This window comes from Pseudopodoces humilis, chromosome 2, assembly GCF_049639895.1.
Source record: "Pseudopodoces humilis isolate 2021_Gansu_Grassland_sample_001 chromosome 2, ASM4963989v1, whole genome shotgun sequence".
In the NCBI taxonomy this organism is placed as follows: Eukaryota; Metazoa; Chordata; class Aves; order Passeriformes; family Paridae; genus Pseudopodoces; species Pseudopodoces humilis.
Window position 1 is genome coordinate 87,297,136 of NC_142201.1, and position 54,729 is coordinate 87,351,864.

General features: G+C 44.9%; 2 protein-coding genes across 4 annotated transcripts in view; one reads left to right on the forward strand and one right to left on the reverse strand.

Moving 5' to 3' along the window:
* Positions 1-1,003: 1,003 nt before the first annotated feature.
* Positions 1,004-33,194, reverse strand: FAM131B (family with sequence similarity 131 member B). The gene is made up of 7 exons (XM_005523810.3): positions 32,951-33,194; positions 15,351-15,460; positions 13,896-13,931; positions 11,305-11,398; positions 10,501-10,698; positions 10,041-10,184; positions 1,004-9,631 (listed from the first exon to the last, which is right to left on the reverse strand). The coding sequence occupies exons 1-7, from the start codon at positions 32,976-32,978 to the stop codon at positions 9,087-9,089; spliced, it is 1,155 nt and encodes a 384-aa protein (XP_005523867.2). The 5' UTR covers positions 32,979-33,194; the 3' UTR covers positions 1,004-9,086.
* A 16,355-nt stretch (positions 33,195-49,549) lies between these two features.
* The window catches only part of ZYX (zyxin), a 12,350-nt gene continuing 7,170 nt past the window's right edge, over positions 49,550-54,729 (forward strand). For 2 of the 3 annotated variants that reach the window (XM_014253449.2, XM_005523811.3), the window contains exons 1-2: positions 52,484-52,584; positions 53,037-53,297. In XM_014253449.2, the coding sequence (XP_014108924.1) occupies positions 52,569-52,584; positions 53,037-53,297 (277 nt within the window). In that variant the 5' untranslated portion in view covers positions 52,484-52,568. Of the gene's footprint in view, positions 49,820-52,483; positions 52,585-53,036; positions 53,298-54,729 lie in introns of those variants that run through there. The other variant, XM_014253450.2, reaches the window with a different exon arrangement.

Sequence of the window (54,729 nt, forward strand, 5' to 3'; positions counted from 1 at the left end):
AAAAACCTAATGCAGTTAACTAAGTGTGTCTTAGGCAAGTCACAATTAATTCTATGAACATGGTTACCTAGACATACATATCAAGTGGTGGATAGCAACCTATTTGGTAGCAAAAGCAGGTAAACTGGAAAGAAGCAAATTAAATTAGAACACAGAAAGCAGAGATCAGTCCAGTAGCCCTGGTTGTAAAATATTCTGTGCCTTAAACAGGGCAAGAGACACTGCTTAGCTCCTGGAAGAACCAGAGTTTGAAAAGCACAAGTATCTTGACTTGGAAAGGAAATAATACCTTTTATGGGTAGAATTTAAAAGTCTCATATGGCAAACAAACAGCTACTGGATCTGCCTAATGTCCTGCATCAGAAGCAGATGACACAACAATGCTGGAAGTGCAGAGATGTTTTCTTTCCCTCTGGGTTGACCAATTCCCCAATCTGCTATGAGGACAGGCAGGCTGAGAAGCATTTAAAACTGAAATGTGAACCCAGAGTCATGCTACCCAATGTCAGTGCCTATTACAACCTAAGCATCAGAAGCCTTCCTGTGTCCTGTCCTAATGGGCTGTTGTGAAATTTCTGTCCAACTCTGAGTCAGATGTGTCTGCATCTCATCAGTACTGGGACAAAACTTGTATGTATCACCTGGAAAATGCTTATTCAGTAGAACAGGAAAACTCACTCTGTGCTAAATTAGAGGATTTTGTTGATGTGATGCTTTCTGTCCTCAAATTTGGCCTAGGATTCATGGCCAGACAGTCAGATACAGATACAGACATACATCAGATTTTAGCCCTGTACAGTCAAACCCGTGATGTTCTTTCTTAATGAGAAATCAGGTATTTCCTACTCTGGGGTCCTTCTCCAAGCCACCATGGATCCTTTTCAATGTGCTCCATCAGACTATCTCCTTGAAACCCACCCCCTCTTCCTAGGATCCTCCTTCCTCAGACGCAACTCCCCTGGAGCCAGTCCCACAGAAATAAAACACTTCCACCAGCCAGGAGGGCAAGACCACATTCTGTTTAATAACAACTCCATAAAGGACTGTACATGCTATTTTGAGCTACCTCCCCTCCTTTACTGTGGTTGCTGCCACGTACAGGCATGGAGGTGTGTAGTGCCATACAGTTCTCTAAGTCTATATGTGATGTGTGCACATGTATGCAGGTGGTTGCACATGGATGTATTTATATATAGCTTTGTAGAAGTGTTTATCTCGTAAGTCACATTATCAAAACATGCGAAGTATATCCAACAAAAGTTTTCAGGCAAACATGTTTTGGAGCTGGAAGACCAAAGGCAAATCAGACTCATTTTAGTTTTTAAGGGCTAGTGTGGGACAATGTAAGGACGAAAGCTTTCAGTAGTGGGTCCCTTTCCCTTTTTGTTTTACTTCCATTCAGTACCTTCTCCCCAGACATTGATGCACCTCTGCAAACACTAGCTTAAAAGGATACATACAACCACCATGCAGCCTCCCCGCTACAGAAAACACGTGCAGGCTCGGGGAAGCCCTTGAAAAGTGCTTTGCAGCAACCTCCATGGTCCCACACGCTTATGCTAAAGTAGTTTCAGATACTGAGAATACAACATGTGAAGACTCAAGCCTTCAGTTATTTTTAATCATGCTTCAGGAATCCACCCCGCATGCCACCCCTGAGACTCCTCCCATCCACCACCCTTGTACCTCCCAAATCTTCTGCCTGTACCCACCCACGTCTGAAAAGAGCTGAAACAAGAGAAATCTTGCTCCCTGTAAAATTACTTTTGAGTTCCAATTTTATGGTGTAAGGATTCCCAGAGACCTCCAATCATGCACAACATCCACAAATCAGAAAAGAAAAGTTAAAGCCAAACAAGAATATATATCTGCAAAAGAGCTTTTGTCTTGCTACGTTGCTCAAGCATGCAGTTATCTGAAAAGAAGGGAAGTGTGCCTACACTTGCCTCATGGGAACATGGCAGAGCTCTGGAAGAAGGTTCTTAACCTTGTGGCCTCCAGTCCAATCATGACTGGATTTCCATGCCCAATGAAAATGAATCCAAAAGGCCAATGAACCTGGACTGCATGCCTTTATCTTATCAGAAGCAAATCTTGATGCACGATCTTGTTTCCGTAATGGAGAAAAGCCTTTTTAGATGTTTTTGTCTTGCAAGCATGGACATTTGATCCCTTATGGGAAAGCAAAACAAGACTAGGTTTCAGAGGGCATTTAAAATGTCCCCAGCTATAGGAGATGAGGAAGATCCTAGCAGGAGCATTCTTTCCACAGAACACTGCAACCCCTCTCTTCCCAGAAGACAGCAGCTACTACACATCAACCAGTAGGTAAGTCCTGCCCATGGCAGAGGGGTTGGACTTGATGATCTTTAAGGTCCCTTCCAATCATTGTGTGATTCTGTGGTATCTGCACTGAGAACATTCTTGAACAAGTCTTTACAGTTTTAGTAAACATGCTCCTTCTCAGAATCACAGCCTGACTAAATTTTTCCTGTTCCAACAATGTGCATCTGCACTGGAAAAATACATCGCATACTTCTTTTCTTTTGTGCAGACCAACACTGACAATCATAGAGCTTCTCTTCATTTCCAAGGAAAAAAATAACACTTTGATCTGCCTGTGCTGGGGAAAAATGTCAGTGCAAGGATGTAAATAGACCCTGATGTTCCAAGTGCAGATCTTCCATGTCCATTTGTTAACATAATAACCCTCATGCCTTAGCCCAGCCAATCCATGGAGCTGGCTGTGCTGCTGAGGGAGCACAGTGTCCCCAGGCTCCATGACATATTCTGAGACAGAGAGAGACACTGATCTGGCACAGAAGTCTAGCTCTTCTGCACAGGTTCACCACTACTTAGCCTGGGAAAAGCCTATGGTACAAAAGAGGCACCTGACATTGACTTTACAGCTTGCAATCATATTTGAGACTGTGCTTTAATGACTGTAGGCTGTCCTACACGTACATTTAGTTCTAATAGGCACCATTTTACTCACATTTTCCCTGTTTATTTTTCCTTTCCCTGAGCCATGGCATAGAAATCTTTCCCTGTCAGATTTCTACAGGGGAGGAAAATCAAAGATGAAAGCATTACCTATTTACATGTTTCTAGTTGTAAGCTGCTGATAATCTCTGTATTGGAATTAATTTTCTTTCTTTTCTTTCCTTTCTTTTCTTTTTTTTTTTTTTCTTTCAGAAAAAGTCAAACAGTTAGTTAAAAAGATATGCCAAAGTTGTCTGAACAAGGAACACTGGAAAATCCACGTGGGAGAAATTAGAAAGAAGAGCTTAGACTTTGCCAATGTTGCTCTGCTTTTTGTAGCATTTAGAGGCAGGTTATCTCAGTTTGTTTCTCCTTCTAGGCAATTATCAATATAAAAGTTAAGGCAAACTAAGCTGAATTTAGGTATTTTGGGTTCCCAGTGAGATCAGAACTCACACTAACTTCATTTGGGCAAGGAGTAAGTTCTTATTTGGTGTATTTCTCATACAATTTCCCTGAAGAACCAAGGGCACTGTGAGCTGTTTTTTGAAGAAAATGAAAAAGAAGCTAGCAGGTACCAAAATTCAGGGAGGTCTCTTTCCTATCACCGTCTTTAAAAAGTGTGGCTTGGACTAAGGAGTACCATAAGCTGCAACAATCCTGGACCCACAGCTTGTATAGCAATTCTATACCTCAGTCCACGCTGACAGGAGTCTGCCATGAAGCTTCTTACCTGTGTAGTGTAAACAAAAGACATCAAGCTTTTCTTGACCTTTTTCCAAGCTTTTCTTTCCATGTGTTTCCCCCTCTGCCACACACAGTGGTGCACAAGCCTGTACTGTTGCACACCACCTTGCCTCACCACGGTACCTCCTTCCTGTGTCAAACAAAGAGATGACTTTCCTTCTCCAGCTCTCTTCTCCGAGGCTACAACTAACATTCATTGCTGCTGTACACGGTACAGCACATGCAGGCTCTGCCTAGAAGTGAAATACTCTTCCAGATCTCACACTAGGACTGGACATAGGGATAAATACCCTTTCCAACAGCTATGCTTCACTTTTAAACAAGTCTCCCCTCTTGCAATTACAGGGTAAGACTTATCAGTGTCTTTAGCTGCCATGGAGTGTAATCACTGAGTGCACACACGATTTGTGCATGTTAATTTTATTAATTTCATGCATATATCAAGTTACTCATGTCCTCCTGCCCAATTTCCAGGTTTTACCTCAAAGGGGCCTGAGGGAGAGAACAGTGAGGGAAACAACAGAGCATAAATAACAAAGACCAAATTGAACAAGAGCATACTAAAAATTCCAAGGAAAACACTAAGGAAGAAAATGGGGAATAATGTTTTTCCTGGTACCCCCATGGGGCTTATTCTTTTGACATATCACAATCAGCTTAAGCCAATTTAAGTTGCATCTGCAACCAGTCTTCCACATGACCATCAACATGTATCACCAGCCCTCAGTGATCCCTGCCTCACCAAGAGAAGCAATATGAAGTGTTCATCCCACTGGAACCTTTATTTGGGTAGGGGACTGGGTTAGTTTTCAATGTGGCCAGTTCCTGAGCAACCAAATGAGTGTTAGTGCTGGTGCTTTTTAGGCAGTAGAAGTACAGAGCTGGTGGTGGTGGAAGAGAGGAGGAAGGACAGCTCCTTTGAGCAGCTTACGCTCATCACGAAGATGCCATTTCAAAGTGCACTTTCCCAGTTTCTTTAACCTGAAGTAAAGGAAGGCCAGCTGCTGAGAACAGAACCCTCTCTCCCTCTGCTCACAGCTCTTCCATCTTCACTTTTAAAGCAGGGTAAAAGTCCCCAGCTTGGTGTGGGCCAGCTGTGAATCAGCACCTGCCCAAGGGTTGTGGGAGGTGAGCATGGCCAGAGCAGAGTTCCTCCTCCTTCAAAGCAGCTCACCACTGGATCAGCTTAGAAGCTGATCTTAAACTCTGTTCCCTGCAGCAAGCCTGTCCTGAAAGGTGATGTTAATGTTTTTAAGGGGGAAAGCAAGTGGATGACTTGTCAGCAGCTTTCCAAAAGAAGATGATGATTTAGATGCACAGAAACTGAAAGAAGAAGATTAACTTGTCTGTCCCAGAGCCTGAGCTAATGGAATTGAAGAACAGAATGGCTTGTAAAGAAAGCTTCAGATTTATATAAAAGAAAAACTTATGAAATAGTATAACTAATCAGATATGAGCAATCATAGGAGAAGGAACAAGAGAGAATTTTCTTGCAGCAGAAGATTTTAAATTAGGGTCACTTCTGTTTAAGCCTTCTTTCATGTTTAGCATAGTAATTTCAACAAGTTCCTACTGAAGACAAAGGCTTGGCGGAAAGATGGGAATCTTCTACCTCCACTACTTCAAGAATATCCAAAAATTTTCTGTAGTGCAGCTTTGCCTTATAATGGGTTTATGGAAACAAACAGCAGAGCTCAGTTTCTTAGTAACTGCAGATCAGGGATACTGAGCTTACCTTCCCCTCTTATTTACAGCCTCACAAACACAATTTGGGCTCTGACTATGTGGCTGGACTCTCTCCAACTCATCCCTCCTCACCAGGATAAAGGGACTGCAGGCCAAATTTCGCTCACAGAGCACCTGTGCCTCCCATATGCTTGAATAGGTGTATCTATATAATAGCAGCTTTTCTGGGAAATGTACAGTAGGTTCCAGGTCTCTCTCTCTCTGATATTGGATACACACAGGCAGTGGGCCTGTTACATAAGAAAAGGTCAGATTATACAAACAATTTTCCACTTTCAAAGAGATTCAAACTGCCTTTCCAGTCCAGCTCAGGCTTCTCACTTGGGTGGCAAGTGTGGACAGGAAGATCTGCTCTCTCTAGTCAAACTCCTAGCAATTAGCTCTTTTGGACTGTGGAGAGGTATGGAAAATAGCCTTTTTCTTTCTTTCAAGAAAAGGCTGAAAGTTTATTATTCACAGAATGTTAAGACATTTATGAAAAAAAATAATTACAGAATTTAGTAAGCCGGAAAGTTTTTACAAAGAGTGGTGTTGAAACCAGTCTGCATTCACAGAGAATGAGGCTATCTACAGGTTTCTAGACTGCAGGTTATGGAACTATACAGCAGGGTATAATTCTCTACCCCAATTCCACAGAGGCTAGAAGAATCTACAGATTTTCTCTTCCTATTGGACTCCACAGAATTTTCTTTAAGGTCAATTTTTTTCACACTTTTCCCTATGTAGATAACTTCCTCTCAGTGCCTTCCATGGAGATAAGGTGTATCTTTTAGACATCAATCAGACATCTTTGTAAATGTACCACATGTCCATATCAAAAAAAAAAAAAAAAAAAAGAAAAAAAGAAGCCCTGGACAAGTTGACCCACTTGTCCCAGTCCTGTAAACAACACAGAGGGATCTTTAGAAGCTACTCTGAAAGTTACCGTAAACATCCAGATTGGTCCTGGAGAGGCACATGGGAACAAAATGGTTTGGAGAAAGGAACAAGCCACCCGAATCTCCCACAAAGGTACACACCCAACCATTTTTGTTTCCCTGAAGACCTTTTAAAAAAGAAATAAAAATAGCTTTAAACTTACTCATTTACTCATCTGCTGAGGTGCTCTTGGCACTTGCCAGCTCCCTCTTCTGCCTAATGTGATTTCCCAGGCCCTGCTCCACAGCTGGACCCAAGCCAGCTCAAGATAATGAGCTACCACTGGCCCTGCAAGAACTATAGCAGACCATTTTTATCAAGCCTTGCTGCCTAGGGGAGGTTAGTACCTGTATGTGTAAACATCTTTGAAGAGATATTGAAAGGTCATCCTTCAGGAGAAGAGCGACCTCCTTAGAAAGATGGAAGCAAGACCAAGCAAATACATAAAAAAAGATGGGTCATAAAAACTTTTCTCTCTTACCTACACCAAATTACCAGTCTTACTTAAACATCCCAGAGGTCTTTCATTTAGAGGTGCAATGGAGAGGGAAGACAGATCTTCTTGAAGTGGACTTGGCTGGAAAGACCTGGGTATTGAAAAAGGAGCTCCTCTTTTTGCAGCTGCCTGCATCAGTGGGAAAAAGCTGAGTGGGGTAAAGTTCTTCCTGAGAGTCCCATTCCTACTTTTCACAATTCCTGGACATCATTTGCTTTGCTTGCCAGGAGCTGTCTAAACTCTGAGACTTGATGATACTCCTTCAGTCACATTTTATTTGCCTTAGACATTCTTCCCTGAAAATATGCAGGAGCTAAACCTGAAGCAGGAAAGAAGCATGTATCACTCTCCTGTCATCCAAAAAAACACACCAAGCCTGAAGAGGAGGCAAAGAAGAGACAAATGTATCATGAATTAAACAGAGCAAATATGAGTCAGAGTAAGTGAGAAAGAGTTGCTCCTGGAACAGTATGGCAGTGTCCAGGCAAATTCCTTTCTCTAACTCATCAGATCCAGCATCTGGTCTACACCCATGCTCTGCTGATGCCTCCTTGCAAGAAGTCTTGCAATTAAAACCCAGAACTTGGGTAATCTCTGCTGGTTCTGTTCAGTCCTCCAGCAAAATCAATAATCTTATACAATTTTTGCTTTTGTCTCTGTTTATTTTCAGGTGAGAGCTGAAAGGAAACAATTTCCTTTCAAAACCTCTCCCTCCCAAAAGGAGGTCTGTAAAAAAATGTCGAGGAATTGCAAGAGACCAAATTCCCCCTAATCAGAGAATCATGTCTTTTTAAACAAAAAAATATATAACCCGTACAAATAGGGAAAACTCCTGAAATCAGCTTTCTCCACACCTAAAAAAGAGATGGGAGGGAAAAACAAACAGACCAAGTGCTGAGCATTATTTACACTGCTTGGGGGTAGGAAAACAAAAGAAGAAAACATAGGCAGGAAGAAAAAGAAGACAAATAGGCAGAAAAAGCTTCCTCTCACCCCTTTTCCTCCAGCTATATTTGGCACTGCAGGAGTGGCAGAAATGGGGAAGGTGCAGTATTTCTGTTAAGTCATGACTGGAGTACAGGCTTTTCCCATTACTAACTGCTTTGTTATGAACACTTATCCAGCATATAAAAAGGTAAAAAAAAAAGCGCAAAAACTGAAAACTCTAATGTAAACTAGGTATCTGTGATCTCATAGCTGTACACGCTGTTCCTGGACCTGCTGCCTACTCTCTGGGTCTCTCCATTCTGCTGGCAAGGAAAAGACAGAAGGACACAGCAGCAGCACCAAGATGGACATGTCCTCAAGCCCACTGCAAGAGTCAGCTTTTTATGACTGTCTCCGTAGCTGAAAATGTTCTTTCCACTGGCTTCCAGTGCCCACTGCCAAAAGGACACACGACTCTTGCCAGCTCCTGGGAAGGCAGAAATGTCAAAGAGAGAAACAAATGAAAGAGACCAAAGCATGAATATCTGAGAGCAGGGTTAGATTCGTATCTGCATCCATTCTTCCACGCCACAGCAGAGTCATGCCCACAGAGCACACTGGCAGCACAGCCCGGGCCCAGGGAGCGCAGTTCGTATCCATCAAAGCTACAGCTTTGTATCAAGGTGCTACTGAGGATCTGGTTACACAGCACATCTTTCATCTCCATGGTGTCTGTATGGAACACGGCCTGATCCTCTGCATCAGCCACAACGGCAACGCTAGTGCAATCTAGATCTGCAAAGCCACATCTTCACTTTCAACCAGTTTATATTCAGATATTCTATCAAAGGGGGCCATGTCCACAGAGCAACATCCATTCTGCTAAGATGAATTCTAGCCACAAAGCTGCTCCCTACACCAAGCCTATCTCATCAGCTACATCCCCAGTACCAGAAGAGTTTGTATCCACAGCCAAGACTTTGTATTAAAAAGATTTAGAAATTATTTACCAATCCAGATCTCTCCAAGCACATCACATGTTGCCCAGAGCAATGAAAATCCAAAATATGTGTCCATGGGGGAGGGGAAGAAAAGGTTTTTATGTGTCAATCACTTTGAGACTTTCCTTGTTTAAAAAAATAATTAAATGTCAGGAATGGAAGGTATGTCTGCTTGGAAATATGGGGAGCTGGAGAGAAGAATCCCTGTAATTGCATTCCTTGCCATCCCTCTTTTTTTTTCAGCAATGATGAGAACTTCACAGAAAGCATCAGTTGTTTGTTTCTCCCTCTTCCTCATCAAAGGACTGCACCCCAGAGGAGGTGACATCTGAGACTTTGCGGCTCAGTGCAGCATGTTCCATCTCCTCTCGAGGAGACAAAGATTCCAGGTCCCGGCACACTGCATCATCCTCCTCTGGAGAGGGCTTCTTGTTTAGGAGAGGAGCCTTCTCCAGCCGTGGGTTCCCTTCATCCTCAATGTGGTCCTCCATGTACGTGCTGGACTCAGCTCCACCCCCACTCTGAGCAGTCTGCAGGGGCCACACGTGGACCAGCCCCGTGCTCTGGATGAAGTTCTGCTCCTGCCGCTGTTGCTGCAGCTGCTGCTGCTGGAGAAAGCTGCTCTGAAGCAAAATGCTTTCCTGAAGGTTTGTCTGGGACTCATCAAAATTCTGGCCTAGGTAGGAGCCAGTTGCTGGGGAGGCGATGAGGGACTGGTCACTGGCCTCCCAGGCGTCGGATGAACCTAAGCAATACATGCCCTGCGAGACGTAGGAATGAGGCCAGCTATCATACTGCGTCTGGGCCATATGCTCTGCAAGCAAAGGAGGCAAACAACACACAGTTAGACACTCTCCCTAGGCCAAGCTGGCTCATCCAGGTAGCCTGTGTGCCCGTGCACTGTACTGCACAGGTTGGATGAACCCTTCAGAGGAAAGAGGGCAAAGAGAAAACAGTTCTGGGCAGTCGGCAGGTGGCCTTGATTAAACCCACAGCTGTCAGTAAGAGCTGGTTGCTTTCCACAGCTGTGCTCTAAAAAGGCAAAAGGAACTGGGCTTTTGGAAACTCCCTGTTAAGATTAGATTCCTTGGACAGCTCCATGAACAAGGATGACTCTAGCAGATCTGACTGGGGCTACAGAATAAAATAGAGCAAAAGAGAGCAACACGACAACCAGAGCTGGAAGGGGGTGTCTTGCATTAGCATGAAGCACTGGAGCTCACCTTGGCTCTCCATCAGCTCCTGATAGTTCTCAGAGTAGTTGCCTGCTGGGTTGTCCTGGTTTGAGTTTACACTCACATCCTCACCATCCATGGAGGACCAGGCCATGAGAGTCGCTTCAGAAATAGCAAATTGCTCCATCACTCCTGTGCCAAAGGAGACAGGGAAGGGAAGCAAAGGTGCATCTCCACTTCTCGCCATCATCCTTTACCCCATCTTTTGGTCACACTGTCTCACTCTGGTCCTATCTCAGCAACACCCACCACCCACAACTGGCCCTCACCCTCTCCTCCTTGCATCCCACTGGCAATATCCCAGCCATCAAAGTCTCTCTCTACTTCAGCCACCCGAACCACCCGCAGCCTCTCCCAAGTGTTCTTCTCTGTTTTGGTCTCTTGGGGATTCCGCTGTGGGGCACCCCACCCAATCCAACCCCCATGCCAGAAGAAAAGGCATCGCTACCTGCGAGGAACCGGGCCTCCTTCTCGCCGTCGCTGAGGTCCGAGTAGGCGTCGGCGTCCTTGCGCGCGCTCTCGTGCGTGTGCTGCTGCTGCTGGCTGTGGGCTTTGCCCCAGCCCTGCCACTCGATCATGTGAGCCACGCGGCCCTGGCCCATCGCCGTCGGCTTCGTGACGTGGTCCTTCATGCTGCGAGATATCCCTAAGGGGCCAGACATTGGAAAACAAGGGAGGGCTATTACACAGCTCCAGCGTTTTCGGCCGTGCTTTTTACCGCTCTTAGGAGTGGAGCTTCTCCCCTCCTTTCCTGACAGGATGCAGGACTGGGTGTCTCCCACTAGGACTGGGTATCTCCCACCTCTCACTGCATCACTCTTCAGGAGAGTTTCTCCATCTTTCCTTGGACAAACTCTCGGAAGGGGGAAAAAGGGGAACCTCAAATATGAAAGACCATTTCCTTCCTTGCCTAGAATCCATTTAGGATAGAGTTGGGCATGAAGGATGAAGCCTGGAAGTGAACAAACTAAGAAACAGAAAATGGGGTTAAACCCAAGACTGAGGGGAAGCAATTGAAGATGTCTGAGCAGGGGTGCACGGTGAGAAGCCAACAGGAGTAAGACAAATCTGTTCTTTAAAAGGGCAACAACTGTGAGACTTCTGTATTTAGAACCACGGTGATGCAGACTCCTCTAAGGCCATGAAAAGGTGAAAGCCAGAAAGGAGCAGTTGTGAGAGTGACAGAGGGAAGAGGCACAAAGGCCTGTGGAGAGAAGCTGCCAAGGCTAAAGTCAAATTTTGAGGACCTCACCAGAGAAAGATGATTTAGCCAAAGCCCCAATCCCATAAGCATTGGAGTTGCGTTTCAGCTTGGGGAGGATGGAGGTCGTATCTTCCATGGAGAGCTGAAAAGAGAGAGAATATGAAGAAATGATATACAGGAAGGAGAAAAGGAAGTGAACTGAAGTGAGAAAACAGTAGGTAGTTGGAAGATGAGGAGCAGAAGCAAGCAGTAAGAACAAAAGAAGGAAAGGAAAAAATTAGAGGCTATTTAACCAGGACTGGATATTGCACAGCACTGGGACTGACTGAGGCAAGGCCAGAGGGAGAGGCAGAAAGAGGCTGTGAGAAGCCTCCCATTGGCAGCTGCCAGTCCTCTACAGACATGCTGCACCATTCCCAACTCTGTTAGAGATGCAAGACATGACTGATGGGACAATTCAGGGATCTTGCAGTGGGGAAGTATCAGTGCAATAGGCAAGCCACACTAATGTATCATATATGCATTATACTAGCGATTTTTTAATGTCACTTTGGGGTTTTTATTTCTTCTTATACGGTCTTAATTAAATAATCACGGCTATATCAGTGATGGGTCCTGTTTCAAGCACCTACATCTCTAAAGAAATTCAGTCTACAGCTCTGCTTAATTTTCTTGACTGTCTTTTCTATGTTTATCCTCAGTCCCTGAACAACAAGGACAGGGCACTATTGGGACAGGCAGCCGTCACAAACATCATCACAAAAATAATCTCTCAAGATGAATTCATCAGGCTTCTTCAGAGATGCCAGGTATTGCATATGAAGCTTAACTTTCACAAGGGCTAAATAAACATTGCTTCTGCTCTTCATTTCAACCTCTCTGAAAATCAAGGCCAGAATGTTTCAAACACAAGGATATTCAAAAGTAGTGACTATCACACTGGAAATTTTAAATCCTGACACAAAACAAGCACTTGGTCATAGGCGCAGACCTCACAAAAAGTGAGTGGAGCAATAACTGGGCAGTGAAATAACTGGAGGCAAAGGAAGGCATTGTAAAGATCTTGTACTGTGTATAATTCCAGTCAGTTGCCAAAATATGAGAGGTGAGTTTTTCTGGAAACTGAGTGTAAATGCAGCAACTAAGGCATCCAGGAACATGCCATGTGTAATGTGAGCTGAAGCAATCAGAAAGCAGAGGAAGAACAGTAAAAAGTGAGAGCCCAGCCCTTGTTCCATGATGCATTTCCTTTGGTGAAGAAGCTTGTTGGAGAAAGTCCATCTATGCCTCCACTGGTCATTCCTGCCTGGGTGCTCCTGCTCAGTTCCAACTCTCCACCCACTTGTTCCAAGACAGCCTGGGGGCTGAGCTGTGAGCTGCCTCATGGAACCCATCAAAAAAAGAAAGTAAACTGCAGAGGGCTCCTACTACTGCAAGGTTGAAGAGCTGTGACATGAAGGCAGGAATGAATGGGAAGGGAAGGAAATTCACGATCCAGCTTCGGTACCGAAGAAGATCTATGGAATTACACTGGGTAAGAGCTGCCTCATGGAAGAGCTCCATGGATTCTGTATGGGTTGGAAAATGGGAAACTGCAAGTAAGGAAACTGTCTTCTACTTTCTTTAAGGAAACACAACCTTGTGTACTTTGCTTTCAGCTAGACATAAGTACAGTGAGGAAAAAAAATTGACAAATTTCTTCTAGACAGTTCCTGCATGCATCATTATTTTCCAGCATTATTTGTTACTGTAAGCGATCCTAGGCAAAAGATCCCAAGCCATAAGTGCCATAATGAAAGAGGCATCAGCATGGTGAGAAATAGTTAAAAATTATATTCAGCGCTCCAAGTGTTTTCAAATCACAGTAAAGAAGAAAGCTGCAGGTATTTTGAAAGTTGTGAAAGAATCTGGAATTTGAAAATACTTATACTACTCAAAATGGAGCTGCTAATCCTGGCCTTCCATGTGTACGAAACTATGAAGTTAACTTATGTGAAAATATTTTATAAGTACCCCTTAAAAAAGTCCAGTAGAACAAATATGCATTATTCCTTTTTCAGGATGCTGTTTCTGCATTAATGAAAAAGAAAAAAAATATTTTCTTTTCATGGCACAGGTATTAAGAGTGAAAGGAACATGTGTAATTAAAATGTTTGCTTGTTTCTCATCTGCTTTTTAACTGAAGTTAACTGGTACTTACCATCCACCCTAGGAGACATAAAGAACTGTGTGCAACTGAAAATGAGAGAGGCATTTCTCCCAAACTCCTGGAGAAGATCAAATGATGCTCTAATCAAGGACTACTATTTTTTAAAATATGCTGGACAGACACTTTTCCTATGTAGCAGTGCCCAGAAATCTCAAAAACAGAACATATGAAATGGCACACATTTGTCCCCAAAAGGATGAAAGCAATTCAATAGCCACCTACAAATAGAAATACCTGCCAGACAGTAAAAGACTCAGAAGCAAACAAAAATCTATCACCATCCTCTGAATCGTAGACAACTCCCAGAATTTCAGCAGCACTAAGGACTTTCAGTCATGCTCCCAATTCTGGCCTCCACTGTATCCAATGTCAGACAAATCCTGGTCCTCCTATGACTAGAAATTTGAAAAGTGACACAGTGCATACTCACATTGATACCATCCCAGGAGAAATCTGTCCGTGTTTGCTAAAGAAAGCAAAGAATGGCACCATGTCAGTGTAACAAACAACTTGGAAGCAACCATGCAACTCCAATAATTTACCAAAATCAACAGGCACTGCTTTCTGGTGTATTATAAAAAACTTGTGCCTTTCAAGATGGCTTCATTCCCTGCTGGTGATTACGGTGCCTGTAAGTGTGTTTGAAGGTGAAATAGTGAACAGGGTGACAGAGTAGGAAAGAGAAAAGCACCTTTTCACAAGGCTCCCCTCCTAAGGGATGCACCACTTTAGGTTAACACAAGGAGGAGCTACACCACCTTTGTATTTTGAGTGTCCTACAGCAAGCAACTCAATTCTGCTGAAATTATTTTCTCCTGCAGTGTTTCGGTTTGTCCACCCTGACTCACTCACCCCTTGCAAACCAAAAACATTTCCCACATCGGCCATCACAGTACCAGAGTGTGTTCCCTTCAGCTGGGAGGACTCACACTTCAGCAACTTGGGTTTGGGGATGGAGACACTCAGGAAAATTTAGATGACTCATGTTACACCTATGGTATCCATTCATATAAATCAAAATGTTCCCTGAGGTGTGGTTTATGCTCATTGACTTTTAGATCTGCTTTGATTTGGCTGAATTCTCCATACAAGATTGGGCCCAACAATTTCTGCCAGGACTCCATGAAACTCTAAATGTCTTGAAGTTACTTTCCAAGCCAGCAAGGTACACAAAAAAAAACCCAACAAAACAAATATAAATATATATATATACACACCTATTAACATTTTTTGAGGTTTTGCAAACTGTATGTTATTTGTTAAGCTTATTTGTGTACATTATTTATAATTCTTCAAATATTATGCACTTAAAATAGATTTTACCTTTCTATTAATCATTATAGCATACTCTGAACTTGACAAAGCTGAAAATTCAGGTATCTAGGAATGCAGAAGCTGCAGTAATTCAGTGAACCAGCCCTTAAAATACAGCATGATAAGTCAACTGTCGGTGAGTTGCTAGTAAATGCACCTATATAATTCAAAACACAGACAAATGTGTTTCTTCAAAAGATTTCATGGCTGTGCTGCAGAAGCTGGGACAGACACGGTGCTGGACATCCCAATGTGAACCCCTTATTCAAGGACTGCAGACCTACAGGCTTGTCAGAACTGTCACTGTTGTTTTCATGTTGTGCTCCACTCCCATCATGACTGGTTAAAAAGCACTTTCATTTGCAGATTCTTACTCACTATGGATCTTGTGAAGGGAGTGACTCAGTTCTATTCATAGCAAGCCAAACTACCCAGGTATGATCCTCAGGAGCTCACTGGCACTCCGGTCCTCTCACAGATGCTGTCTCAGTGATGCACAACACCCATTTCTGAACTCAGAATTCAAACTCTCTCATCCCCTTGGCTAAATAGCTCTGGGCCAGGCACTCACCTCAGTGGAAGGTCGATGGAAGCTGCTGCCATGCAGAGAACTCGTGCTGTCCATATTGATTTGGTCCACATCTTTCAGTCCCTTCCAGTCTACTGCAATCACCTCGTTTCCTGTGGGAACACATCTGGTCAGGCTTCTGAATGACACTACAATTTGTTCCATCAGTCTTAAGCCAACTCAACTAAGCAAGCAGGAGAATCATTGAGTTTAAGGCCAGAACAGACTTAAATCAGATATTCCATTTTTAATCAGACCACATGTACCTGATCATCAACTATTATATTTCTATCTCCATATGAAAACTAGTCACTTGTGTTTCTCTCAAGCATGATGTATGCTTAAAGCATAAGCTTTAAGTACAAAGCTAAAGTACAGATTCATCCAGTAATGATGTGTGACTGGGAAAAAAACAACTTCTTTAATATTCCCTTTCATATTAAACCATCATCCCTTAAAAAGGCATTTCACCATTATGGTTGGCCATCAGCTTAGAGCTGCTGGAGCCTTTGCTTTGTCATCCTCAGCAAGATAAAAGACCTTTTTAATACCTGCCATTACATTTCAAATTTTAAATAACAATAATATAAAATATAAATAACAAAATTTTATTAAGATTAAAAAAATAAATATTATTAAATTTAGAAAGTGAAACTAAATGCTTAAAAGCACATGTTAGTAGTCAGACAGGTAACCAGGACTGCTCTGTGCAGTCAGCAATTTACTGTGTCCTCAGCCTGTGTGCCATCCTCAAACTCTGGTTAAAGTTACTTGCTCCCATGTCAAGAAGGAACAATTGTACTGTCCTTAAACCTGAGCCTCCTAGAATCTGTCAAGAAATGTAGCTGTCAAAATAATCATCTCTTCCTGGGATCAGTTCAGCAAGGTCTAGTCTGTTTGGATTGAATGTGAATGGTTCTACTTTCATGGTCTTCTAACTTATTTTTTACTCTTTATAGCAAATTTCTCCTCCACATATGCAAAGCTCCTTGCTCATTCTAGCAGCCCTGGCACATTTACGGAGTGCTCATCACTGCACTTCCCCAGCACAAATCTTCTGACAGGTGAGAGATGCTGCACTCCACCCCACACAGGCCTGCAGGAGCCAAGGAGGCACTTAAGGCATTCATTAGCTAGAATTCAAAATGCAAGAAACCTGATTTTGTCCCCTAAAAAGGCTAAACATGGCAATATGAAAAACATCAGAAAGACAATGCTATTTGCATATTGGGGTGTCCACCACACCTTCGCATCTCAAATTTCTGCTGTGCAGGAAGATCCATTTCTGAGAGAACTAAAGGATATTTTTTCCTTCACATCCAAATCAGGATCATTAGAACCAAGTGCTTTAATAGCATCCCCCATATGTTTCTAATTAGGCTGAGTAAAGCTGTTCTCAGCTCCTTGCAAAACTCAAGGAACTCAAAAGAAAAAGAATTCCTGCATGCTACAAAGCACTGAGGTCATTCATACACAGCCAGACCTCAGGAGAAGGCAGGACATGGCTATGACAAGCATGACAAGCACCACCTTTGAGGGCTGTGATTCTCTTAGCTGGTTTTCCTGACAAGCACATGCATGTTTTGGGCCCCACTGAGCTCTTGCAGGCTGCACTGCCACTGACTGGACTGGCAACCTGGAGTCCAGCAAAGCAACGGAGGCACATCTGGGGATTTCTGTACTCAAGCAAGAGCAGCAAGGCTTAATGGGCCACTTGTGAGTTGCCTGATACCACCATGGCTGGGAACCTCTTATATCTTATGTTATAGGCGTCCAAGTGAAGCTTCCAGGGCTAGAAGCCTCTGTGGCAAAGGGAAGTTCCAGGGAGAGCAGTGGAAGCCCAGCTGACAGTCCCAGGTGCATCAGCTGTAGGGTGTGGCTGTGGCTTAGAATGGAACACACTTGTACTCAGCCCCCCTGGACAGGGAAGGGGTAAAGGGAAGGAGGAGGGAGCACTACAAGGAAGGTACACACTGCAAGAAGGCTGCAGCACCATTCTGGGCACGCCCTGCAAAGACACCTCCACCCCAGCCAAAGAAAGAGGAACCTCTTGCTCAGCACAGGTGACTCCACAGCCCCCAAGTTCAGCAAATGACACTCAGCCTTTTTTCTCAATGCTGCAAGCCCACCGATGGTTTTCTCCAAGTGTTAGAATGTGGAAAACAGTCACAGAACCACAGGATGGTTTGGGTTGGAAGGGACCTTAAATAACATCCAGTTTCACCCCCCTGCCACGGACAAGGACACCTTTCTCTAGACCAGGCTGCTCAGAGCCCTGTCCAACCTGGCCTTGAACACTCCCAGGGATGGGGCACCCACAGCTTCTCTGGGCAACCTGTGACAGTGCCTCATCATCCTCACAGGAGAGAATTTCTTCTTATTGTCAAATTTAAACCAATCCTCTTCCATTCTGAAGCCACCTCCCCTGGCACAATCATGCCCGTGTAAATTGTCCCTCCCCAGCTTTCAGGCCCCCTTTGGGTACTGGAAGGTGCTAAAAGGTCTCCCAGGAGTTTTCTCTTGTCCAGGCTGAATATTAATACTATTCTGGCAGCATCAAATAGTTGAAGGACATCAAACAATTATTTGTCTCAAAGTCCACACCTGCTCTGTAATAGCAAAACTAAAGAACTACAGAATTTATTTACTAATGTTTCTTTCCAGTTGAAACAGCTCATCTATCTAGCTCACGGAAAAAGAATGAGTAATATGTGATTTTGCATGCTCTGTAAAGACTGAATAATCTTTGAAAATAAATTCTTGGTCCAAACAGTTTCACAGGTACTAAGAGAGAAATATATTGAGAGAAAATAACTCTTTAACATCTGTTATATTGTTTTAAATGCAGTCATTTCTGCTGAAAAGTTACAGCATCACACACTGGTTGAAAAGAAAATATCTGTGTTCTAAGTGATGTTGGGCCTGGGGCAACATTACTGTCTCTTATTGAAAGTTGGATAAAGGTTAGTGGGGTTTTTTTCTCTCCTGCTAGAAATAGCAAGAGCAACATTAACCCATGTTAGACCAAGACATGAAAAAACAAGTTCTGCCCTGACAGATGGAAGGAAACATGGAAAATCAGAAAAAAATATGGAGAGTGAAGTGTGGAAACAGAAACTGAAAGCAGTACTTTGTTAACTAGTATTCTTTTTACCCGGTCTCTTGTCAACCTCTTTCTCCCTGCAACTAAGTACAGAGTTTTTTTCTTTTGTAATGGTATGTTTCTTCTCCAATATAATTTCTCTCATCCATCTTCCATTCCACCTTCTGATAATCATCATGATTATTCCATTTGTAATTCTATGATCAATCACCTCTTACAGAATAGTATTTGCTCTTCTCCATATAGAGCTGATAAGAATTTTAAAATGAGTGGGTCATAAAACTAATTTTAAAGTGGAATTTTTACAAACATGCTATCAAATTTCTCATTTAAATGTTCTGAAATGAGGTGATGAAAGTTGAAAGATAACTGGCTTCAGATTTGACATTGTTTCTGTATGGTGTGTATAGAAAGAATACAGAGGGTATTAATTTTCATTGAACTTTTAAAAGATGTCTTCATTTCATTAAAAAATTTATTATTTGGTTTGAGCTTTCTTAACATCATAGATTTCATACTTGTTTTGGAAGACTCAGTAGATGGCTGAAGAAAAAGTAGTAAGCTGATTACGTGAAGCAGAGAGGGAAAATGAAAGCTGTCAAAATACATTAAGCCACATTATTTCAGATCATGGCTGCTTTGTATTTTTTAACACAAATTAGATAAAAACAAAGTCTTCAAAAACACTCAAAAGAAAAATATGTCTCCATTACAATTGAGGCAACATTGCAACTCAAGTAATTTAAGCCTTTGGGAGAAAATATCATCCCTTTTTGTCTTACAGTATGGTTAAGGTAAAACACAAGATTTATTTTTAAGTCAAGTTTCTAAATAATAAACTTAAAACGGAAAATAATAAACTTAAAATGGAAAAAACGTGGGGGAAAGAAAATATCCTTTTCCCCACTTCTTGCTTTATTTTGGGTTTTTTGAGCATAATAACTTTGGACTCTCAGGAATTAGGGAATGTGTGTAGTAAGCATTCCCAAGTAAAGTGATCATTTTGATGAATGCACTGGAAAAATAAAAAAAAAAAACCCATCTGGATGACTTCACCTCACCTTGCTGATCTATTATTACTACTTTTTTACTATTTCTGCAGCTCATTTTGCCACATACCTTAATTTACCATGGAGACCCTGAGTTTCTTATTTGGATGTATTTTCATTTTCCTTGCATTTCTGTGATCTTAAAAAATTCACCTTGTTTTGAATTACTCAAAACTTAATCTAAAGAAGCCCATTCTCCTTGGGTCTCCTCCTGACATTTTCTCGATTGCCATTTCCACTGTGCATTAATAAATTCTATATTTGGTACCTGTGTCTGCATTTTGTTCATTTACCAAGGTCCATACTTGAATCAGGCTTCTGCATCTATGACTTTAATCTGCATCTACAGCCATTAATAATCTATTGTGCTGTAACTTGTGTGCTGGATGTTAAACATCATCTCCAATTTGTCTTCTCTATTTTGTGCCACACCAAATAGATGAATAGAGTTTCAGAGTCTTACATTTTGCTTCTCCCTTCCAAACATCCTGCTGGTGAAGACCTACACCACATACCAAATAAGTATTTGCGTTATTTGCTTTCCGATGTGTCATGCCAATTAACACAAGAAACATTTTAATTAAGCAATGACTTTCCAGCACTGCTATTATCCCCCGTTAGCACACTTTCTTCTGTTTCTCAAATGCTACTTTCCAGCAGAGAGTAGAAACCTTGTCATTTGATATTGGTAACCAACGCTAATGTTGGTAAAGATGAATATTTAGAGCAAATGGTTCAATTATTCTTTTCCATTCCCTTTTTTTTCCCCCCCGAACAACTAAGAAAACAACAAATGTAATTGCAGTAATTATGATCAGTCTTTAAATTGTTCTTTCTCTGATACCAATTTTCACAATACTCGTGGGAGTGTGTATCTTTGTCAAACACAGCATCAGCATGTCTTGTCAAATGTGGTTGAAATTAAAGCAGTTGAAGCTACTGGGAAGGACTGACAGATGGGTGGCTAGAATAACCATAGAAATCTTCTCCCTCCCTGCCTGCTTTACACAGAGCCCATCAAAGCTATCTAAAAGGTCATCAAGGAAAGGAATAAACCTCTTGAGGTGAACCTCTGAAAGAAGCACTCAAATTCTCTCAGGTAAAGCTGAGAAATCCATCAACCCAAGTTATTCACCCAACTCTGTAAGAATTCCAGCTCATACTGTGTAAGGAAGCATAATAATTCATTCTCTGCTGCTGGCACCTACCAACAGGGTCAGTTGTGGAAGAAAACCAGAAAAAAACCCTATTTTTGTGGAGCAGACAGAGTTGAACAGTTTGGTGCTCATCAAGGCACAGAAATGTCTTGGTCTCCACAAACAAGGTATCTTTCAAATTTCTGATAGAAAATGGAAGCACCTATAGCTCTGACATGTCTGTAGGATTAGGAATCAGATGGGCAGTTCTCAGGATCTTTGCTTTGAATTTGGATAATTTGAGTAACCTCTCCCTGCATGTAGGTCCCTTTCCAGAGCTGTTTAGGAGATGGAATTAATGAACAAAGCGACAGCACCTACATTTTTCTTCTTGACTGGAAACACTGTCAAACCAATACTAAAGGCTACTGCACATTTTCATGCAAAAGGCGATGAGCAGAGAGCCCAATGCCAGACACAAGCAGCTCTGCTCTGAGAAGCCATCATGTCATTTGGGCTAAGCAGGTACTGCAAAACGAAACACATCCAATTAACACAAACTCACAAAAACCCCAAACCTCAGAGCACTGTCTCATTTGCAGAACAAGTATCAGGCAGCATGAACAGCGGCGATGGGTTTATCCTCATTCTTCACTGCTTCTCTGAAGTGCAGAGAATGTGTCCCCAGGGGCCTCACTCAGCACAGTAAGTATGGAAACGTCAATATGAAGTAAGGTAGCAGCCCTCTCTGGCTGGCCTGTGGCCAGCGTTACAGAAGTAATATGCAGCAGGCATTTTCATACATTGCTCTCCATAGGTGTTTAAATTTTAATCCCTCTGTAGCCAGCATGTCACGTGGGCACTGTCCTGGAGCACAGGAATACTATTAGACATGCCATCTTCATGCTGTAGTTTCATCCTTAACAGTGGTGAAGAAGAACCACCCCAGTTCTCCTCAACCAGCAGAACACAATGAACCTTTCTCACCTCAGGGACGCTCCTGGTCCCTCTCTGTGCAATGGACAAAACAAGAGCCTGCTCCAAACACCAGCACACGGGGGCAGTGGCAGCCTGTGGGTTTCCACCTCCACGCACCTGCCCTGCCTCACCTCCTTACCTGCCTGTGGGGTATCACCCTGGCAGCCCCAGAGTTTACAACCAGGTGGCTACACCTTTCTCCACCAAAGCCATCACACACTTGGTCACAGTCCTCACAAAGTAGCATCTGGTTCTGGGGCAGCAGCAGTGGTCGGAGCCAGACAGGAAGCACTGAGGCTGCTGACTCCTTGTCACCACTCTCCCCCAAAAAACAAAGTGTATACCTCAGCCCTTTCCTCATCTTTTGTCCCTGTGTTTTCCTCCACATCCAATAAAGAATGAAAATTCTCCTTAGCCCTCCTTTGGCTGCTTATGCATTTAGAGAAACATTTTTATTGTCTTTTATGGCAGTGGTCAGACTAAATTCTGGTTGGTCTTTGGCCTTTCTAATTTTCTCTCTGCACTACCTCACAACATCCTTTTAGTCTTCCTGAACGACCTGCCCCTTCTTCCAAAGGTAAAACACTCTTTATTTCCTGAGTTTCACACTAAGCTCTCTGTCCAGCCAGGCTGGTCTTTTTCCCCACCAGCTCATCTTTCAGCACACAGGGACAGCCTGCTTCTGCACCTTTAGGATATCCTCTTGAAGAATGTCCAGCCTTCCTGGGCTCCTCTGCCCTTCAGGACTGCCTTTTAAGGGACTCAGTGAAACAGTCTCCTAAACAAGTTGAAGTCTGACCTCTGTAAGTCCAAGGTGGCAGTTCTGCTGACCCCGCTCCTTACTGCTCTGAGAACCGAAAGCTCTCTCATTTTGTGATGGCTATGCCCAAGACAGCCTCCAAACACCACATCACCCACCAGTCCTTCTCTGTTCACAAACAACAGGTCCAGCAGGTGCCTTCCCTAGCTGGCACATTCACCAGCTATGTCTGGAAATTTTTACACACACTCCAGGAAACTCCTAGTCTGTTTTCTCTCTGCTGTATTGTATTTCCAGCAGACACCTAGTAAGAGAAAATTCCCAGTCCTAGAAAGCCACCACCAGGGCTTCAGGTGTCCTCACCAGTCAGAGCTCCACAGCTCCCTAAGCCACTGGGGAAAATGACAAAGAGCTGCTGGCACTGGGACTGCAGGGGCTGAGCTCACCAGGCAGAGCTGCAGGCACTGAATGCCCAGCCCTGAACCTGCTCAGGTGAGGCCACATCTCACCATCACAAACACCATCACACCAACCCCTAACCCACCCCATGATTTTCCCTGCTGTCCCTGAGGGCATCCACACTCACACAGGGGGTACTTACTGCTCAAGAGGCCCCTCTGATCTCCAAGGGCTACGCCACATCAAGGGAACAGTCACCACTCTCTGCCATCTATATAGGTATCATTTGTTCAACCTCTCCCTTAAACCCAAACACGGGGTTAACAACCCTTTAGACCCCTGACACATGGTTGTAGGACCACTCTTTGTCAGAAGAGAATGGAGAACCCCACTGCCAGTTTCTACTTCCAGCTAATTCAATGGACTACTTGGAGTATCAGCTGGAAAAATCCTTCATCAAGCAAAAGGTACAAGTTTCTTCAGAGGACTCCCCAAGCCATGTGTTTTCTGAAGTCAGAGGGAGACTGGCACACCACACACACCAATCCTCTGTCTCCTCCAGAACTCACAATTTTTATTCTGGCTGCACTCCTCACATCTTTACTTGCACCGTTTCCACAAAATTCTGGGTCCTCTTTATCAACTATCCTGTTCCTCACCAAGCTGGATATGCCCAGCTCCAGGAGAAGGAAATCTCAAGACCCCACCAACTAACAGTGCTATTTCTATTCCTGTGCTCTGGGCAGAGCATCACTAGACAGCACCTACCAGTTCCTGGATATCTCGTAAATACAGAGGTGCTCTCTGCTCACTGTTCCCCTTTTTCCAGATTTTAGCCTGTTAGTTTGCTCTTTTTTCTTATTGTTTTCTTCTTCCCACCCCTGACTCCTCAGTGACTGGACTTTTTTTTCCTCTCTGGTTTCTTTTCTTCATTCTCTTCTTCTTTTGAGAACTGCTGGGAAAGGAGGTATTTAATATTTGTTTGGGATGGCTATAAGCTTGTCCTTAAAGTGGGAGTGGATGGGTAAGAAAGGCAGGAAACAATTCAAAAAGGGGAAACAGCAGCGATATTTCCCCAGAATATTTGTCCTAACCTGTCACAATTTACACCTCAAGCAGGTCCCAAGACAGACATTGCCTCTGTATTTAGTCATCTTTAAAGGATTCATCTGTTCACTTCTAAGATAAAAAAAAGCCTTTTAGTACCCGTAGCATCCTATGTCAAGTACTTCCACAATTGAATTCTCTGTTACATGAGGAAGTGCTGACTTTTATTTGCTTTAAACTTGCCACTTGCTAGTTTCATTTGATGTTTAGACTCTGTTTTAAAATTAATACTGAAATAGTTTTCCCTCACTATTTTCTCCATGCTGTTCCCATCCCAGAGAAAATTAATGATTTTATAGATATCTGTCATATCCTTAACCATCTCATTTCCCTACTTAAGAAATCCTTATTTAAATGGCTCCTTTCATATTATCCACACGATACCTTTGATTGTCTTTCCTGCCCTTTTCTGAATCTTTTCTAGTTTGATTACAGCCTTCTTGAAATGGGAATAGACCATTAGGGTCAACGCATTATAAAATATCAAAATGATGGAACCATATGGATAGATGCATAGTATAATGCTGTTTCTCATTTTTTTCTCCTAATCTCCTAATTGCTAACATTTGATTGGCATTTTTTAGTGGTACTAAGCATTAAGCCGCACATTATAACCACAAGATCTCTTTCCTGCATGGTAATAGTAAACTCAGAACCTCCATCATTGCAAATGTAACTCTAGAATTGCTTTGCCTGTGTGCATCCTCTTACATTTATCCACATCAAATTTCACCCATAATTTATGTCATTCGATATTGTGAAACCAAATGACCTAATAATTCGATATTGTGAAATCCTTTTTCAAATCACTCCATGCAGTTTTCTGCCTGCTGCCCCAAATGATTACTTTATTGTCGTACTTTGTTACCTCATTATGTATCCCTCCCACTTTTTCATATCGTTTATGGATATGCACAAATCTTGAAAAAATATCCCTGTGAAAAGCTGACATTTCATGCTAATCCTTGTTTCCTGTCTTTACCCAGCTACTTAAGGAACTTCTCTGATTCAACAGCAGATTCATGTCTTTTAACAGCCTGGGGTGAGTGACCTTGACAAATGTGTTTTGCAAATCCAAGTGGACTATTGCCACTGGACCTCCTCTGTTAATATTGTTTGTTGACCTCTTCTCAAACTTATAAACTGTGATATCTACTAACAGTAGGGTTAACTCTTTCTCAGTACATCCTATGTGTCCATGCATGCACCAATTCTGTTTTTCAGAGGAAAGTTTATCAGCTTGCTACCTAGGCATATCTTGTTTACTAGCTTTTAGTTTTCCACATCTCAAAATCATTTAAAAAACTGGTATCACACCATCTACCTTCCAATCTTCTTGTACCAAAGCAACTGGAAGGCATTACAGATAACAATCCGCAGTTCAGCTCTTTCAGCCTCAAACTTCTCCAGAAGTCTTCAATGAATCTCATCTGACCACTCTTTTGTCTACCTGCTCTACAGCCTCACTGAGGCTTTGATTTGAAACTGATGTGACGCATCTCCAACATGGAAAAGTTCCACAGGATAAAATTCCACAACTTTTTCCACAATGAACAGATAAAAAACTGTTGGGCTTTTGAGGCTGGGGGCAGAGGGTTGTGATGTTCTGCTCTGGTCTTAATCTGAGTCAGCTGAAGCCTCTTTAGTAGTAACACCATGCATTAAGTCCTCCTAGCCATTGCAAAAGGCAAGTTATTTGCCTTTTACAGGCTCTTTGAATAGCTGCTGAAGTAAACATTTAATCTGCAGCCTGCCGAGCTTCCTGCCTTCACAGCCTCTTTGATCTTCCTCTGGCTGCCACAGCTTTCTGTCACCATCCTGGCCAGCAAACATAAATGGCCAGTAGTACAAACCCTGAAACTCCTTTCCCCATGTGGAATGTCAATCCATTTGCTCACCATTTGGGTCACCAAACTGTTTTCTCCAGCACACATTAGAAATTTGGAACTGAAAATTTCCCCATGAGCCATGTCTGATCAGCATCTGCAAATACAACCACATTCATTCTGGGATATAAAAAATATGTTTCATTTAAAAGTCTGGTATACTCCTGGACTCGAGAACGTGTCACACTTAAACTCACAGAGAAACATCCTGATCATCTAATCTAACCTCCTTAAAATAATAGAGGCTAAATGTCTTCCCTTATTAATTTCTGTTGCCGTGCTTGAACTAGAGCATTTTTCAAAATCTTGATTTTATTGTGTTCGTGTGAAAGAGGGCTCAGTACAACTCTCAGTAAATTATCCCTATAGTTCAGTATTTTTACTTTTTGATTTTTGCCTCATTTCCAATCTGAATGTATCTGCCATCCTCCTATCACATCTTAACAGTTTTCTACTAGGTTGAAGAGTCAGATGACTTTGAGGTGTTTTTTTTCTTCAGTCAAACACTTAAAGACTGTAATCAATTCACTTCTGTAAGTTTTTATTCACGGTTCTGTGTTTATTTTCTTGTCAAACTTCAGTTTTTCAGTATTTTTCAAAAGGATAATAATAGAATTAGACAAAGCAGATGAAAAATAAGTTTTTTCACATGTGCCAAATGCAGAGGAAAATATGCTTTTCTCTCCTCCTGTTCAATATTCAAGATCAAAGAACCACATCAGCTTCCTTGGCTGCAGCATCTCAGTAGTTAGCTGTTGATTTACTGATTACCAGTTCCAGTATCTATAAGTTTATTTAGTGTGACTGCTTTCTAACATAGAGTTCTGGTCCCGTAAATACTATCCACAGTCTGCCATTAGATATATGAACTCATATTTGGTTAGAATGAAACACACACACACACACAGTCAGTCAGTACTTAAAATTAATCAAACTGTTCTGTATCAGTGATTTATCCCTTTCATTTGTTACTTTCATTTTTAGCAGTTCTTCCAGTCGCTCCAGATCCTACCAAGTTTATCAGTATTTTAGATCTCCCTCAGGATTTTGAGCAGTATGTTAAAATCAAACGGTACTTGGCAAAATTATAGCGACAGTTTTTCAACAGTGATTCTTTCCTTGTTACTGTTTTGCTATCTATTGAATTTAGATGCATTTAAAATGTACTGTACTCATATATTAACTAAGAATCTTGTGGTGCTAAGCTGATTGCTAGCTGATTAGAGGTTATACCTTTTACCAATCTCATATTTTACCTCTGTTACCACGATTGTAGGTAAAGGTACTTCTATCAGAGAAGTACTTGGCTGCAAGGAGTCTCATAAAGTAATGAAATTAAATTAGCTTGACAGGCTCTGTTTTGTATAAGCCCATTCTCACTGATATATTGACCTTCTAATATTTTATTGGAAATCTTAACGAATTGATAAAATTAAATACATATGTCATCTCACAAAACCTTTAAAGTTGTGCTAACGCCCCAGCTTTTCACTTGAGACCTTCTTCACTATTTCAAGACCTTATAAAACAAAGCTTTGACTTTTTATCCAGATGCTTAAAAACTCATGATTGTGAATTACCTTCAATTGGTTGTTTTAAGTATCAGTCTAAAATTACAGTTGTTTGATGCTGGAGTGCATAACCCTATTAAATAAGCTGCAAACTATTTTTTCTACCTTCCCCCAAGAAAGCAGGCCTAAAGCATTTATTGATTAGTTCACTTCTGCTTCAATACACAGCAGTCTATAGAATTAACACTCCCAGCTGTATCATGCCAAAGAATTAATTACTTCCATTTTTTCATCATCTCCTTTGTAATTTCTTTCATAATTCCTTCAATATTACTGTCCATAAGAGTTCACAAAGTTGGTATGCTCTTCCTCAGTTCTGTTCCTCAAATCACATCTCCTGTACTGTACACACACTAAAGTCTTAGGCCAATCAGCAACATGCCAAAGACTGTTTTCTGTTCTCAATGACGGTTTCTGACACATACATACCTTGCACACTTTTTTTAGGACTGTTTCCTTATAAAGCCAGGCTTATGCAATCATTCTTCTTTGCTAGCCTCTACCCATCACAACTTTGAAACCACTCACCTGTATTTCAGAAACCCTGATGAGAGAGGGAGGTCTCAGAGATCACCCATTTGTACAGGTGTACAGGTGTTTGTCCCTTCAGGACAACTGGCTGCTAGGTCTGGGAGATGGTCTCTGCTCAGAATCTTACTGGCAGAAACAAGCTCTCATCCCTGAGCTCTTTACTTGAGTTTCTAAAAGTGATCAGATTGAGAATTGCTCGAAAGAGGAAAAGCCAGACTGAGAAGAAATACAAGTAATGAAGTGAGACCAACCCCTAAGCAATCTGATCTGGAAGGCCTCCCTTTGTCCCTCTGTTTGTTTGTCTGTATCCCAAGTAAGAGAGGAACAAGAGGAACCCAGATGCCCCTTTTCATGAATTCCCACTCTTTTACTCACATCACCTACAGTTTCTACACAGAGCTCTGTGCTCCTTCCCCTTCCACCTGTGTGCATGCAACTAAATGAAAATATCCCTACTTTCATGACTCAGTTTCCTTCTGCATTACCATCTCCTTTCTGAGGCTTCTCCCTCCCTCTATTCCTTTTCACCGACTCACTGAGATGTTGAAGGCGAAGGAGGAAGGAACCGGACACCTCGATACATACTTGATATGTGTGAGGTATGTATGCAGAGTGGATGTCTCACTTTTTCACGCTCCAAGTGTGTAGACCACAGATCTCACCTCACACACCTACAGATCAGTGGGGGGGATGAGTAAGGAGAAAAATGCAGGGGATGTGCACTGCTTGCTCCAGCTGCTTTACCCCTCTGCTGTCAGCCTCCTACCCCTGCTCCCACTCTGCTGAATCTAAAGTGGCTGGATTAGGAGTGGGTGGTCTTTTGCTCCATCTCTCCTGCTGTGGGTGCTCTGAGCCACTCATTTACACTTGGCATAGACCATCCAGTGGGAAAGCAACATATGATGTACGTACTCCTGCCTCTGGCAGGACACTGACCATTCCTCGTGAAGGGGAGCCCAGCAAGCCAGGCACCTGGCTTTGGCAGGTCACATCTGAGACAGAGCCTGAACATCTAAGAGTCTGCAGGGTCAGTGACTGATGCTCGGTTCACGAGCCTAGCTGTCACTTGGGCTGGTTCTTGCAAAACTGCCAGACCAAAAACACACGGAGAGGACTTCAGCTGGCAGCTGGGGTTATCATGGTGAGGAATTCTGTGACACATGGCACTCTCAGTAGCTAAAGGAAAGTGGTGATGGGGACAACATGTAGGAGTGTATTAATGACATGTAGAAGACTTGGGGTCCTCTGGCAGAGCAAGACTAAAGCAGTGGGTCCAACCTGACTCAGAGAGGCAACCACTCCAGGGTTTAGATCCTAAGCATAGGATCCCAGGATAATTGGATTGGAAGGTACCTCCCGAGGTGCAAACTCCAGTTCAAAGCAGAGTCAGCCATAAGGTTAGATCAGATTACTCAGGGCTTTATCCAGTCTGGTCTTGAAAACCTCAAAGAATGGAACAACCTCCCTGGGAATCCCCTTACAGCGCTTGACAGTTCTCACAGTTACAAAGTTTTTCCTGACACTTAGTGTGAGAAACTCTAGTTTCTCTTCTCTCACACCCCAAAAGTACTATTAGTTTGTAATGTCTTGGAATATTCTCCCACCATTTTACATCACATTCACAAAACATGTTTGCTGCAGGCTTCTGTGCAAAGACATGAGAGAAATCAGAGAAATCACTGGGAAAAAAGGGACAGCAATCTTGAGCATAACAGGCTTGAGCTTTCTATTAATTTAAATCCATTCAAGGAATTAAGAGAAACCTTGCCACACTAATCAGAACAGCTAGTGTGAGGAGATGTCTAAGCTGTAGTCAAAGGTACACTTGCATTCAGACACCTATGCAGACCTGAAACCCTAAACTTGGCTAACTCAGTTACTGACAACAATCAAGCTGATCTTTGGCATTTAGTTGGTTGGCATTCAAGTGTCTACAAGTTCCTAGCTGGATTTTACAGCCTTTACTGTCCAGCAACCTCAGTGGAAATTCTTCTGTACATTCCCTGAAACTGAGACTCAGCTGTGATGAGAGTTTCTAGGCAGCTCTCTAGGAACCATGATGGGTTATCACCAACACACAGACATGACTTGTAGCCATTACCAGAGGAAGAAGCCACCTGCAGTTCTCACTGAGTAACTGCTGTCATGCCATGTTACACAAAGCATATGTATGACATTGAGAAGTGACTTGAAGGTGATTGGATATCAGGTTAGCCTTTTAAGATCACTTTTCAGCTTTTTTCATACCTTAGGAAATAATAATGTGATCATTGCCATTCTGTTGTCCTCTATAAAATTTAAAGATTGTCTATGACTCTACTTCCAATTATCACATATGGAGCTGCTCTGTTATGATTCTCTCAATTACTTTTCCCCAGGGAGAAATGACCAGAAAACTCATATTTAGGAAAGAAAATGTAAAGTTGCACATCACTAAACATGTGCAAACTATGACATCTAACTAGATCATAGTAAAACATCCCTGCGGGAGATGAAGAAATCATGTGGCTTGCTTAAAATTGGAATGGAAAAAGGCCTGGAGCAAGCTCAGGGCACAATCCTGCACTGGCCCTTGTGTGGTGAATAAACTAAATGTGACTGATTATGAGCTTTCTATCACTAATTAAAACCTCTTGAATTCTGAGTTCAAAATCTGCTCCACACAAATTCCAAGGTAAAACCAATACAAGCATAGCATTCCTTTATCTAGGACCTACCTGGTCATGGCAAGGCAATACAGAGCCTGTATACTGAACTAATTCTGCAAAAATCTAACCAGATACACTTGGAAGAGAGAACACAAAGCTCTGCTCACGCTAGGATGTTAGTTTCCAACCACATCCTACTGCTCAGACCTAGTACTTCAAAGCACTGATTTCCCAAAATACGTCTGAAGAATCCTTTCGATAACTCCAGGAAGGCTGGAGCCAAAAATCTAGGTTGCCAAGTAAGAATTGTTCTGAACAAAATTCCTTAGGTGGAGTAGTCCAAATAAAACCCAAGGATCCCGCCTTCACTAAATCCAGCCTCTAGGACTGACAAGAGAATAAGCCCCTTCTAAAGCAAAGCAATGTGAAAGTTTCACACGGAGTAGGCATCAGGCAGTATTACTACATTCATATCTGACTCCCACAGAGACCAGAATCTTACTTGTGCAATCCCCCCTTAGCCCACGCCTTCATAACACCAGGGCAAGAAAAACTCCTCAGTAAACTGTATAAATAGGTCCCTAAAGTTCACTGAGCTATCACCATCAAGAAGGAACGTGTATCACACCAACCAAAAATCTCTATCATATGAGAATTCAAACATCTGTACCATTAAGGTCTGTACTGAAGGACTGCAATTTGCAAAGTGAATTTTCAGCTGTCATTATCCCATCGACACAGCATAGATGCTATTTGCTGATTTCATCTATGCCCACACAACTGTATGACATTTATAAATAAATATATAAACATACATATAATCTCTTATGAGAATGACACTTGCAACAGCTCAGTTATACCAGCAGTTTCTTTGGAACACAGATTCCAAGTCACAGATCATAAAAACGCTGCCATGCATAGGAACAAACACCTGTAGTTTGTACTACAGCTTAACCACATTTTGGAGTGGAGAGTGGATGTTACTAAATGCATGTTTGCTCTTTATTTCAACAGCGTTGTGGGAAGAGAGACCAAGAATTAACGCTGCCAGTTCAGACACACATCAATAAAAGGTGTATCAATAATTACCCGGCTAACAGGACAATAATGTCCTCGGCAGTGTGGGTGTGTGCAGGGTAAGGGCAAGGCAGGAGATGGAGGCAATACATGTCCTGAATGCTACAGAGACAGTGATCCAGGTGAGCTTGAAGAATCTCAAGGGAAATATTGCAATGATCTTTGCCATGTGGACACGTAAGAGATTTCTCTAGGTCATAAGGACATTTGAGACCGCTAAGAGACATAGGCTAGATACAGGAATTAATTCCCAAAGTAGAAACTGGATTCTGTAGTTTAAAGTTTGCTGCTGCAGGAGTAGATGGTTCCCTGCAAGTGCTCACAAAGGGCTTTCCCACTGAGACAAGAAGTGTCACAGCACCAGGCTTTGACATAGTCCCTCGGATTTACTCTGGGGTGACACAGTCCCTCCATCTGGAGCAGTGGTGCAGTTCTGATGTCCTCAGAGATCTCCTTTTCCCACAGATGCGTACTCTCGGGAGAGACAGAGTGGACCGGCTCAGGAGAGAGATGTACTGCCAAATGAAGTCTGTTTTGCTCTCAGAGATTCTTTTGGCATATTGAATTTTATATCCCCCTGTAACTGATAGAGCTGTACCTGTGGTTTGCACAGAAAAAGAAAATTCCTGAAGGGAAGAAAGTGTGCCCAGGATGCTGTGTTTACCTGTAGATACCTGTGCTTAAAGATCAAGAGACCTCTCGGTATCTGCATGTGTGTAGGAGAGGAGAGCTGGGTTACATAGCCTGAAGGCTTGGGATCTTTTAGTTAAAAATGTGCATGGCGTGGCCCAGTGGAAGGATGCGATCCCTCCCCGTGTCCCCTCGCAATAGCTCTGCGAGAGGGAAGGGATTCAGTTTTGTTTGCTCTCCTCCATTGAAGTCTACGCAGGGGTAAGGGGGAGACAAGAAGACGTGCAGATCATGCAGCGTTATGTACCCTCGGATAACAATAAACCCTTACCGAGCAAAGGAGGCAGCGCCGGCCGCCTGATCCCGCTTCGGGAGGCACGGCACGGCACGCCCCGCACCCACCCCCTTCTCCGGAGGCGCCGCACTGACCCACATGTTCGGCGACCTTTCGTCACGGGTGACACGGGCGGACGACCCCCGGCCCCGGGCACGTCCCGCCGCCCCGCTGCCAGCACCTAGGCCAGCGGCTCCGCCACGGAGCCCCGCCACGCCACGGGAGAGCGAGGTGGGGAAGGGTCGCACGCAGCTAATGGCGCTGCACGGGCAGCCGGGAGGGGGCTGCGAGGGGCGACCCGCCGCCCACCCTGCCGGGGGCTGCCGTGCCGCTACCCGGGCGGGGGCCGCGGCTGCCCGAGCATCCTCTGGCGCCGTCCCCGCCAACGCCTTACCCACGGTGCGGGATCCGATGCAGCCCATCACTCCGGCGGGGCTCCGGGGAGAGGCGGCAGCCTCAGCAGCGAGTAGGCGGAGAAGGCAGGCGGCGGCGGAGGTCGGAAAGGAGCCGGTCCCTTCAGCGGGAAACGCCGGGGTGGCCCAGCGGGAAGCGGCGCGGGGTCATGGTCAGGTAGGAGCGCGGGGTGCCCCCGCCGGGGCGAGGCGGGGAGCCCGCGGGCCAGGCTGTCATCTGCCCCCGCCGCGCCTCCGCGCTTTGTCCCGCGCCCCGCGCGCCTCCCCGTGCGCTGCCGCGGCCCCGCCGGAGCCGCCGCCGAGCCCCCGCTGCCCGCCCGCCCCCCGCTGCCGGCTCCCCGACGGGGGGCGGGCTGAGATTGGGTAAACAGCTCGGCCGGCAGCGCAGCGCCGATTGGCTGGCGCCCTCCCCCGCCCGGGGAGGGGAGGCAGCGCCGGGCGGGCCGGGCCGCCCCTCTGCCCGCGGGGAGCGCGGGACGGGCCGGCGGCGGGGCGGAGGCGAGGGGCCCCGGGGGGCGGGGGGGCGGGCAGGACGGGACAGCGCGGGATGCGCTCGGAGCGGGGGGCGGCGCGGAGCCCCTCCCGCCCGCCGGGGGAGCGGGGCGGGGCGGGCACAGGTGAGCGGCGGGCGGTGCCGCAGGCCGGGAGCGGAGGGGGGAGGCGGGTGGGCAGCGGGCGCGTCCCCGTAAGAGTAAAGCAAGTGGGGAGGGGGGAAGGTGGGTGAGCGGCGGGTGCGTCTCCGTAAGAAGAAGCAGTAGCATCGAGGGGCTGATGACGGATGTAGGTATGGATGGACGGATGGATAGACAGATAGATAGATAGATGGATGGAAGGAAGGATGGATGGAGGCGGGGCGGGCGCGGTTTCCCGGTAACTACACTTGCGGACCCGACTCAGTTACCGGCAGCCCCCCAGCGGCCGCGCCGCGCCTCCCCCGGGGCGCGCTCGGCGCGCTCCCGCGCGGCTGAGCCGGCCCGGCCCGGCGCGGTGCCGGTGCCGGTGCCGATGCCGGTGCGGTGCCGGTGCCGCCGCAGCCATGCCCGCGGCTACTGCGGGAGCTGCCATGGGGCAGGCGGCCCGCGGAGCGGCCCCGGCAGCGATCCGGCGGGAGGACGGAGGTTCCCCGCGGTCCGATCCGCCCCCGGGGCTCCGGGCCGCAGGGATCAGGCGAGCGGCGCCGCCCGGCCTCTGCCCCTGGCACCGCATAACGGGGAAGGAAACAAACCAGCATTAAGGATGATCGCTGAGGCCTTTCCCACGTCCTCCCCGCTAACGTGGCAGTGAGGAGGGATCTCTGCAGATGGAGAAGGTGTGGTTAGGTCAGCTCCCTTCACAGCCCAAATTCTTCTCACCTGATGGCACCAGCAACAGGCAGTTGTGGCATTTGTGGCATGTGTCCTCCTGGCCTGCTTCCCCAGCACCACGGACTCTCCCCGGTCTACTTCTTCCACCTCCACTCCCTGAAATGCTCACGATTTCTCCCTGGCCCTTTGTACCTCCTTTGCCCAAAAAAGCCTCTCTGATCTCGTCAGCATCCTTCCACCCATCTCTAGTAACGGCAAGTTGAATTTTGCTCATCCCATATGAGCCATTTTGATCTCATCCTCGTGCTTGGAAAATTCAGTTTTTGTCAGCATTGCTGAGAAGTCACTCAAGACAGCTGATCAGTCTTCATTAACAGCAGTACCAAAGAATAGGTAAGTTCATTCATTTTTCCATTCACAATTTACAGTCAGCCTAAAGAAGGAAAAAAATAAGGAGAAAAAAAAAAATACTTCAGGCAGAACATATTTTGCTTGACCCTCTGAAACAATAAGCAGAAAGTCTACTCAGATAAAGTCAATTTACAAAATAAAATCTACATAGGAAAGACAAAGGCAGAAAAAAATCCCCAAAACACTGTCTGAATATATGCAGCTATTTTATCTTTTTCCTTCTTCATGACATTGAAGGTATTACTATGTATGGTGAACATGACGCTGCTGAAGTGTAAGAGATCACAGTCCCCTCCTCTCTGGTGCCCGAGGCCAGTCGGCTCTGCTGCTACAATGCTTATCACTGGGTACAGTGCATTAGATCTCTGCTGAGGATGAAGTTTTTCCACAGTTAGAATTCTTTCCCTATTTCAGTCCTTCCACCTCCCCCATATATTTCCAAACCTATCAGTTTTCATCTCGTTTTTCTGAATGACTTACTAGAGATATTTTTCCTGACATGTCTACACTCTTCTAACCTAGGTTGTAAAAATACTGGGAACCAATAGGTCTGGCAGTATGTTAACCAGAGGTGTTTCACCATCTCTAAAAAGCAGATCTCTAGGGCTGAAAATGCGAGGAAAAGGGAAACAAAAGCAGATTGCAATGGGAAGAATGGTATATTAAGACACAAGTCCTGCTCTGGGTAAATGTTTTGTAAGTTGGTGGCAGCCCAGGCAACTGTTGTCACCCACAGTCTCCTGTGGACTGATCAATCAGGGCAGCTGTCCTCAGCAGTTTCACCAAACCCCACCAAACAGCATTTGCACCTCACCCTGGCCTGAGAAGATGTATTACTGACACAGCTGTGGGCAATTTCTTTTCCTCTGTTCAGAGAGTCTGGTTTCATTTTAATCCCCTTCTCCCTCTCACCCACCCACCAAATCTAAATCTGTTCCTCTGTGAACCTTCTTTCTGCACTGAGTGAACTCTGCTGTGGTTTCCTTTTCAGTGAAGATTTCAAACAAGTCACTGACTTTTCTTTATTCCCCCTGAGCTTGTCCATCACTTTACCTCAAGCTCAAAGTCACATCCCAAGTCCTAGCAAATGCACATTTGTCTTTCCTTTCATTAAGATGCAATATCATTTACATCAACCTGCTCCGACTTCTTCCTCAGGGTGTGATTCCACAGGCAGGTGAGCAAGTCCTAGCACTTACCCTGCCTGAAAAGCTGCTTTCCAGGTCTTCATGGGTTTGTCTGCTGCTGCTTTAGTGAGGTACTAGTTTACACAGGATCTGGCAAGCACCCATGCTGCTGCCAGACATGCACAGCAGAAAAAAAGAACTGGAAAGAAGGATTATACCCAAGCGTCCATTCATTCACTCCACAGAACTATTGGTCTGTCTTGTGGCTGTCTCGCATGTCCTGATGCCACCAGCTCCCTCATTTTTTTAATTTGAAATCAATATCACTTAGCTGCTGGAAGCAATAGCTGTCTTGGCACCTACAGCCATGCTTCACCTCTCATTTCTAATATAGTCAGTTTAATGAAAGGATAGACTCTTCCCCATCTTTTGGTTCTTAATCACACCTTTATTTATTATGTTTACATAATATTGTGTTATTTATATTTACATAAATTTCCATATTTAAAGTTAATTTCGTTCTCATTAGAAGTTGAGAAGATTTTAAGAGCTGAGCTTTCACCCAGTTGCTCAGCTCTTCTATACAGTAGGTTCTATGCAATTCATCATCAGTGAGCAGTTTCTAGTTTTCATCAAGCCAATAACATACCTTCTAAACTCAGTTAAAATGTTATCATGTAGTACCATAAGAAAAGTAGATATTTTACATTTTGAAGAAATACATGGTTTAATAAGAATATGATTTCATAAGAATTATCTCGTAGGAGGGAGGTGACAGGACTGAATCTCTGAACAAGGGACTGAAACAGAGCATAAATCTAACTGTCCCCCACAGTTTCTGTCCTTGCAGTTCCTGAGCAACAGTATTCCCACTTCTGCTGCAAGGAACTGGAGTTAAATGACAGACCATAAAGGGTTTTGTTTTCTTTGAAATACACTTTCTGACAGGCTCTGGATATTTTCTCTGAGCATTGTGTGTTCGTTCTTAAACAATGAGGCTACAATTTCATGTAGGAAATTGTGTACAAAATTTGTTTGGTAAATGCTGATTTACTTGCTGGTCTGAAAGATCTTTGTAAATGTAAGTTTGCGTACAGGTTTGGGAGAGGGAGTTATTTAAATATCTAGAGAGAAACACGGATAGATCTTTTACATAGCTGGGTGTCTCAGAGGGAAGGAGCAGTAGGAAATAGCCCCTTGAAACCTCCTAATTTATTTGTTTGATGGGTGAAATTATGTGCCCCCCTGTTTACTGCAGATCTGAAAACCTCCCTTTCCACAGCCCCTGTTGTGAGGGGCGTGCTGGCAGAAGGGAAGGAATGTTCGACCTGTTGTGTTCTGTAGGTCACTGCCATTAGCAACTTCTGTTTGCAAAACAGAGCTTCAGTGCTGCCCAAACTAGGTCAAGGATGCTGCTGGAGGAGGTGCAGCATAAAGATCCCTTGACTTTCCTCTTCCTCCATTCCTTCAGTTTTGCCATGAATGCAACAGAGAAATTGAAATACCATAATCAGTAAGCTCCTAGGTGAGGACCACCTATTTCTGCGGTTGTATGCCAAGGTGAAACGGGAACTGACAAGGATCCATGCCTCCAATGGTCTCTTCCCCCCATGGGAAGTGCACCTTTCCCTGCACTCAGAGCGGTCACTGTAAGTCTTGGCAGGGATGGGTGGGGAGAAAAACATAATTCCAGCAAATCTAAAGACAGTCACCTTGTGACTGATAAGTCACTCCCGTGATAGAGGGGTTGATAACAGCACAGAGCAAAGCAGTTTTAGAACTAGTCTAGCTCTTAGCAACCTACCCTGAGGCTTGCATCATAACCCTGTAGACCAGCTTATGCTGTAAATTGTTAACTATTTGTGTTTTAAGAGACAGCTGTTCGACAGTGTTCATCTTTTCTATAAGCCACTGATGAATCTATTAAATCTATTTTACCAGATGTTCCCTGTACCTCTATATAAATATAAAGATCTTATGATTTATACATTCTGGAACAGCATCTTCCAAAGAAACACTGCTTATAAAACACAAAGCTATTGTCACTGTCTTACCTGCTGAGTAAATTTATTCTTTTCATCAATTAATTATCACGGATGCAGATTATATCACAGTAGGTAATGTGCCCCTGTCATCTTCCTTAGCTACCACTAAAACCAGCTAAAACAAAAAGAAAAAACAATATAAATCTTGCCAACTAATGTCCCACTTTCAAGTAAACATGACCAAGCACCAAATAATGCAAAATGTCTTGCTTTTGTCTGTTCTGTCCTCAGAGGTGTCATTAGCAACCATGTCAGTTGTCCCATGTACTCTGGAAAATGAATGTCCACCTTCTGCGATCCTTTTTAAAATCGTTATGTAATACCTTGTGACCAGCTACTATCACAGAAGACATGGAGAAACTTCCTACATGCTTCTTGCAAGATGTGTCTTCTGTGGAAAATATGCAGAGGCCTATGAAGTTCATGAGTAGGAGATGTTTACAAAAATAGTATCTCTATCAGATCTCTAGAGGCAGGAATCGTCCTCCAGGGACGGTTGCTCCAATATGCTTCACTGCTGGCCTCCTGCCACTGGCAGTTTGGATTCCCCAGTAAAAGCTACTTCTGGCAGAGATCTCAGTAATTGCTTCATAGAAGTAATGTAGTAGAAGCCATAAGAGTTAATTCTACATCAAGCTGTATTAGCTACTGATAGGATTTTCATGTGGACCGAAAAGGAAATGAGATAGCAAAATGACTCATGCAGTTCTTCTTTCTTCAGAGCTCCTTTGCTGCAGAAGACAAACAGAAAGGGTTTTTTTTATGAGGTTTTAAAGAATGAAAAAAAGCAGTGCCAATGTAGTTCAGATCCTGAAAGTGGTGCAACTTATCTCACATAAGTGAAAGGCTGGGTCCTTTCAAGCTGGGAAAATATTTGAGGCTGCGTGAATCAACCGAAGGGACAACAGGTGGAGAGAGGTAGGATATGTTTGCATTACACACTGTGATATAAGCTCATGCTTACCTCCACTCACACTCCAGCAAACTTGATCTTGTTCTTCCTGCACCCAGAGACCATAAAAAACTTCAGGGCAGCATATTGGTTCAGTGCTGAGATAGAACTAATCAATCCACACCCTCCTGGGTATTTTGTCCCATATTGCTGAAAAAACATAATGGTGCACACTGAAATATTTTCTCCTCTTCGTGATGAATTCTCAAATTGGCCTATGCTGCTACAGTAGAAAGACATGCTTGGGACATCCTGGCATCATGTACTGGAAACTGAACATTTGACAGTGTCCCAAATTAAGGACAATTTTACTCAGAGGAATTAAATACTTTGATGTTTGCCAGATGCCTTAAAACCACACAATGCAAGATGAAATTTAGAAAATTTTTCTGAAACAAATTAGAATTTGTACAGTGGGGAGGCATGTCTTCCCAACACAAAGCCTTGGCAAGGAGTGGGCCACCTGTAACTTAACAACAGACAGGACTCACATGCATGCTTTGCTGCAAGATCCCTGTTGCGTGACCTTGCTTAATTTGGCAGTATTTTATTAAAATGCAATCAACTTTCTGTATAACGCCTGAGTATGAAGTATTGGTACAGAAATAAACGTTCAATACTCAAGTGTTGTGTTCACCATTCTTTTCTCACCTTACCTTGATATATGTCTTCCATTAGTTTTTCTTAAGAATTTGTAGCTTCCTGGTTTTTCAGAACAATACTGGTTTGCAGGTTCTAATATTGTTGTTCTAATATAGGTTGTAATATTCTCTCAGCATCTTCATCCCTGTTTGATTTTTATCCAGAGTCATGCAGAAGTGTCATGCTGAGTTCTACACATAATAAGATCTCATTTTTGTATAGTTCCCATTTCAAGACTTTTTAGAAGACACAGGAAAGGAATTTGCCATCTGGAGCTGTGGTGATGCTCTGGTAGCATCTCCCCCATGCCTTTGTAGCACAGTGACCTACAGCATGTGACCAGGCGTCACCTGCCACTCGAGCAGGAGACCCGGCACTCTCTGGAACTGCAGCTCAGCACCAAAGAATTAGCAAGTCTAGGCTGCCTCATCTGTCACAAACTTCACCCACTCAGCGACACCCTCCTGAAAAGCATCTTTCATAAATCCATTCTGCATCCTCATATGTCCTTGCCTTGTGTCTGAGACAGCTAAATGCCTGTTCACACAGAGTGCGACTGGAGGTAGGCTGGGCCATGCTCTGAAATTCCAGTTTCTTCTGCCATGGCCTGGGGCTTTTCCAGCAGCAAGTGAAATGGGAAGATCAGTGAGTTCAGATAAGGGACTCTTTCCCACTCCCTCCCTGCTGGGAAGGGCTCAGCAGATGCCAATGAGTGAGGAGGAAAAAAGAAAGGAACTTCCTGGAGTAAAAAAAGAATTTGTTGAACCTCTGGCAATGACACTGAGAACGTGAAGGTTCCTCATCATCAGGTAGGTAGTGACAAGAGGGGAGGTCTGAGGAGGTTGCTGTGGAAGGTCAAAAAGGCTACTTGATATGCATTCAAAAAAAAGACACCCCCAGTGACATAACTGTGAGATGTATATTAGGGTGAAAATATCTTTGGTGCAGTCTGAGTCTTACTTTGCCTTTTTTTAAACATTTACTTCATCCTCTACTGAATGTCTCATTTCCCAGCAGTGAAGCACACAGCATACTCCTTCTCCTAAATGTCAGTTGAATGTATACTAGTGGTGTTGCTCAAACTGCATTTTTAAAAATAATCTGCAAGCAGTTAATGTGCTTTTTAAATTCCCAGTGTTATGTAAAAAGGCACAATATTTTTAGCCTTACAAAGTATCAGTTGTCATCTCCTCACTCTCTCCCTTTGATATATTGGAGATGGGGGCCTACAAGCTCAGAGAAATTGTGGATACTAACTGTTTTAAAAATAAGGTGGGGAGGCTTTTTCTGCAATGTGGTTTTGTAGTTTTACAGATCTTAATAAAAACAAACCAAAATAACCCAAACCTTAAAAGCAAGCCTGAACAAAGAAAAGTACTTCTTACTCTAAAAGCTACTGATTCTGTCCTCGCTACCGAATTTTAATGTCTGGAATAATGACAGTATTATGTATCCTGAAGCAAAATATCGACTTAAACTGTTCACTCATGCACTGACAGAATGGCCCTCCTATTTTAAAAAAATCTCCAGAAATTACTCTCTAGCACAGAGCACACAGCTGTTGTGAGTAGGCTCTGGCAAATCAACATTGACTCAAACTATTTTTGGAATCAAGTCAGGCCTGCTGCTGTTTCTGGAAGATGTGAATACATCTACCTGCTCTGCTCTGCTGCAGTCCATAAGGAATATGGTGGGATCCAGGATGCTTCCCTCTGTGCTTATTTGGAGGTGACCTTTCCATTCCCATCTGTTTACAAGTCTTCTGAGGTCTAATGTTTTTACCTGCTGGCAACCACCTCGATAAGCACATTAGGACCTTGCTGCATTCTGTGTTCTCCACTGAAATTTGAGGAGCAGGGTTTCAGAAGAGGCTGCCTCACTGCTTTTTCTTCTTACTGTCTTGCAACACTTGACATCCTGATGGCACTTCTGCCTAGGAGGCATCACCTATCAGAAGCAGCTCAGGAAGGAGCACCCCATCCTCAGATTTGTTGGGATCATAGCTGAATCTTGAAAGAAACCCACCAATGCAATTGAAGAGATGGCTACTAGAAAATCTTGGAATAATAATGTTTATTGTTGCACCACATGGTCTGTGCAGGTGCTGTGTATCAATACTGGGCTAAGGCAAAGCCTCTTAGCTTTCAGCTGCTCTCACAGAAGGCTGCATTTCCTTTCTATCACCCCAAAATTTGTTTTAATCCACAACAGGTAAGATAACATCACATTTTCATATTTACCGCTTCTTCCTCAGTTTACTTTCAGCTGGGAGAAAGAGTTGAAATTATTGTAGATGAGGAGAGTTCTGTTCTCATGGTCCCTGGAGTCCCATAAATAATTGCTATGTTTAGGAGAGTGGAATTCTTCAGGCACCAACTATGTAACTTGAAATTCCATTCCTTGCTTGGAGGTGCAGGGATTTGGAGAACAACAATTTCTGAGTCAAAAGCAAACACAAGTGGAGACTCTGGGACTCTGGTATAATCTGCTAAGACAGCAAAGCAGGATGCAGCATACTGTAGGCTTCTCATCAGTGTAGACTGAAAGACAAAATGAATTCTGAGTCTAATGAAAGAGTCATTCCAGCCTCAAAACCAAGCCAGGGGCCTGAGAATATGAAACATTAAAGAGTAAAAAAGTCTACAATTTAGTGTCCCTCTAATCTTGACTGCAAGCTAAGGTCATTAAGTTGAATTTAGGCTTTTGGCACCAAAGGGCTGATATCTGTCTGCAGTGATATCATCTAAGAAGTTAGAGGCAATGAACAGTATCAACCAGATCCTCATCATATTCTTCATAGATGAACTTTTCCCAGTCTCCTTCATCAAGAAGGCTCACTGGCAGTGTGTAGTCTAGCCCCTGTGGAATGCCTCCTTCTGAAACTTCAGAGGGAGTGGATACAGACAGTATCCCATATGTGCGTTTAAATTTGGACCTCTCTGCAGATTTCCTCTTTCTTGGATCAGGAGAAAATAAGAGCTGTTTTACTGCATTGGAGAAATGCAGGCTGTCCAATGTGTCCAAAGCAAGTGACAAGTGGAACTGAGCTCCTTCCCTTTCAGGGTGTTATATCTGTGCTTGTCTGTACATTGACTGGATATGTGGCTCTTGCACTGTTTCAAATTTGACACACTCTTACACAAATCCACAATATTTTCTCATTTACTTCAAAACCAAATATAGCCCTTCTTTTCACCAGATCTGTCTTTTTTTTTTTCATATTCTTAAAAATAGAGGCTTGATTACCATCTTGGGAGGACAGAGGTTTTGGAAAGCATGGCCACAAAGGCTAAATAAACAGGAAGCAAAAGGATTAGTGCTGGTAGGACTCAGTAATCCTTCTCATGGCATTGAACACTATGTACCAAGGTGTTGGAAAGAAAGCTGCTGGTGGAGGCCCAAGAAAAGCAACAAGCAACACTGAAATAGCTTTGTAAACATCCCATTCATTTCCTTTGGCAGCAGCAAGTCTAACACTGCCTCTGAAACCATCAATCACTCTGCAGAAAATGGTTTGATAGGACTCTCCTGATAACCTGAGCCTCTTTTCATTAGCAACTTGGTGAGATTCCGCTGGCTTAGTTTCCAGGCATCTTTCACTACTCGTTGCTCCCAACCTTTAGCCAGCACTGTCACAGACATTACCTGGTACTCAAGAATCCCAGGGAAGAAGTATATTTGCAGATGAAACCTAAACACAGATGACCTTCATGTTGATTGCATCTGGCCAAATGCATATTTAAAGTGGTCTATAGGGGAGCTGCAGTGTTCTGGGTATGGTTATAGGTTCCAACTATTTTCCATGGGTATGGTTATAGGTTCCAAATTACTTTTTTCATGAGCCATGAAAGCAAAGGGTCAGATTTGCCAAGTACCGTGGTCATCATACTGACCTTCATCAAGGCAACTGAAGAATGCCTTCATTGAAGGAAATGCACCTCCACAAATGTGCAGATAGTGACTCAGTAATACAAGATGGAACGCTTTTTGAGGATCTCTCCTGCCTTTTGAGTGATAGCTGTGGCTGCTGATCTCTCAATATCACTTGGATTAGATACAAAGCACTGGCAGTGGTGGCCTGTAACCACTACTACCCTATCCTCCAGGCAGTGGCTTTCACACAGTGCTCGATCACACTGCTGGATACGGAAGGAACTCGGCACAGATCTGTAGTAAAACCTCTTACACCTTATATTTTCAACCTACTGAAAACCATATTCTGCTTGAAGACCAGCTCTCTCCCCTAAGTTGTCACTTGTCACAGACTCCTAGCTGCCACTGGAAGGACGGTAGTTCCACTGCAAGGCTCTGCTAGTTTTCCTGAAAACACTATGAAACAGTCAAAGATTTTTGTCTGGTCTTCCTTTTATTTATACCATCAGTAAATTAACTGGCAAAGGTACTTGTAGCCACATGCACTAAACCTGGGAGCTGCAGGAAACTTCACATAGCCCCACACCTTTTGCCTTTGGATGACTGGAAGGCAAGGGCTTGAGGGGCTGCACCTCTTAAAACTGTACTCATATGGTGTTTTACTGTGCAGCTCATGGATAACATTTGGCCTTGGCATTTTTTTTACTTTCTTTTTTGCAAGCAGACTGTGGAACCATATGCCTGTATTGTCTGTTTGGTTGGTCTGTTCCTTTGCTCCAGGGCCTTGGTTCCGTGATCATCTACACTGTGTACATACTAGGTTTTGCCAGGACTCCAGAATGGAGTTAAATAATTACTCGGTTTTATGAGAGACTGGCTTGCTGCAGGATCCACACCCTGTAGATAATGCAGGCATGGACTACATAGCAGGCTTCATTCTTCCTCACCAGAGCAATCTGCCTGTGTATTCCTAACATGCCACAGGTCCAGCATGCCCTGGCATACGCATGGCACGTCTTTGTAGGCACACTACAAAACACAGAGTTTGCAGGCTCCTGTCCCTGCTTACCTGGCTACCTCAGTTCTTACGCAAGAAAGCAGTAGCACTGGGACAGACATGTGCCGTGTGGCTACTGGAGTGACCAGGATCCTGTCCCAGGTTAATATTACTGGGTCTGTAGCTCGGCATCTCTCTCCCTCCAGTACCAAGCAGCGGCAACAGATGCTTCCCTGGGAAACCACAACAGAATTTGTCCTGTACCACACAGGAGGAGGCTCAGGATGAGAACATGAGAACCTGCTTTTGTGTCTCAGCTTTGTCATAGGGAGGATGGGGAGAAGAACCCTTTTTCCAGGAAACAGCACCCTCCCCCTGACGCAGACACACACTGAAATTATTCCTGGGACTTTTTGTCTAAATCCACCGGGATGCAACACCCAGAAGTACCTACATCTGATTAAACACGTTTGTAGGAAGGAGCATGGCTTGTTTGTGCCATGCTTACAGCTCTACATAAGTGAAGAAAGGAGACTTCTACCATGGGAGCGTGATACTTGGGTGGAAAGAGGCTCGCAGCACACACAGGAACTCTTTAATTAACAGCCTGACAGATGTGTTTCTTTGACGGTTCTGACAAGCAGTAATATTTGCCACAGAACAGCCAAATACGTCAGGGCTTGTCTTGCTGGTGGCAAGGGGTGGGGCATACAGCTGAGGAAATGGTAAGGATGCCTTGGAATGTGGACATGGCAGCTTTCCGAGCAGAATGGGCTCTGGCGGCCATCCATACTCAGCCACACACATGGGCATGCCCCAGGAGCCATCTCACAGTTCTCCAGAGTTGCAGAACAGGTCATGCAGCACCTGAGGGAAGAGATATCCACTGGGACAACCTGCTTGCATCCTTTTTTTTTTGGGCACAGAGCCCAGCAGCAGAGAGCAGGAGCTGTGGGAGGGCTGTGGGAGGGGAAGGAAGCCTGCCAGTGAGCCAGCCCCGGGAGCCATGGAATTGCAGGCCACTGCCTGCTGAGAAGCAGCAGGAAACTTTGGTGAAAGGAGATAAGGAAACAGCAGTGGTAACTCATCTGGGAGCTGTACTTCCTGCCCCAGAGTCCCTGTCATGGCTCTGTCTAGGATAAAGACCTGCCAGCTTTGCTGGAAATGGAGCTTTTTCCTGGACAGACACCACCCCAGTGCCCTGTTCTGGCTGCCTGGCTGCTCTGATGGCCAGTCACATCCTGGCATGACCAAGGTCATACCACAGGGATACTTTGCTCCCTCATATGTGTATATGGCTGATTTGCCCCACTAAAAAAGTGTTTCATTACACAGCAAGGGTTTGGGTTGTTTTTTTTTCTTTTCTGAATAGGCTTTTGGCCTATTCTAGCTTTTTAGTCAGGACAATCTAACTGTGTGTGTGGGTAGAATGCCTTTTGAGTGTGTACATATGTGCACATGTAGCATGCAGTACCTTCACAGTGGGATTTGAGCACCTATGGTGGCCCTTTCCAGAGAGCACAGAGGCTCTCTGCAGCTGCTGAACAGCTCCCTTTCTTGAGGACACACTCTTCTGACGCGTGCTTTGCACAGCAGACTCGGTTTTGAAGAGAACCAGCAGAGAGATGCTATAGCTCTATGTCCTGGGTAGCTGGTCATTCAGGGACGTCTCCAGAACTCATGACCTTTGCAAATAGCGTTCCTGACTGCCTGCCAGATGCACAGAGGCAGGGAGATGACGAGGCTTGTAAGGACTGCTGTCTCATGAGGCTCTGGTATCCCCAGAACAGCTCTCTGTGTGTGGCACCAGCTGTCAACATGCATCCCACAATGGCACTAAGGCGCTCCAACTTGAAACTGCTGTTTGGGCAGAAAAAAGACAGTTCTGCACGTGACATGGCCTCCACAAGGGGTGTGAGCAGCAGCCTGGCAGGGGACAATCTGGGCCAGATGTTGTCTTTCACACAGAGAACACCCTGCTGAAGGGAGGGAGCAAGGAGCAATCCAGGAGAGGCTGTGCAGATCCTAGGAGACCTCATACTAAGGTGAATTACATAGAATCATAGAATTGTTCAGCTTGGAAAAGAAGTCTAAGGTCACTGAGTCCAACTGTAACATCTGTTGGCCCATGTGAATGCAGGCAATTTGCTGCAGGTGGCCCTGCCCTGGACAGTGCAGGCCTATCTACTTGGCCTGGAGACCAAAGCAGATCCATTATATATTCCCAACCCTTCCAGTTGGCCCAGATGTAGCATTTAATACAGCACAGGGAAAGCTGATTAAGTAGCAATTTAACATTAATCAATAAAACGTGGTTAGACTAAACAGGAGTTATGTGACTAAAGAAGCATCAGAGATTCAACACAGATATGAGTCAGAACTTTTCGTTCCTTAGGAAAAACATGGGCTCCTGCCTGGTGTCACTAATTGTTAACTAACTCACGCTGAGATAAAATGGCACTAAATTGATCTGTTGATATGGATGGAAATTATACAAATGCAGGCATTTTGCATTATTAACAAAAGTCAAGCACCCTGTCCAGATTTTGGATTGCTTTCCTCTGACCTTAAACACATATTTAACACAAAGCTTTGCATCTACACCTACCCTAAACCATACCTGGTTATCAAAAAAAGATTTTCTGCCCAATAAGTTTAATTCCCCAATAGTGTTCTTGCAAATAATTATTCCTTTTGTATTCAAGGACTTATTTTTTCTTCTTACATCTATTTTTATTTTCATTTTATAGGCACCTAACCAGTGCTAGCACATACCTAATCCCGGTGCAGTACATGAATTTGCCATACCACTTCTGTGGGGGTCTTATTCTTTATTTACTCCTTGCATTACATGACTGAATTGCCAGCAAAGATTCTCTATAACTGTCTCCATTAAAATTTAGTCTTCCTGAGATGGCTGCCTTGAACTCTCAGCATTTCTAAGCTTTGAGTTGATGGACAGCAGATAGCAGGGCTTGCTTCCTGTCACTTGCCTCAAAAGAGGCACCCAGCTAGAACTGCGTATTCTAAATCCCTCTAACACCTGCTTTGTAGTGGGTTGTCACTTCACCCATGGTGACAGTAGCATTCACACCACAATACACTCCAAAATACCGCATCACTTTTATTCATGGCATGGAACAGCCAAAGTGATTTATGCAGAGGACGGCTGCTAATTCCAGAAATAACAAGATCTGGCACGAGCCAAGTATACCTGCTGATCCATCTCTGTACCCAGGTAGCTAAATGCCTCTTCAGGACTAATATTTTGCTTCAGCTAATGAGTGTGACTGCAACTGTGTGCATCTCAAGGCTCTAATTTTCGTTTGCAGCAGAAAAATGCCTACACTTTCAAGCCAATAATTGCATGAAGGAAGACTGTTAGCATAAGGAGATTGTTATTTTCTTTCTGGAGGAATCAGAACTAACAGGGAAGTTAGTTAATCTTCATTTCCAATTACAAAGGCACAAACTTTAAATTCACTATGTGGCAAGCACAAAATCAGATTATTTCCCCCCTGTGTATTCTGATGTATTCTGATTTGAGAATTCTAGCTTTCACACGTGCAACCTACAAAACACTTGTTTTGTATTTGTTTCCTCATAGTGAGGAGTTCATACAAAATGTCTAAGAGGGCTGCTTTTCTTTTTGTTATTCCCACTTTCCTTGATCTGCCTTCATGAGCTTTTAACATCAACACACTGAGAAAATCAAACATGCAAGCATCTCGATTTATGGGGATGTGACCAGAAAGCATGAACGCATAGATTTTTTTTTTTATTTTTTTTTTCATATTCACTCTGCACTTTTTAAATCTCAGTCTGAGACATTCTTTGTTTTCTCTAAAGTCAGAGCTAACCCAGGGAACAGTGGCAGAGTTCTTTGACGTCAGGCTCATTGTGTAGGGTGCGTTGTGATGTTCTAGAATTTGGTTCGCAATTACGCAGTGAATTCTTTTTAGCTCTGCACTGACATCTTTACCTGAACAAGAGGGATGATTGTCTGCAGTAGAAATGCGACAGTGTTGAAGACCCATCACAGAGATACATTCTTTATCCTATATAATTGCTTTATGCATTAATCACGGGAGGTAGCGGAACTGATGCCATGCCTACAAAAGCAGCAGTAAACAGGATTATTTAGCACCAACAGAAGAGTTCTATGTCTCTAAGAAATTCAGAGCTATAGATCAGTGGTTCCAGCTGTGTAAGGAGTGAGACACTCACTGCTGGGCGTTGCTACGGGTGGCATTTATCAAATGGTACCTAACACTGAAAAACCTCAGAGAGACTTTTTCCAACTGTATCACCTGGTTAAATAAAAGACACAACCTCTTTGTACAAACTTTACGTGTAAAATTAAAGATTTGTTTACACTGGATTTAAACCCTGGACGAATCTCTTTGCACAGCTCTCTGATGTGAGTGTTCTGCAGTAGTGCAGACTGGGAGTGTCACCGGTGTGGTTTGTGGCTTACTCACTCACCTGCAAGTAAATTATCAGTACTGAAAGGTACCTGTGTTGATAGGTAAGTCTTTGGAGCAGACCAGCCCCAAGTCCCATGAGCATTACCAAATACAGTCATTCTCCAGGGAACTTGCAACATCAGGGGTATTAACCCCGATATTAAGGCCAGATTCCAAAGTCAAATACAACGATTGCACAAAGCACAGGAAATGTCTTTATTGGCGCTCCTCCTTCGTGAGGGGCTCTGAAGCGAGGCTGGGGAGAAGCAGCAAAGGCTGAGGTTGAAAATTACGTTCTGCTGGGCTGGGTCAGGCTGCCCCTGTTCTACAGCGGGCTGAGCCCCAAGCGAGCACTGGATAAAAATAAAAACGATGTGCAGCACTGGCAATCCAACAAAGCAATTCATGTGGATAGTGTTTGATATAAACCAGCTAATAGTGTTTGCCTTGCAGCCACTACAAGGAGAACAGGTCGCTTTTCTACACGGTGGAGTCATCTGATGTTTGCTTTAATTTCTGGCGGATCGGGGCAGCGTGAGTCAGATGCTCTCACAGCTGGCTCGGGCGGGGAGGAGGCCAGCAGGGACCCTGACTCACCAGAGCCGCCGCATTCCTTCCAAAAATCCAGCTCAGCGACTGGAAGCGAAACCACGGGCTGGGGGTAGCTCCAAGGTTAGGAGGGCGGGAGGAGGGCAGGCAGCGAGCCCGGCCCGGGGTGGGCGCCCAGGAAAAGCCCGACGGACGCGTCTCGCCGGCGCTCGCCCCCTCCCCGCCGGCAGAGCCCGGGGCCGCTGCCCCAGCAAGCCCCGGCCCCCGTTACCTCATTGCCACATTCCCCAGCGAGTGAGCTCAGCTGTGCCGCGGCCTCGCGCCTTTTATGGTCAAACAACTTTGCCTGGGCGAGGCTTTTTTCGCGAGTTGGGAGGAAGCGCCGGCGCTCGGCAGCTCCTGCGCCTCTCGCTGCTGCCGGCGGGCGGGCCGGGGCAGCCGAGCAGCCCCAGCGCCGGGGGTGCCATTTCCCGCTCCCCCAGAGGTGAGTCTCTTCGCTTAGCTTGGCGACAAAGCCATTGTCCCTCGCCCCCGGGGTGGCGCGGAGGAGGTGCGGGTTTCCTGCCGCTCCCTCCCGCACGGCCTCGGACACAGCCCTTCGCTCTTGGTGCTGGCCCCGCGGCGCGGGGGGTGCTTGACCCTCCAAAAGCAGATTCGGGTGTGTACGTATGTGTGTGTCCGGAGAGTTTTCTTTCCTTCCCAGTGGAATGGAGGCGACTCGGCGCTCCCGCACAGCCCCAGCAGCGGGGGAGAGGGAGGGGGTGCTGCCGGGCTCTGCTCGGGACAAGCTCTCTTTTGTGTGCGCCTGGATGGCCGAGACACCTCGCGAGCCTTTTTCCAGATGTGCTCGGAGAGGAATCTGGGGCCCTTTGTGCATGAAATTTGCCTAATTTATGAGTTTCTGTCTCCATGGGAGTGCCCTGAGAAAGTGCTTGCGAAGTCGTAGAACTTTCTAACGTTTTAAATATGTTTGCATAGCTTTTTGGAATTTTCCCCGGCTTTTCTTCCTTGCACAGCGAGGAGGCAAGCCCGGCATCTGCGGGAGAAGTTAGTAGCTCCGAATAACCCCCTCCCCCAGCCCGGCTGCTTTAAGGCTTTACCTTGCAGCTTGCATAGCTGATAGACTTTGCTCTCTTTGAAGCTTTGTAACTTCGGGGCAGGCTGGGAGAACCTTCTGGATGAAAAGAACCATAACTCCTGAATCCGTTTAATATGTTCTTAATGTTCTTGTTTGTTTGTGGGGACATTTTGTTTCGGTGGGGGGTTGGTTGGTTGTTGGTTTTTTGTGTTTTTTATTTTTTGTTCTCCTCTGACTCCCCTCAGTTGGGAGGAAGTTGGCCGATGGGGGAAGTACAGATAGGACGTGTGGAGCTATAGGGGCTCCCAGCGTGGCTGCTGCCAAACTGCTTTTACCAAGAGAAGTGAAAAATATCACTTGGCTCTCTGCTTCTTCAGGTTCCTCCTGCTTCTGCTACCCCGGGAAAGGAGCAGGGTTGTTGAAAGTGGTGTCATGGCATCAAAGAAGTGAAAGCTGTCTGGGTGCATTAACAGGTGGCAGACCCAGCACGGGACCTTCTGGGAGGTGACCCTCTTGCTGAAGGAGGTGTCCCTCGGTTCTGTCCTCATATTTCTTCCTGCTCTCAGGAAGAAACAGTGTATGAGGCAGCTAGGTATCCTGGCTGTGTCTTTCGGGGGCATCTTTCTTCATAGCTCCACTTGAGTCATCCTAAATGCTGTTACGGCAGGTAGAAAAATCTCTCCCCTCGGGGTAAATGTGAGGATGAGAAAGATTTGAGATTAGTTCTCTTGGCGTGACACTCCCTCTCCCACAGCTCTCGCAAACTGCGCCACAGGACCTGTGTGAGCTGTGTTTTTGCTGGGGCTTAGATGGCATTGGCAACGCCCCAGGGCTGGAGGGGGTGACTCTCTGCAAGGCCGAGCTTTCTCAGCCAGTTTGGTCTGTGTGTGGGTGGACTGATAACCAGAAGTGAGGATGAGCAGGGGCAGCTGCTGGGTGGAGACAGCCCTGAGCAGAGAGTGCCCTAAGTGGGACACAGCATACCGGGAAATGGGCTGCTTTGAGATAAGGGAGATAGCAGCTGCTGGTTCCAAAGCCAATGGGTTTGGGTGGGTTTTTTTTGCGAAGCAGCCGATGTCCCCAGACTGCGTGGTGACTAATCCTGTGATTAGAAGTGACAATTGTCACTGTAGTGTTCTGCTCATAGTGCTATCAAATCTGGTAAGTGGTTCATTGCAGCCTAGTGAAATAGTGGAGCATGAGGCGAAAGTCTCTAAAGAAAGGCTGGAGGTCTTTTTAACAGCTTCTGAAGTTTGGTGGGAACTGCAAAATGGAGGGAGTTGGTCAGTCCCTTCTGACTGGCAAAGTTTGGAGGAGTGAGGACAAACCTTGCTAATTACTCTTCTTCCTTGGCCCTTTCCCATTATGAATCCGGGGGAATGCTCAGCACAGCTTTTTTGGCTCCCGCTTATTGTTCCAACCTCGTTCTCCTTTTGAAACTCCCAGAATTGTCCAAGTGTATGCATCTGATCAGCACTGCACAAAGGGAAGGAAAAGCTCAGCAGCGTGGACTTTGTTTGTCTGTGTGACTTGGGGAAGCTGTGACAGGTTGCTGCTGTATCGTGCCACACTGCACCGGGTCGTGGGAGCGCTTAGAATGGGGCACGCAGGTCTTACCAGCAGCCAGGGGTTAATGGGGGGTGGGCGGATGTTTGTGGCACCAGGGCTGGCTGGCAGCAGCTGTTATTGTCCGTGGGAGAGGCTGGCAGCGCGGAAGGGCACTGATTCGGACATGCCAACGTGAAAAGCTGGCACGGAGCCCCTGTGCTGACGGCAGCCCTATTGTGCTGGGGTGTTAGGAGGCCTATGGGCATGCCAGGCTTTACAACAAAGCGTCTGGCTCCGTGGAGGCTCTGGCGCGGGTGAGCTTGCTGGCCTGGATCGCAGGACCGGCGGAGCCCTAGGGATGCGCCTGTCCTCGGGAGAGCCACCGCTCCCCGGACAGCCGGCATCCCGCGTTTGCCGGGGCGGTGCGGGGGAGGGAGGCAGGGAGGGAGGGGGCCAGCCCGGGGGGCGGCGGCATCCGGGGAGCGCTTCCTGGCGGGGGCGGAGCGGAGCGGGCGGCGGAGCCCGGCCGGGGCGGGCGGGAGGCACCGGCTGGCATCGCCCGGCTCCGGGAGAGCCTCTGCCGCCCTGCCGAGCGGGCCCCGGCGCCATGGAGGGGCCTGCAGGTAAAGGGTGGGCCGTGCCGGCGAGAGGGGGCATTGCTGATGCTGTCACAAGCTGGGCTCCAGAGGAGCCGGCTGGCGTGATAAAGGGGGGGAGGAAATGCTGGCTCCACTTCTGGGGGCATCCTTTGGGGTGCGGGGGATCACCCTCCTCCTGGTCACCAACGGTGCAGGGCTCCAGTGCAGTGAAAATCTGGGTTTTCTCTGTTGCGAGAACCCGTTTGTGGTTAATGCCATCCTGAGTTGAAATGGTGAAGTGTGATGGCTCATTCGAGCCGTCTGCAGTTTCTGTTCCTCCTTTTTCCTGTGCTGGTCTTGTGCACTGCTCGGGCACCTCAGCCTCTGGCCTGAGTTAAATTCCTGTATCCCTTTGTTTCACATGTTCTTCTCCATTCATTTCCACTCTGGCCCCAGGATGACTTCATATAGGTTTCCTCCCTCTTCTCTCCTGCCAGGTGCTGAGAAGATGGCCTCCCCAGGTGCCCCAGGGACCCGCATGACCTCCACAGTCAGCATCAACATTTCTACCCCCTCCTTCTACAACCCACAGAAGAAGTTTGCACCTGTGGTTGCCCCCAAACCCAAGGTGAACCCCTTCAAGGCTGGGGGTGCGTCAGAGTCGTCGCTGCCTCCACCTCCTGGTCCTGGTGCCCAGCGTGCTCAGATAGGGAAGGTGGGGGAGATTCCATTACCACCCACGTCCCTGCTGGCAGAAGGTAGGTGAAGGCTGGCATGGCAGATGTGAATATGCATTTCTGAATGCTCAGGGTGGGAGGTTTGTAGCTGGGCTACAAGCATGAGAACAGGGGCATAACTGCTATAAGGGATGGATATTCTTGCTGTGGAGGCTAGCAGGTTCCATAATGAGATAAATGGATTGGAAAGAGAGCTCAAAGTACATAGTATCTCCATTAGGAAAGGAGGGAAGAGTCTGTTCTGCACTGCACTGATGCTGGAGGAATGCAGTGGATTTTTCACAGTATTCCCTGGGTGCACAGTTGTGTAATTGCAGTCGAGTTCCTGGTCAGCGTTTCTGGGAGCAAGTATGTTGCAGAGAAGTTGACCCTGATAATGATGAATCACGCTGTTCTCCTTCTTGTCGATTGGTCCCAGCTCAAGTTGGTTATTTCTGACTGTCCTTCTCGTGGACTCTGCAATTGCCATCCTTGATGCTGGAAAAGAGAAGGGAGGAATAATCGCATGAAAAAATAGTGGCAACGATGACAAACAGGAAGTGAGACTTAGAGTTTAGTTTGTATGGCTTGTACAGTTTTGTACTTTTTCCTAGTGGTTTGGGTTGGGTTTTCCTGTGTAGAGTGACTTCTTGTTTCACTGTGGTTTTCTTATTTCTTTCTTTCTTTTTTTTTGTTTCCTGCAGTGGTAGAGTGGGTTTTTTTTTGTTCTGTTTTGTTGCTTGGTTGGTTTTGTCCTTTAAGGTTACTGGTTGTGTGACTTTGTAGTTTGAACTCATGATTAGCATGGGGCCAGCAGAAATTTCTGTAGGGACCCTTTGCTAACCCTTGATACTGCCTGTTTCCCCAAGGCTCTGTCAAGTAAAGGGTGTGCCTCAGTCAGGACACACATGTTCAGAGAGTGCCAACTGCTGGTTTAAATTCTTTTCTCTCACTGTTCAGCACAGACTGCAACACTGATGTTTTCCAGGTTAGTGGGCAGCTGACTTGATGGTAGCAAGGCTGGTCCTGTGCTTAGAGGAGAAAAATGATTAAGCCGTTTTTTTCCCCATTTCTCAAGTCACAAGGACATGCTGGTGCTTCTGCCTCCTAAAATTGTACCAGCTAACTCTGATGACCTATTTCTTGTATGTTGTTGGCTGGAATCTTTTGTCTGTGGAAACCAAGGTCCCATCTTAGGACTTGTCATTTTCTGCTGTAGTTGTCTGGATTAGGGATGTGCCTGTCAGAAGGTCTCAAACTGACACAAACATTACCTGAGGTAGACAGATGGATGTTAAAAATTATTTTTCAATATACAATATGAGTGGAGCGTTAGGTGTTGCTTGCTGTGCTTCTCCTATTGTTGAAGTGGGCATTATGGAGTAACTAGAAAGAAACACTAGCAGAAGAACCATTTGTCCTAAGCTGCTGTGTCATCATTGGATAAGGGCTGCCAGCAAGACATCTGAAGTAT

What these genes read in the sequence shown, in the direction of transcription:
- FAM131B (XM_005523810.3), bottom strand. Translation starts at nt 32,978, where the DNA reads ATGGGCTGCATCGGATCCCGCACCGTGG. An exon ending in GGCTAAATCATCTTTCTCTG is followed by an intron (nt 10,699 to 11,304) that starts GTGAGGTCCTCA and finishes CTGGCCCCTTAG; the next exon opens with GGATATCTCGCAGCATGAAG. An exon ending in GGAGCTGATGGAGAGCCAAG is followed by an intron (nt 9,632 to 10,040) that starts GTGAGCTCCAGT and finishes CTTTGCTTGCAG; the next exon opens with AGCATATGGCCCAGACGCAG.